The following is a 60948-nucleotide window of genomic DNA, read 5'->3' on the forward strand; positions in this document are numbered from 1 at the left end:
AGAAACAGACCAGTTATTGGTAAAAAAAAATAAGAACAATATTTTAATGGATATACATTACAATTTAAAAATAAGTGGCATAAAAACAAACCGGGAAGCCAATCATTGGTGTATATACATAAAATTGAATAACAAGCTTGTTATAATTTCCCCAAATGGCCAGAATAGTAACCCGGATTACATAGTTAAGTGCCACAGTGCAAATATCAGATACCTAAATTCCACAGTGCAAATATCAGATACCCAAGATCATAAAGTCAAACAGCAATGTATATGTACATACCCATGTTAATCGTTTCGCATTTCAGCTTAGAGTCTTCGTCTGGGGCTGGTGCTCACTAGGGCGCTCTATATATAGACCCTTCCACCAATGGTGTAGGATTTGGTTCATGTGCTGTATATGATCATGATTTAAAAAACAAATACTGTCATGGCGACATGTGCTGTGTGCGCATACTACCATCCTCTTCAGGTCCGGGCATCCAGTGACGTCAGACGTCGGTCATGTGAGTGCATGTTTTCAGCATGTGTATGTCGCATAATGGATACCCGATGGGGAGCTGGTTGTCAGGGACACGGTCGCATGCGCACTCAACCGGGATCGTAAGTATTTAAAACACCACATGAATGAGCAATGGCAGGTCCGAAAGAACCAAAACATCCATGCACGGGAAGTAAAAAGCATGAACCCAGCAGTCATGAGACGGCCGTGCAACAAAACTGTAATGTAATGTGCCTTAGATACATGAAACAAATGTGTATTATAATGGGAGAGGTGTGTCAATTCGAAATCTTGAAGCTGGATATATAAAGAGTGAAAAAATATACATGTAGGTATAAGATATATCATATGGAGCGTGATGATTATCTTCTTGTCCAGTGCGGACGATCTGCGTTATTCTGGCTGGCCGATTTCTCTGAGTCAAAAGGGTCTGTTCAACCACAAAAGTACAGGCCGGACCAGGCAAAAGGCCATAGGGGTAGGCCACCATGACCAGGGATGTAGGTAGGGAAAGAGTTAAGGTAGTTTAGGAGGGGTGGTCAGGAGCAGTGGGGGGCAGAGGTTAATAGGGCGAGGCTAGAGGATATTTAAGGGGGGATAGTGCAGCATCCCAGAAGATACCCTTCTGGTTCCCTGTTATTTGTATGTCATGCATTGTATGTGTTTTACATGTCTTTATTATTTTTCACACAGTGTGCTGTTCACCAGCTGAAGAGAAGGATGAAGGTATCAGTGGGGAGCCACTAGAGGGTGCATTGTACATCTAGCATTGTTTGAAAAGGGGGTGGAGCCTGGCTACAGCCCTAGAGCCTCACTCTGACTCTGTCTCACAGTCTACACAGAGGAGTCGGGTCGTGTCTGTGAGGAGACAGACATGTCTGCTAGCTGCTCTGACACAGCAGATTAATACAATCCTTTCAACTGGCAACAGGTCTCAGCACCTGCAGCCCAATGCAAGAGGAGGAACAGTAAGGAGATTGTAACCAGCATATCATCTCTATCATCACCACAGCAAGTATTATCTAGCTGAAAAGCTGTCTGTCTGTTTCTGAGGAGAAGTCTATATAATATTGGGCCTCAGAACTCCTGCTGGCGCTGTTACCGGTTCTGCCGCACGCCACAATTAATATAAGAAGTGTCTATCAAGTCACTCAACTACAACCCTCATCACTGAGAAAAGTGAGTTCATTTATTACACACGCTGCTGGAAAAGTGAATGATTTCTAGATATAGCTGGACAATTGAAACCCTCATTGGTCACCCACTGGTCCCTTCTTCCCCTCAACTGCTGAAGTGGACAGAAGATAACGTGCCTCCATTTTGGAAGACTGTATAAAGTTCTTCAGTAAACGTGAGTTATTCAAATCTCCTGTGTCGTCTGGTCCCTGCACTGCATAACATCAAGGGCACCCCACATACCACCTTGCCAGGCGCACACATACTACTACCACCATCACGGGAGTTGCTACGGGGGAAAAGACTATCACCACCATCATCCATAGTGCAGCCCCCCTGTCACTGTGCCAGCCCGAGAAGGAGCGAGGGAGGAGAGGTAGAGATTCCTACAGATACCTCAGGCCATACACCGTGCACTTCACTACTGCTCCCATCCTCCTGGGAAGCTCTTCCTCGTGGTTGCTGCATATAAACTTTGGCGTCACGAACAGGATACGTTTAAATCTCATGTGGGCCCCAAACCAGAGAGACTTTGTCCCAAAGCCCTGGTCCCCACCGTACAAAGCTGCAACCGCAGCTGCAAGAGACTATTTCAGCCCCAAAAGGGGTTAAAATCACTGTTTCCCGGCAGTTCCAGCCCAAAAGGGGTTAATCCGCCATTTTACCTCACAAACTGCTGCGTCACAGTTCCATTTACCCGCTCGAGACAGGTTAACCTGCGGCGCCAGTCTAGCGCCACCATCTGGATGATTATAGGAACTCACAATATCCAGCACAGGCAAGAGGGAACGGCCGAAAACTGCTAGGCGCCGCCATCTTGGATGAGTGAAGCCTCTGCACGGCACCTCCACCGCGGATCCCCTGCAACCAGCAACTCTCCCAAAAACATCACAGGAGAGCAACGGAACAGCCCGGTAACAAAGTACAGCCCAGAGGGAAGCAACAGCATACCATCGGTGAGTCCCGATTCAATTGGCCATCAAGTTAACCCCTGCTGTACCACCACCGGTGCCCAATAAAAAGCCCGGGAGCATCCTGGACATCACTCCGGACCCAATAAAAAGTCCGGGAGCACCTTTAACAAGACCCCCGACTCAGTTAAAAGTCCGGGAGCGCCAATAATAGACATTGGAAAAATTTAAAGGGACAGTAACAATGTCGGACTCAAGTGACACGGAAGAGCCCGGTCTCAGCACGGTCACTACACCGGCCATGACAGAAAGAACAACACCTGCTGCAGCACCCTGCATCATGCCGCTGTCCATGCCCTACTATGCAGGGGCCCCATGGCTGCCCCACTACAAAGGTGAACCACACACCTTAAAAGACTTTAGAAAAAAGATGCTTGCCATGTTCCGCCTCTACCCCATTCCAGAAGAACAGAAGGTAGAGATCTTAATGGGACAACTACAAGATGTGGCCCTAAAAGAAGTGGAGTCCTGGCCACGTATCCAAAAGAAGGCTGTGGATCAGATCCTGGTCCAGCTACGTACCACCTTTGAGCCCAAATCCATCTCTGAGCTCAGGATGAGGTTCATGGACAGAGTTCAGCAACCAGGTGAGACACTCCGAAATTTTGCTCTTTCCTTACAGGAGACCATGAGAGCCATGATACAAGCCGACCCCCATGAGGCTGAAAAAGCAGACAGAATCCTGAGGGAGCAGTTCATTGAAGGAGTCGCCTCAGATTCCATGAGTCATCAACTACAAATGATGTCCGTCCAGAACCCTGACAGCACCTTCCATGAGTTTAAAGAACTGGCCATAGAGGTACTAGAAAGAAGGCCCAGAAGAAGAACAGTCAGGGCTACCACCCCTCTTAAAGAGGCAGAAGAGGAACCTGCCCCAGTAGCACCACATCCAACACCTTGCAAGCCCATCACCTACCAGGCTACACAGGCTCAAATCACAGCTGGAGGAGATCAGTACCAAGATCAACTGAAACTCATTGCCAAAAGCCTGGAGCAAGTCTGCCAACGACTGGAGAATCTAGAAGCCAGCTCTCCAGTAAAATGTGAGCTGCCAACATCTAGAGACAGTTATCCAAATAGTCCTAGCAAGGGCTACCGCAATAGTCCCAACAAAACGTCGACAGATCGCTTTGATGAACATGGGAGACCTGCCTGCAGACACTGCCATAAGATAGGTCACCAAGAACGTCAATGCTGGGCGTTAAAAGGATGTCTCCCGAGGCAGAGGACCATTCCTCGGGAGGAGAAATAATAGGTCCCAAAGATCCAAAATGGCTGCCACGGTTTGTCGGACCTCGTCCAGAAGTTACCATCCGCATCAATGGAGTACCATTTGCTGCCCTCCTGGATACGGGATCCCAAGTGACAACCATCCAGCAGGCCGCCTTTGAACAACACTGGAGTAGCGAGATCCTGATGCAACTTCCAGAAGCCTTCATTAGACGTCATCGCTACCAACGGCCAGTCCCTACCTCTGCACGGGTACTGGGAGCCTACTGTCCAAGTGGGAGGAGTGCACTTACCTCAGCAAGGAGTCCTCGTGATCAAAGTTAAAGATCAAGGACAACCCACAGTAATTCTGGGAATGAACATCCTAAAGCACTGCTATGGAGAAATGCTAGAGGCCCTACGACAATCCGTCCCCACGGCTTCCCAGGCTGCCCAGAAGGTAATACACAAGACCATCCGTGTACTGGCTGCCCAACAGCGATTCACCAACGCCAGAGGAGAGATCTGCAGAGCTCGCATCAAGGACCACCATCCAGTAACCCTAAAACCTGGCACAGAAACACTGCTATGGTGTCGGGCCCGTTCAGGCCTACAAGGACTTGACTACCAAGCCCTAGTGGAACCAATACCACTAGATGAACATCCAATGGTTATGGCTGCCCGAAGTTTAGTGACTGTGGTCGAAGGGAAAGTACCCATCCGTCTTCTCAACTTAGGAGACCATTCAGTAACCCTGAGGTAGTACTACCCTGTAGCACAGCTGTCCCAACTCAGTGTGCAAGACCTGGTGGACCTTCCAACTGTCACCGCTAAACAGGCTGCACAGCAACTAAAGACGTCAGAAGAAGCACCAGTAACACCCTGGTGGGGAGAAATCCATGTGGGAACTGCAACAACACCTGCCTACCAGATCCAAGGAGTACTTGAAGTGGCTCAGGATAGCCATGAAGCCTTCAGTAAGCATCCTCTGGACTATGGGAGAGCAAAAGACATTGAGCACACTATTCCCACTGGTACTCATCCTCCCATTAAGGAAAGACACAGGCCTATACCACCTGCCCTATACCAAGACGTGAAGAAGATCGTCCACGACATGAAAGATGCTAAAGTCATCCAAGAAAGTCACAGCCCCTGGGCTGCACCACTAGTTCTTGTCAGGAAGAAAGATGGCAACCTTCGCTTCTGTGTGGATTACAGAAAAATTAATAACATTACCCACAAGGATGCCTATCCTCTTCCAAGGATTGAAGAATCTCTGACAGCCCTGGGATCAGCTGCCTACTTCTCTACACTGGATCTCACAAGTGGTTACTGGCAAGTACCAATGTCTCCAGCTGATAGGGAGAAGACAGCCTTCACCACCCCAATGGGCTTATTCGAGTTCAATTGCATGACCTTCGGACTGTGCAATGCTCCTGGAACATTCCAAAGGCTGATGGAAAGATGCCTAGGTCACAGGAACTTTGAGACTGTGCTCCTATACCTGGATGACGTCATAGTCTACTCCAAGTCCTATGAAGATCATCTCAAGCATCTAGCTGAAGTGTTCCAGGTCCTAACCAAAAATGGCTTAAAAATCAAACCCTCCAAGTGTCACCTCCTCCAACCTCAAGTCCAGTACTTGGGACATATAGTGAGCGCAGAAGGCATAAAGCCAGATCCTGAGAAGATAGCTGCTGTCCACAATTGGCCTACACCTACCACTGTGAAGGAAGTAAGAAGCTTTCTCGGATTTGCCGGGTACTACCGGAGATTCATTCCTCATTTTGCCCGCATCGCTGAACCGCTACAAGAACTCTTGAGGGGGCACCCTAAAGAACACTTGAAGAGGAGAATTCCCATTAACTGGAAAGAAGAACAAGAAATTGCCTTCCAGTTACTGAAAAGATTATTGACTGAACCACCCATTCTGGGCTACCCAGATTACAGCCTGCCCTTCCATCTTTACACAGATGCAAGCAACCAAGGACTTGGTGCAGTGCTGGCCCAACAACAAGGAGACAAAGAAAGAGTGATCGCCTATGCAAGTAGAGCACTCAAAGGAGCTGAAAGAAACGATCAGAACTATAGTTCCTTCAAGCTGGAGTTCCTTGCATTGGTCTGGGCCGTCACAGAGAAGTTTAAGGACTACCTTGCCGCTTCTTCCTTCACTGTCTTCACAGATAACAACCCGCTAGCACACCTGAACACCGCAAGGCTGGGAGCCTTAGAACAGAGATGGGCTTCACGATTAGCAAATTACAACTTCGTGGTCAAATACAGAACAGGCAAGTCCAACATCAATGCGGATGCCTTGTCCCGCCTGCCTACAGGAGAAGACCCGGAGAATCCTGATGATGACAACCACAAAGAGGAAGTAGAGATGCCTGCATTCTACAACCGCTTTGCCGATCCTGATGCTATCAACAACAAAACCCAGGTACATTGTTCTTCCCAACAGGCCAAGAAGCAGTCACCAGAACAAGAACAATGGGCCCTGTTGCAAGCTGAGAGCAGAGTGATTGGAGATATCCTAGACTACCTGGATACCAAAAAAATACCCATTAGAATCCGCCAAGGCAACACAGACCCAGAACTACTTCGCCTTTGGAGACAAAGGAAACGTCTCTTTGAAGAGAATGGTCTGCTGCTGAGGAGAGTGCTGGATCCCATCACCAGTAATAGGCTGCACCAAATTGTCATCCCAAGGAGAGATGCCAAAGTTGTCCTTGAGGCATACCACAACAAGTCTGGACACTTTGGAGTTCAAAAGACAGAAGCTACAATTCGCAGAAGATTCTATTGGATCGGAATTAGAGGTGATGTCGAGAAATGGTGTCAAGAATGTACTGCTTGTGCCTTAGCAAGAGGAGAGAAGCCAAACCAAAAGGCCCCTCTGCATCCTATCGTGAGTCATCGACCGCTGGAGATCGTGGCCATCGACCATGTGAAAATGGAGCCAAGTAGAACAGGATACACCTATGCCATGACCATCATCGACCATTACACCAAATTCACAGTCGCAGTACCAGTAAAGGACTTGACAGCAAAGACCACCGCTGCAGTCTTCCTAAAAACTTTCCTTCTACCCTATGGCTGTCCTGAGAAGATCTTGACAGATAGAGGTTCTGCATTTGAATCCCAACTATTTCAGGAACTTTGTCAGCTGTACAACTGTAAGAAACTAAGAACAACCGCTTACCATCCCCAAGGAAATGGGTTGTGTGAGAAGATGAACCAGATTCTGATTGAGATGCTCAGAACTTTACCGCCTCATCAGAGAGCTGTCTGGCCAAATAATTTGCCTGAGTTGGTGTACATCTACAACAACACTATGCAAGCCTCCACAGGTTACACCCCATACTTCCTATTGTTCGGAAGACAAGGAAAGCTGCCTTCAGACATTTCATTGAATGTGTCCGTTCCAGATGACTTGAACCCTCTACCAACCACAGAGTGGGTGAGTGAACACCAAAGACGCATGGCTGATGCAAATTAAATTGTTGAAGCCAGGATGGAAGAAGCGAGAAAGAAGCAACAACAGGATTATGACCAACATGCTAATGCTAAACCCTTTCAAATTGGAGACCTTGTCTGGTTGAAAAACTTTCAAAGAACCAGCAAATTGGACACTAAGTGGGAAAGAATCCCTTATACCATCAAGGCTGTCCCATACCAAGGAACAGATATCTATGAGATCCAAAGAGATGGTAAACAACCGCAAATTGTCCACCGTAACAGGCTTAAACTGTGCCTACAAGATCAACAGTTGCCTACCATTGAACAGGAAATATCAATTGAAGAACCAGTTGCAATTGATCTACCAGAAGTAACTGAAGCTATTGAAGCAACAACTACTGAGTCCTCAACTCAAGAGCAACACTTGGACATAAAGAACCCACTGAGTTGGTGGTTTACCCTAATTTTGTCATTCCTTGCACTTGATCCTACACCTACAGTGACTACAACTCACACAGAGGACAGATCACATCATGTACCTGCTGTTGTTGTACCTGAACCTGTCAGGAGATCAGAGAGAACCACTAAAGGAGTGAAACCAGTTCGCTATAGGGATTGAATATAATTGCAAGTAGGGAACAAGAAAGACTCTTATGTTCTAGAGCCCCTTCTTCATTTCTTCATTTATTCCTATCCAAGTTAGGCCGAAGCCTACCAACCCTTGTTACGTTCAAGAGGGAATATCCCCATAGACTCTGACGTACCAGAGCCCCTCATATCCTAAGTGCCATAAACTGTTGGACACTGCCGCTCATCTTGACTTGAGACTTCTGCCCCTCATCTTCCAACTGTTACAGAAGAAATCTTCGCCCCTATTCCCCCTTCGAGAGTCAAGAATACAGGAATACAATGTTATTAAGATGTTTGCATTTCATGTTAACCCTTTTTACATCTTTTAGGCTGTTCATATCCAAGAAAACGACGAGGACGTCTTGTCTTAAGTCCGGGAGTATGCAGCATCCCAGAAGATACCCTTCTGGTTCCCTGTTATTTGTATGTCATGCATTGTATGTGTTTTACATGTCTTTATTATTTTTCACACAGTGTGCTGTTCACCAGCTGAAGAGAAGGATGAAGGTATCAGTGGGGAGCCACTAGAGGGTGCATTGTACATCTAGCATTGTTTGAAAAGGGGGTGGAGCCTGGCTACAGCCCTAGAGCCTCACTCTGACTCTGTCTCACAGTCTACACAGAGGAGTCGGGTCGTGTCTGTGAGGAGACAGACATGTCTGCTAGCTGCTCTGACACAGCAGATTAATACAATCCTTTCAACTGGCAACAGGTCTCAGCACCTGCAGCCCAATGCAAGAGGAGGAACAGTAAGGAGATTGTAACCAGCATATCATCTCTATCATCACCACAGCAAGTATTATCTAGCTGAAAAGCTGTCTGTCTGTTTCTGAGGAGAAGTCTATATAATATTGGGCCTCAGAACTCCTGCTGGCGCTGTTACCGGTTCTGCCGCACGCCACAATTAATATAAGAAGTGTCTATCAAGTCACTCAACTACAACCCTCATCACTGAGAAAAGTGAGTTCATTTATTACACACGCTGCTGGAAAAGTGAATGATTTCTAGATATAGCTGGACAATTGAAACCCTCATTGGTCACCCACTGGTCCCTTCTTCCCCTCAACTGTTGACGTGGACAGAAGATAACGTGCCTCCATTTTGGAAGACTGTATAAAGTTCTTCAGTAAACGTGAGTTATTCAAATCTCCTGTGTCGTCTGGTCCCTGCACTGCATAACATCAAGGGCACCCCACATACCAAATGCCAGGCGCACACATACTACTACCACCATCACGGGAGTTGCTACGGGGGAAAAGACTATCACCACCATCATCCATAGTGCAGCCCCCCTGTCACTGTGCCAGCCCGAGAAGGAGCGAGGGAGGAGAGGTAGAGATTCCTACAGATACCTCAGGCCATACACCGTGCACTTCACTACTGCTCCCATCCTCCTGGGAAGCTCTTCCTCGTGGTTGCTGCAATAGGGCATAGGGTCGCCATTACGGGAGCAGACAGCGTTTGAACTTGTCCTGCCATTTCTCCCTATTTTTCTTGTTCCTTATGTATCTTGACTAGTATGCGATTTTGGTATGTTGCTCGTTGTTTTCTGCTTTTTTCACAGGTATGGGGAGATCATGAGGAGCCGTTGTTGCTGTGTCGCAGCAGTAGCTTGGCGGATTGGGGGTCCTTGGAGTTGGTGGTAAATTGGTGTGGGGGGGGGGGGTCCCTCCCGAATTTATTATTGTTTAGTGGTCTGGTCAATTTGGGCTCCTGCTGTGTGGTGTCCCGGAGAGTGGTTGCATTCTAGGTCAGCCAACTGCAGGTATGACGGTGCCCCTGAGCCTGTAGGGAGGTGGCTGGGAGTAAAAATACTATGCAGGTGGGCTGTTTTATGTTGACAGACCTTTGTAGCTCCAAGGACTCCCCTTCCATTGTTCTTCTTATATGTAAAGTGTTGTTTTCATTATGTTTGTTTGTTACTAAAATGGCTGCTGTGGCCAAATTTATCCAACCCAAGGTGTCCATGATTTTATAGGGAAGGGGTTGAGTAGGTGCTATGGCCACTAGTTAGGTAGTCTTGATATTAACATCATACTCTAGGAGACTGAGTGTACTCTACAGTCCCCTGCTCAAGACTCTGAGAGACAAATGTTTGAAGTCAAACAAAGATTCTCTGACAGAGGACGCAGTAAGTGTCACATCAAAAAAGCGTATGCACAAAATTCCGATAGAGTAAATCTAGCTGGTGTTGCTGAAACATGGCTGGACTCTTCACATGACTGGGCTGTAAATCTACAGGGTTTTACACTTTTTCGTAAAGACAGGACAAATAGGAAAGGTGGTGGTGTATGTCTGTATGTGAGAAGTGATATGAAGGCGAGTGTGAAAGAGACAATAGTGGGTGAAGACTGTGAGGAGGTTGAAACCTTGTGGGTGGAACTAGAAAGGGAGGTAAACACTGAAAAAATTACTTTTGGTGTAATCTATAGACCCCCCAATATAACTGAGGAGATGGAAGTTCAGCTATATAAACAGATGGAGCGGGCTGCACAGGCGGGTACTGTAGTGATAATGGGAGATTTTAATTTCCGGGATATTAATTGGTGTCATGGTTCGGCTTCAACTGCAAAGGGGAGACATTTCCTCAACCTGTTGCAGGAAAATTTTATGGGCCAGTTTGTGGAAGACCCGACTAGAGGTGAAGCTCTGTTGGATCTGGTCATTTCTAATAATGCAGATCTTGTTGGGAATGTCAATGTTCGTGAAAACCTCGGTAACAGTGATCACAATATAGTTACATTTTACCTATACTGTAAAAAACAAACGCAGGCTGGGAGGGCAAAAACATTTAATTTTAAGAAAGCCAATTTCCCCAGGATGAGGGCTGCAATTCAGGATATGGACTGGGAAGAACTAATGTCAAATAATGGAACAAATGATAAATGGGAGATTTTCAAATCTACTTTGAGTTATTATAGTGCAAAATTTATTCCTACAGGTAATAAGTATAAACGACTCAAATTAAACCCCACATGGCTTACACCTTCTGTGAAAGGGGCAATACATGACAAAAAAAGGGCATTTAAAAAATACAAATCTGAGGGTACAGCTGTAGCCTTTGTAAAATATAAAGAGCTTAATAAAATCTGTAAAAATGTAATAAAATTAGCAAAAATACAAAATGAAAGGCAGGTGGCCAAGGATAGTAAAACAAATCCTAAAAAATTCTTCAAGCATATAAATGCAAAAAAGCCAAGGTCTGAACATGTAGGACCCCTAGATAATGGTAATGGGGAGTTGATCACAGGGGATCAAGAGAAGGCAGAGTTACTAAATGGGTTCTTTAGCTCTGTATATACAACAGAAGAAAGAGCAGCTGATGTAGCCGGTGCCAGTGCTGTTAATATATCAGTTGATATACTGAATTGGATGAATGTAGAGATGGTCCAAGCTAAATTAAATAAAATAAATGTGCACAAGGCTCCGGGACCAGATGGGTTACACCCTAGAATTCTTAAAGAGCTTAGTTCAGTTATTTCTGTCCCCCTTTTCATAATATTCAGAGAATCTCTAGTGACTGGTATAGTGCCAAGGGACTGGCGCAGGGCAAATGTGGTGCCTATTTTCAAAAAGGGCTCTAGGTCTTCCCCGGGTAATTATAGACCAGTAAGCTTAACATCCATCGTGGGGAAAATGTTTGAGGGGCTATTGAGGGACTATATACAGGATTATGTGACAATAAATAGCATTATAAGTGACAGCCAGCACGGTTTTACTAAGGACAGAAGTTGTCAAACTAACCTAATCTGTTTTTATGAAGAGGTAAGCAGAAGTCTAGACAGAGGGGCCGCTGTGGATTTAGTGTTTTTGGACTTTGCAAAGGCATTTGACACTGTCCCCCATAGACGCCTAATGGGTAAATTACGGACTATAGGTTTAGAAAATATAGTTTGTAATTGGATTGAGAATTGGCTCAAGGACCGTATCCAGAGAGTTGTGGTCAATGATTCCTTCTCTGAATGGTCACCGGTTATAAGTGGTGTACCCCAGGGTTCAGTGCTGGGACCACTATTATTCAACTTATTTATTAATGATATAGAGGATGGGATTAATAGCACTATTTCTATTTTTGCAGATGACACCAAGCTATGTAATATAGTTCAGACTATGGAAGATGTTTGTGAATTGCAGGCAGATTTAAACAAACTAAGTGTTTGGGCGTGCACTTGGCAAATGAAGTTTAATGTAGATAAATGTAAAGTTATGCATCTGGGTACCAACAACCTGCATGCATCATATGTCCTAGGGGGAGCTACACTGTCGGTTTCACTTGTTGAGAAGGATCTGGGTGTTCTTGTAAATCATAAACTCAATAACAGCATGCAGTGTCAATCAGCTGCTTCAAAGGCCAGCAAGATATTGTCGTGTATTAAAAGAGGCATGGACTCGCGGGACAGAGATGTAATATTGCCACTTTACAAAGCATTAGTGAGGCCCCATCTAGAATATGCAGTTCAGTTCTGGGCTCCAGTTCATAGAAAGGATGCCCTGGAGTTGGAAAAAATACAAAGAAGAGCAACGAAGCTAATAAGGGGCATGGAGAATTTAAGTTATGAGGAAAGATTGAAAGAATTAAACCTATTTAGCCTTGAAAAAAGACGACTAAGGGGGGACATGATTAACTTATATAAATATATTAATGGCACATACAAAAAATATGGTGATATCCTGTTCCTTGTAAAACCCCCTCAAAAAACAAGGGGGCACTCCCTCCGTCTGGAGAAAAAAAGGTTCAAGCTGCAGAGGCGACAAGGCTTCTTTACAGTAAGAACGGTGAATTTATGGAATAGCCTACCGCAGGAGCTGGTCACAGCAGGGACAGTAGATGGCTTTAAAGGGAATGTGTTGCCAGAAAAACATGTTTTTTTTTTAAAAATTAAACATTTAGTGTGTGGGTGATTAAACATGGTTCAAATTTTTTTTATTTTTTTCACGAGTCAGGAAATAGTCAGGAAATATTATAAATTAATTCTAATTTATAATACTACCCATTTTTGGTCACTAGATGGAGCTAGTTCCCAAAATTGCAGCATTGCAACATTGGGTTAAAAGCCCTCGCTCTAGTGAGCTCTCAGCATCCCCCCCTCCTTTATCCTGGCTAGTGCCGGGATAAACGAGGGGTTTGAAAGGTTTAACCTCCTACACTGTGTGTCGCCATTTTTTGAGGTAACCCACAGTGTAGTAGGTTTACATACAGTAGTAAACACACACAAACACTAACATACATTGAAATCTCTTACCTGCTCCTGCCGCCGCGGCTCCCTCCGGCCCGTCCGCTCCCTTTGCTGCCGCTGTTCCATGTGCACAAGTCCGGAAGCCGCGACCGGAAGTAGTAATATTACTGTCCGGCCGCGACTTCCGGTCCACAGGAAAATGGCGCCGGACGGCGCCAATTTCGAATAGGACTGTGTGGGAGCGGCGCATGCGCAGTTCCCACACAGACGCCGTACACGGCAGTCAATGGGACGGGAGCCGTTCGCAGTCCCTATGGGACTGTGGCTGCCGTACTCCATGTCTGTGTGTGTCGTTAATCGACACACACAGAAATGGAACAAAAAATGGCAGCCCCCATAGGGAAGAAAAAGTGTTAAAAATAAGAAAAAGTAAAACACAAACACACAAATGAATAAAAACGTTTTTATTAAAGCACTAACATCTTTAACATATAAAAAAAATTATTTGCCATGACACTGTTCCTTTAAAAAAGGGTTAGATAATTTCCTAGAACAAAAAAATATTAGCTCCTATGTGTAGAAATTTTTCCTTCCCTTTTCCCTTCCCTTGGTTGGACTTGATGGACATGTGTCTTTTTTCAGCCGTACTAACTATGTAACTATGTAACTATGTAACTATAAATCTAGTGTAACCAAGATTTAAAGAGGCTCTGTCACCAGATTTTGCAACCCCTATCTGCTATTGCAGCAGATAGGCGCTGCAATGTAGATTACAGTAACGTTTTTACTTTTAAAAAACGAGCATTTTTGGCCAAGTTATGACCATTTTTGTATTTATGCAAATGAGGCTTGCAAAAGTCCAAGTGAGCGTGTTTAAAAGTAAAAGTCCAAGTGGGCGTGTATTATGTGCGTACATCGGGGCGTTTTTACTTCTTTTACTAGCTGGGCGTTCTGACGAGAAGTATCATCCACTTCTCTTCAGAACGCCCAGCTTCTGGCAGTGCAGACACAGAGCGTGTTCTCGAGAGATCACGCTGTGACGTCACTCACTTCCTGCCCCAGGTCCTGCATCGTGTCGGACGAGCGAGGACACATCGGCACCAGAGGCTACAGTTGATTCTGCAGCAGCATCAGCGTTTACAGGTAAGTCGATGTCGCTATTTACCTGCAAACGCTGATGCTGCTGCAGAATCAACTGTAGCCTCTGGTGCCGATGTGTCCTCGCTCGTCTGACACGATGCAGGACCTGGGGAAGTGACGTCACAGCGTGATCTGCCAGAAGCTGGGCGTTCTGAAGAGAAGTGGATGATACTTCTCGTCAGAACGCCCAGCTAGTAAAAGTAGTAAACACGCCCCGATGTACGCACATAATACACGCCCACTTGGACTTTTACTTTTAAACACGCCCACTTGGATTTTTGCAAGCCTCATTTGCATAAATACAAAAATGGTCATAACTTGGCCAAAAATGCTCGTTTTTTAAAAATAAAAACGTTACTGTAATCTACATTGCAGCGCCGATCTGCTGCAATAGCAGATAGGGGTTGCAAAATCTGGTGACAGAGCCTCTTTAAACAACAGAATGTTAATCAGATGAAATATGTGACAACGGACCATTCTAGATGAGGTGAGATCAGAAGCACGCTAGCCATTTATTGTCCGGTGCATTTGTCGGACACCACGCTGGCTAGACTAATACCTCCATATCTAGACGATTAGAGAACCTGAGAGATACTCTTGTGCAAAGTCATTATACCCTTAAACCAGTGGGGGTACTTTTGATGCTAGCAGACCCAAATGGGTTTGTAATCCATGTGGCAAGTGTATCTCATTTCCCAACATTTTACATTGAGTTGATTTTCAGGACCCTGTGAGTGGAAAACATACAAAATCACGTGGCATGTAACTCGTTCCACCAAAGGCGCGATGTATTATGCTACCCGCCCATGCCTAAACATATATGTAGGCTTGATGTCACATGAACTGAAAATTAGAGTCAGGGAACACGTAAGGGGCATAGAGTCAACAAAAGGGATCACAGAATTAGACAAAATTGAGAAACTCAAACCAATTTGTCAACAATTTTTACAGCATCATGGATGTCATTCGAAACTCATCAAAGTGATCATGTTACGCTGCGCACAAGAGTCGGGGATCTCATGAAAAAATTATTACCATGGGAGATCAAATGGATTTGGAGACTAAAAACAATTCAACCCAAGAGTCTTAATAAATCTTTTGGGCTTGCGTCCTTTCTCTGACTGTCAATTATATGTGATTCCTCTCTTACTGACATTTTTTATGCTGTTTTTTATTACCATATATATATATACATATATATATATATATATATATATATATATATATGTGTATATATATATACTTTATGTTTTCTTTTATGCGCCATGTAGGCACCTCACTGTTTAGATGTGATGTTGCTCCCTCTAGGTATTTGCCTGTAGAACAATTTTTTGTTTTATCTAATAAATGCATCCTGCACTTTATTTGTAGTCATAAATATGCTTCAGCAGATTGAGTGTTTTTGGTGTTGGTAGCTTACACTCTGTTCTGTGGTCTGTTGTGATGCATTATGGATGTTATATTGTATATCCAGATTAATCTTAAAACCATCCCACTCCCTATGATATATCTTATACCTACATATATATTTTTTCACTCTTTGTATATCCATCTTCATGATGTCGAATTGGTCATCACTAGCTCACTATAAACATTGTGCTGGTATTGCACAGCCTTCATCCACTTCTATAATATACCTCACACCTCCACCATTATAGTACACATTGGTTTCCTATATATAAGGCACATTACATTATAGTTTTGTTGCACAGCCCTCTCATGGCTCTGCTGGGTTCATGCTTTTTACTTCCCATGCATGTTTTGGTTCTTTTGGATTGTCCATTGCTCATCCGTGGGTTGTTTTAAATACTGTTGCGGAAGTTATGGCTCAAAATATATTAGACTGAAATTTGTAATGGGTATGTCAACCGATACCCTCATTCCAGGAGATTTATCCAAATCCTAATCATAGATTATATCGATGAAAAGTAGAGACACACACATTGCTTGTATGCTCAAAAATACTCCTCTGAGGTTTATTGCCAAAATCAATTATAATAATATCATTCAAAAGGGGTGTAAGCATGAGGTTAACCAATCAGAGGCAATGTGACAATAACCCTGATTCAGCCAATAGCATATAATGACAATATTTCATATTGAGCAAATCACAGACATACAATACATTTCAAATGTAAAACTATAATTCTTCATTATAAGCTTATGTCAGGTTTACAGCTGGTTTATTTGGACTCTAATTGGAATACAATAATGTGTTCTTATAAAATGGGAGAAGTGTGGAGGAGTTTGGGAGTTTTATTCACATTGGTGGGATAAAGAGAAATAATTGCAAATGTGATAATATTCTGAAACAGAAGGGGGGGGTCCTTGCAAGTGGAATAGATTCCGGTATCCTGCTTGATAATTCACAATGTAATTTAATACAGAGAATATAAGCAAATTGACCATCCATCACAACACTTACGGTCCTAGTTGAGTGCGCATGCACCCGCGTCGCTGGTGACCAGCTCCCTGGTCGTGTATTCATCATGTGACGTACACACCCTGGATACATGCAATCATATGACCGGACCAGGAAGCAATGGTAGTATACACGCGCAGCACATGGCATGACAGATCTACCAGGTATTTCTCTCTCAAATAATGATCATGTACAGCGCATGAACCGACTCCTGCTTTAAAGGTCGAAGGGGTTTTTATTGAGCACCCTAGTTATTGAACACCACCCCCAGACGAAGGCTTTAAGCCAAAACACACGTTGAGATGGACACCTCTTTTGTGGTGCGATCAGCATAGGTATGTACATCCACAATGCTGTCTGACTTTATGCTCATGGGCAGTGGCGTAACTACCGCCGTAGCAGCAGTAGCGGCTGCTACGGGGCCCGCGGCATGAGGGGGCCCGTGTCGCCCGCCGGCACCGGCCCCCACCATGGCTGGAGGCTCCGCTAGCAGCCGCTATGGCTGCTACAGCGGGACGCCACTGAACACTACGGCAGAGCAGGGAGGTATCTCCCCGCTCTGCCATTAACTGGTTCCCGACCGCTGGCTGTATTTTTACGGCCAGCGGTCAGGGTCCTTAAAACCCGAGCCATAGACTTTCTATGGCTCGGGTTTTAACTTTGCTGCCCGCGCGATCGGGCAGCTGAATGTCGGGTCTCCGGCTGTCAGTGACTGCCGGGGACCCTGAGGAGAGGATAGAAGCAGCTTTCGCTGCTTCTGTCTTCTCTGATCACTTGTACACAGCGCTGAATGCGCGCTGTGTACAGGAATAGAGACAGCAGCAGCGGCGCTGTCTCTATTCCTCCCGGTGATCATGTGACTGGTAACATGATCGTCGGGTGCCGTTACTGACAGACTGCTGCTGGGTCTTACTAGACCCAGCACAGCCCTATTCGTGACAATCGTCACTATGAGAGGGCTGATTTCCCCTGTAACTGGGGCTGCTGTGCAGCTCCAGTTACAGTGGAAAAACATGGTGTAAAAGAAAGAAAAAATATATATAAAGTTCCCCAAAGGTCTTCTTTGACCTTTGAGGAACAGACCATAGTAATAAAAAAAAATTAAGTAAAGTGCAAAAAAAAATTAAATAATAAATACACATAAAATACCCACCCCAAAAAAAAAACGTTCCCCCCCCCGCCAATCATTGTTCTAACGCTAGCGCTGACCAAATTACCCTAATATAGACATGTAATATATAAAAATTTACGGTAGACAATGGCGATCACAAATAAAAGGTCTATTTTAGGGTAAAACGATGTTATTACCAAAAAAAAAATAGCTGAAATGTAAAAAAGCTTATTTTTTTACTATTATTTTCAAACTTTATGAATAAAAATTCTAAAATAGCAAAAAAGGTGTGTATAAAAACGATAAAAAATGAAACCTGCATTGTCTACGAAAAATCACGTCGTTAGCCCAACAAATAAAAAAGTTATAGCCATTTAACTAACACGTGCTAAAAATGGCTAAACGGTGTCTGGTCCTGAAGGCGCAAAATAGAGCAAAAGACATGTATCCCCTCTCCACAGGATCTCCACAGGACATGTATCCCCTCTCCACAGGAAATCCACAGGACAGGGGATACATGTGTGATCGCTGGCATTGATAGGGAGAACGGGGGACCGAAAGTCCCCTGAAGTTCTCCATCACAAACCTCAGACTTCCGGGGTCTGTGTCGGCAGCTCCGTAGAAATGAATGGAGCGCCGGTCGCGCTTGTGCGCATGCGTGACCAGCGCTCCTTTCATTTTTATTGAGCTGCGCAGACGCCGGAAGTCAGAGGTTTGTCATGGAGAAGTTCAGGGGACTTTCAGTCCCCCGTTCTCCCTATCGCTGCCAGCGATCACTCATGTATCCCCTATCCTGTGGAGATCCTGCGGAGAGGGGATACATGTATTTTGTAGGACACACTGTAGGTCGCATTTTTTTGGGAGGGGGGACGCTGTATGGCCTTCCCTACAGGGGGGGGACACGCTGTATGGCGTTCCCTACAGGGGGGTGGCTATATGGCGTTCCCTACAGCGGGGGAGCTGTATGGCGTTCCCTACAGGGGGGGAGCTGTATGGCGTTCCCTACAGGGGGGGGGCTGTATGGCATTCTCTACAGGGGGGGGCTGTATGGCGTTCCCTACAGGGGGGCTGTATGGCGTTCTCTACAGGGGGGGCTGTATGGCGTTCTCTACAGGGGGGCTGTATGGCGTTCTCTGCAGGGGGGCTGTATGGCGTTATCTACAGGGGGGCTGTATGGCGTTATCTACAGGGGGGCTGTATAGCGTTCTCAACAGGGGGATGTATGGCGCTAACTACAGAGGGGGGGCTGTATGGCGTTATCTACAGGGGGGGCTGTAAAAAAGGCACTATTTACAAGGGGGGGGGGTTGTGTGACACCCAGGGGAGGGGGGGCCCCAGTCAAAAGTTTGCTATGGGGCCCAGTCTTTCCTAGTTACGCCCCTGCTCATGGGTATCTGATATTTGCACTGTGTCACTTTGCTATGTAATCTGGGTTATTACTGTGGTCATTTGGGGAAATTATAGCAAATTTGTAAGTTTTTAATTTAACATATATACACCACTTATTGGCGTCCCGGTTTGTTTTTGTGGGACTCATTATTTTATTGTATTTTTAATGTATATCCAATAAAATATTGTTCTTATTTTTACCAGTAATTGGCCTGGAAGCAATGGTATACTTCTTTTGGGTTTCAATATACTCTGTGAGTGTAACCCCACATTTGGTCTGGTATATACACCACTTCTAGCCAAATGCAATGCCTCAAGCGTCTTTGAATGTATAATTGTTGCTATTCTTTTGCATTATTTATACGGAGCGTGTGTCGGTCATATTTCCCGGGCTGACCACAGTTCAGGGAGACGGGTTCCCAACATCAGTGTTATGGAAGTCAATGGCTCAAAATATATTAGACTAAAATTTAGATGAGTGTTCCAACAGACAGTCACGCCAGGAACTTTATCCAGCATCCTAATCAGGAGATTTCATATCGATATGAGAGAGGAAGAATAAAACACACAGACAAAGGTCGTATGCTCAAAATACTCTTCTGAGGTTTATTGCCAAATTTAATTACAATAATATCCTTCAAAAGGGGTGTAGGCTTGAGGTTAACCAATCAGAGGCAATGTGACAATAACTCTTATTCAGCCTATAGCATACCATGAGAATATTTCAAATGAATTATTATAATTCTTCTTTAAAATGCTGACATCAGAATTACACCTGGAGGCAAGCATACAATAGAGTGGTGTAAGCTGTTCTTTCCCATAGAGGGAGTACATAAGATAAAGAGAAATAGTTGCACTTTATGTCTGGGCGTTCAGCCAGACAGACATTTGAACATTTTGAAGGACAATAAGAATAATACACAATAGTAACAAAGTTTTGCAGACTAAAGCAGAACTATGTAGAGGAAAAGTCATTAGAAAATGGAGAATACATATCTTCGTAATCCAGCCTTCTTGATAATTCATAATGTAATTTAATACAGAGAATACAAGCAAATTAACCATCTATCATAAACCCCCCTTTTTCTCATATTAAATTACAGAGATTATGTATTATATGATTATAAACCTCAAACAAAAATAATCAATAGGGCCACAACATAATAATATAATGCCATCACCAATGTCAGGTTTGGGTATAGGGTCCCACCAGTGCATGTACATTTTCATCCTCTTCTGTCTTCTGTTCTTCACTGACTGTCGCCGTTAGGGTAACCCAACCAATTATGGAGTCAGGCTGTACAGTGGTGTCCAGTGGGGGATTTATTATTACCCGCCTCCTGGTCACTTAGCTTCAATTGTAGAACACTTGGATGCTGCTGACAGGTTCACTTAGGTCTTTGGCCTTTGCTTTACTTTTACAATTGCTGAAGTCATCAGGACTTGGTTTGGTCCTTCTCATCTGTCAGTCACCGTCCCTTGTTAGTATACGTCACCGTGCTATACATAGCACCTTATACTGTGAGCCTGGGGTGAGTTCCCACGTAGACAGATTAGTGGAGTTTCATTGTGACTGCCACAACACCCGCTGCATCTGTCCTCTTCCTCCGGCAAGTTGCTTGTCTGCGCAGCTGCTTAGAATTGTGACACTGCCGTCAGTTCATGACAAGGGATAATAGAGTGGGGTTTTGTCTTACCTTACACCTTGCTACTGTACCAATTCACACCCCTTATCCTATATACCTCCCACTTACGATAACTTTAACTAGACCAATAAAACACAGAGACTTTGCTTAGAATGAATTGGCCACAGCAGCCATTTTATTAACAAACAACAAAACAATTCAACAAATAAATATGCAAGAAATCAATATACAAGAAATAAATCACCACAATTGACATAAAGTAGGGGAAGGAGGTCCTAGAAGCTCAGAGAAGAATCTGGTGCTACTCTGCCCATAAAACTGCAATTTTACCCCCAGCCATCCAGAACATAGGCTCAACGTAACATGTATTTACTCCTTGGGACCCCACCCAGCAGGAGCCCAAATCCACCAGATCCCCCATAACATAATTTGGGAGGGACCATCACTACTATAAATCCCTCCCCCACCAAATTTTGACCAACTCCAAGGACCCCCAACCCCGCCTCAAATTTGCGAGTTCCCCCACAACAACATAGCCCGCTTGATTCCTTCCTGAATCCTCAACACCCACAGATCCACACCCACCGCATTCAAATGCACATCATCCGCCAACCAAAAATTGCCCACACCATCCTCAAAATCATAGTGACATCGGGGAAAAAAGGACCATAGTCGCAGCAGATCAAAGTGTATGTCCCAAATCAGTTCCAGGAACGGACGGACACCCAGGTCATTCCCCCCAACATGAAGCACCAGGACATCCGGCGCCCTATCCAGCCCTGCCGAATGATGGAACTCCGGTAACACCCTTGCCCACGACATGCACCGGAATCCGAGCCACCGCAACATGGCCATCGATCTCGCAAAACCCAGCTGGCACTCGTCCGGCCGAACCTCCGCCCGAACCACCCCCCAATGGACATACGAGTGCCCAAAGATCCACACCAGGCGATCACTGAAAGCGCAGAGATTCCCACCTCCTGATACGGCGCACCACATCAGGTCCCAACCCCCAGTTGGCCACCTCCGTAGCTGATCCAATCCGAAAAGAATGCAGCGGAAAAGATCTAGCCTCCAGGCCAATGGACATCAAGCACTTACGGAAAACAGTCGTGAACTGAAACCGAGACAGAAAACCCCCGCCCACATGATGCAGCAATGGACCGGACACTACATCAGTACCCCATAAGTAATCCCTTAAGGAGCGAACAGGATACATGATCGCCGCCGGCACTGTACCCAACAACACCCGTTTGGCCCTTCTCGACTGATCCATTTTAGAACGGCGAATCCAGAACTCCACCGGCCCTTCCAGCTGCGTAACATCCTCCACTAACAAACCCCCCGGGCGCGAGCCACTAGGAGACACCAGTTCCCCCATTCCCAGCGCCCCGAAAAATTCACACGAAAAAGCCAATCTAAACAAATATGCCTCATACCCGGAGGTGCACACCCCATCCACTGCAGACTCCAAACGTTCAAGCAATGCAAACAACACCGGGCGACGTCTATCCGACACCACCTGCCCCCCTATAGACCCCCTTAGGGCCTGGCTGTCCAGAAAATCCTTGGAGACGTCCCGCCGTCCCCGCCATTTGCAACCGTAAGCCAAGGCCACCACAAAACTATTCACCTTAGCGACCGACCAACCTGCAGCTGACACATAGCCCAAGAAAGCAAGCAACGGAACCATCCAATCGTCATCCGTTACAACCCCATCCATTTCACTCAACCACTCCTCCCAATCTCTGCAAGCTGCCTCGTAAGCTAACCACGTCCCTGGAGCCAAAGACGAACGGATCAGCCGACTCGCTCCTTGCAGACCAGATCCTACAAGTGCGGAGGACAAACGAAACCCTCCGCCTCCGCCTCTGGGGCCAAAAGCTGAAACCGATCCCACTGTAAGCGAGAGAATCAGCAATTGACCCCCCGGGATGTGCACTGCAGTAACTCCCGAATTTAAAGACAAACACAACAGGACTAAATGTCACAAGAAACAGACAACAGGGGAGAAGACGCCGAAACATTGTTAATTGCCATCACCACCCCCACACCTTTCTGTTCCTAAAACGCTCACCCCATATTGTAACCGCTACGACAATGGGAAACAATTCCAGGAAAGCCAGGTTACGAACCAAACCATCCTCGACCCAGGTGTCGGGCCACTGACTCACACACCACTGCCCTCCGCTGTAGGCCCCAAAACCCACACTACCAGATTCATCAGTGAATAGGTTCCAGTCAAAACTATTAACGACCGGCGCCATGATAATTGATCGGCCATTGTACTGGTCCAGGAATTCTGACCACACCTCTAAGTCGTCACGATGTTCTCGGACCAAACTACCAAAATGATGAGGGGCCTTCACGCCTGCCGTTGCTCGCGCCAACCGTCTACAAAAAAAATCAGACTCATTGGCATAATTCAGGATGCGAAATTAAGCTTCCCCAGGAGAGATTGAAAAACCCGTGATGTGATTTTCCGCATGTGCCGCGTTCTGCTCACCAGCAACTTCAAATCTTGCAATTTTTCCGGGGGAGGGCAACATTCCATGCGTTCCGAATCAATGCTAATACCCAGGAACACCATCACTGACCTGGGGCCCTCGGTTTTTGCAGGCGCAAGCGGAACCCCGAACCTGCTAGACACCCACTCTACTGTCGACAACAGATTCCTACACACCGGGGAACCCCCCGGCCCAACATAAAGGAAATCATGCACGTAATGAATGATTGAAGCGACCCCCGCCACCTCACAAATAAACCACTCCAAGAAAGAATTAAAAGCCTCGAAGTAGGCGCAGGAGATCGAGCAGCCCATCGGAAGACATCTATCAACAAAATAACACCCCTCCCAATAGCAACCCAACAGCCGAATGCACTTGGGATGGACGGGAAGTAAACGGAAAGCCGATTCGCAGGACCGCGATCCCCAGAAGGTGAACCCGCGGCGGTCCAGGAGGGCCAGGCCGCCAGTGAGACTAAGCCCTGACGCTACTTCCAGGGTCCGGCGCAGGGTTGGGAGCCCCTCTAGGGACCCTGGCGGCTGGGGCCTTCTACCCTCTAATCCTGGGTGAAGGCCCCGGTCTGGCAGGAATCCTGTTTCCCGGCCAGAGCCAACAGGGTCAGGGGGTCTGGTCCCCAGGAGGCGGGGGACGCCCTCAGGCACCAGTATGAGAATTTTGCCTGGATCTATGGCAGGCCGACCTGGCGATGCTCCAGTCTGGCGGCCTGCCTGTTCCCGTGAGGAAAGCGGCAGGATCTCACAGTCGGTGGTCGTGTGGGGCAACGGCGGTGGGCGGCGCCCCACTGGCTCGGCGGTGAAAGTTCGACGGCCGGGGAGAGCTCTGTCAACGGCCATTTTTCCAGCTTGGGCGGAGGGCGGCGGGAGCGGCCCTGCAGGTTCGGCTAATGGATGCGGGACACAGGCGGAGGTGATGACGATGTGCTTCGCGGAGGTCGACTGGATGATCCTGGTCCTCCGGCTGGTGGGATCACAGCTCTTGCGCAGCACGGTGAATCTAATTTCCTTACTATAAGATTACAGGGTTTACGGAGGGATGAAATCAGATACGATGAGCAGTTCAGACAGAGTAAGGTGGTCCGGCCGAGTATACGGTGGGATCAAAAGGATATTGGCCTATGGCTGAGAGTCATGGCGTTGGTGAGGTTTGGCAGGGAGTCCTTTCAAGGCAGGGCCAGGGGTTGCAGTGTATTATAAAAAGCGATGGGATGATCGCATATTAAAGTCCCCTAGTGGGACTAGTAAAAAAGTTTAAAAAAAGTTTAATAAAGTTAATAAAAAAACTGAAAACCCCACTCTTTGCCCTTACAAAAAACAAAATAAAGTAAAAAAGTTACACATATTTGGTATCGCCGCGTCCGTAATGACCCCAACTATAAGGCTACTATATTATTTTACCCGCACGGTGAACACTGTAAAAAATAAAATAAAAAACAATGGAAAAATTGCTGTTTTCTGTGAATCCTGCCTTAAAAAAAATGTGACATAAAGTGATAAAAAAAAGTCACATCTACTCCAAAATGGTACCAAAAAAACCTACAAGTCGTCTCGCAAAAAAAAGCCCTCATACAGCTGCATTGGCGGAGCAATAAAAAAGTTATGGCTCTTCAAATATGGAGACACAAAAACAAATAATTTTGAAAAAAAAGTGTTTTTACTGTGTAAAAGTAGTAAAACATACAAAATCTATACAAATTTTGTATCGTTGCAATCATAACAACCCGCTGAATAAGGCTATTGTGTTATTTATACCACGCGGTAAACGGCGTAGATTTAGTACGCAAAAAAGAGTGGTGAAATTTCAGTTTTTTTCTATCTCCCCCCCCAAAAAAAAAGTTCATAAAAGTTAATCAATAAATTATATGTACCCCAAAATTGCTGCTATTAAAAAATACAACTTGTCCCGCAAAAAACAAGACCTTATACAGCTATGTCGATGCAAAAATAAAAAAGTTATAGCTCTTGGAATTCGACGATGGAAAAACTTAAAAAATAGCTTGGTCATTAAGGTTTAAAATAGGCTGGTCATTAAAGGGTTAAACTAAATTAAACAAACACCTTTATATAAAAAAAACTTCTCTGTCCCAATGGACAGGGCACCTAGAAATGTGTAGTTGCTGGGTACAATTTATTTGCACTTTTGTATCTTGTTCTGAGCTGATTACCTGTAACAGCTCCTACCCACAAAAATATTCAAAAATACCATATGTTTTATCTGACAAGTGTCTCAAACCAATTTTTTTTCTTACCTACCCTGAGATTTAAATTAACACCCTTATACATATACCTAATATCTTAGGAAGCTAAAAACAACTTATATTACCTGGGAAGGCCTCTCAAGGTCTCTTCTCTTTGTGGGAGGCGGGTATGATAAGGTTGGCACTGGTCTGCCAGGACTGTTCTGTAGGCAAATCAAACAGCTCTAACAGAATTTTAGCAGCAATAGCTGTAAAACCTTGGACATACCAATTAGATCTTACCACATGGATCCTTGCAGTCTTGGGGCATATGTGAGGTCATACACTATCAATGCAAGTGCCATCAAGAGTGCCTTGGGTGCTACCATTTTACCTTCCTTTATCCATCCACATTCTATTAGAATCTTGTTTTCACGCCTTCTGCTCCCAGTTGGACACTTCCTGTGGAGAACAATCATCGCATAATCATTAATTGATCTTAATCAGATAATTCAGTTGAAGGAAAACATTAACAAATTACAACTTTACGTTAAACATTCACATTGGGCAGTAACTAAGAGTGATTCATACAAACTGATTTTTCTTTTTATATATATATACTGCACAGAATTTTATTATCAAACAGCTGATTCAATCCTCAGCAAAACTAATATTGTGCAATCTACTTGCACTGAGAAGTTTAGTCATTTACAAGTTATAACACCGACACATGCCTCCAAAAGTCCAATGCTAAGGCATGCTGGTCCAGAACTTTACATAAAACTTAACCTCAGTATTTAATATTCCCACAACACTTCTTGAATACCATTATCAAACAAACTAACTTTGGGATAACATCTGGAGAACTGCTGACATCTTATAATTGTACAAAGACCAGTTCAATACCTGGGATAAAAACTGTTCCCCTGTCACTACACACAACGTCTGCAGTGATGAAGATACAGGCCAGACTTCAGGCCACCCTGAAAACAGGTCTCTTCATGCGAGCACATCTTCATACACACCTACCTCGGGTAGTTGTATGTTCTGCAGTCGCTGGAACGGGTAATCTGGCCGGGGTGCACTTTTCATAGGTACCTTTGCTGTTTTACCTATGTCATGCCGTGCGCATATCATGCAGGCTGCTACAAACCTAGTGGTGGCATTATGACAAGCCAATTTTCTGTTACCTGGCTGCACATACTCTTGTTGTCAGGTCTGTCATCTCTTGCGCTCTCAATTGGCTTACCCGATGATCCAACAAAGGTCCTACTACCAATGGGCCCATAATTGTCGGCGATGCCAAAAGCATACCTAGAGTCAGTGTAAATGTCAGCGTCTTACCTTTTGCCAGGTTACAACCCTCAGCGAGCACCTCCAGCTCCGCTTCTTGAAATGAACAAGAAGGTGAGAGTGGTTTCTGGATGATTTACCTCGTGCATCGTGACTATCGTGTATCCTGTGTTCTACATACTGTATATTATGAAGTATCTCTACATTACTAATTTACATTGGAAACCCATGTTGCATATAGATAGACTTTTTCAAAAGGGTGGAGTTTTATTTATCCACATTCATCTGATAATCCAGAACATTTGTAAATCCCACCCCCACCAGGTCCTGTAAATACATGATTAATACAAAAACAAACAAATTATTTTACTCAAATGTGGCAAAATAATTCACAATATTCAGACAATTTTCATCTCCTTCCCATCTCAATCCGCAAAGACTCATCTGTGAGTGACGTCACCTTGGCCTCCAGTGCAGATTTGCTGGAGGGGGATGGTCTCTTACACAATACCTCATATTGGGTGGTGACTACAACACAGCATACCCAGTGCCATATTTACCGTTCTGGAAGGATCTGCAACCATCTACACAGAAAAACTCAAAATCTGGGTTACTCTCTTACACATAACCCCTTTAGGACACAGCCTGTTTTGGCCTTGTGGACACAGATGATTTTTTCAAATCTGACATGTGTCGATTTGTGTGGTAATAACTCTGGAATGCTTTTACCTATCCAAGCGATTCTGAGATTGTTTTCTCGTGACATATTGTACTTTATGTTAGTGAAAAAATTTGGTCGATAAATTCAATATTTATTTGTGAAAAACGTCAAATTTTTGCGAAAATTTTTGAAAAATTAGCATTTTTCTAAATTTAAATGTATTTGCTTGTAAAACAGAAAGTAATACCACACAAAATAGTTACTAATTAACATCCCCCATATGTCTACTTTATGTTTGCATAGTTTTTTTTTCACGTCCTTTTATTTTTCTAGGACTTTACAAGACTTAGAACTTTAGCAGCAATTTCTCATATTTTTAAGAAAGTTTCAAAAGGCTATTTTTTCAGGGACCTGTTCAGTTCTGAAGTGGCTTTGAGGGCCTTCTATATTAGAAAGTCCCCATAAATCACCCCATTTTGAAAACTGCATGCCTCAATGTATTCAAAACCACATTCAGAAAGGATTTTAACCCTTTAGGCGTTTCACTGGAATTAAGGCAAAGTAGAGGTGAAATTTTTAAGTTCACTTTTTTTGCCGAAATTCATTCGTAATAAAAAAAATTCTGTAACACAAAAGGTTTTACCAGAGAAACGCAACTCAATATTTTATTGCCCAGATTCTGTAGTTTTTAGAAATATCCAACATGTGGCCCTAGTGTGGTAATGGACTGAAGCACCGGCCTCAGAAGCAAACGAGCACCTAGTGGATTTTGGGGCCTCCTTTTTTTAGGAATATATTTTAGGCACCATGTCAGGTTTGAAGAGGTCTTGTGGTACCTAAACAGTCGAAACCCCCCAAAAGTGACCCCATTTTGGAAACTACACCCCTCAAGGCATATTTCTAGGGGTATAGTTAGCATTTTGACCCCACAGTTTTTTTTTGCCTAATTTAGTGGAATTAGTCTGTGAAGATGAAAATCACCTTTTTTTCGGTGGAAACATAGAATTTTTTCATTTTTACAAGGAATAAAGGAGAAAAAGCACCCCAACATTTGTAAAGCAATTGTTCCCGATTATGGCAATACCCCATATGTGGTAATAAACTGCTGTTTGGTCCCACTGCAGGGCTCAGAACGGAAGGAGCGCCTTTTGGATTTTGGAGCGCAGATTTTGCTGGATTGGTTTTCAGTGCCATGTCGGGTTTGCAACGCCCCGGAGGGACCAAAACAGTGGAAACCCCCAAAAAGTGACCCTATTTTGGAAATTACACCCCTCAAGGAATTTTTCTGGGGATATACTTAGCATTTTGACCCCACAGGTTTTTTGTAGAATTTAGTGGAACTAGGCCGTGAAAATGAATATCAACATTTTTGTACACTAAAATGTTGAATTTTTTAATTTTCACAAGGGATAAAAGAGAAAAAGCACCCCAACATTTGTAAAGCAATTTCTCCCAATTACGGCAATACCCTATAAATGTTTTTTTTATTAGAAATTAATTAACCCTTTCAGGACTGATCCTTTTTGGCTTTTTCATTTTCGCTTTTCACTCTCCGCCTTCCAAGAGCCATCATCTTTTTTATTTTTCCGTTAATAGAGCGGTGTGAGGGCTTATTTTTTGCGGGAAGAGTTGTAGTTTCTATTAACACCATTTAAAGTACCATAAAATGTACTGGGAAACTGAAAAAAAATAATTTGCGGGCTGAAATTGTAAAAAACTTGGATTCCTCCATTGTTTTTGGGGTTTCGTTTTTAAGTCTTTCACCGTGCGGTAAAAATGACAACTTTAGCTTTATTCTGCGTCTCAATACGATTACAGTGATACCAAATTTATATCATTTTTTTAAAAGATTTTACTACTTTTACAAAGAAAAGACTATTTGTTAAAAAAAATTTATTGTTTTGTATCATCACATTCTGACATCCAGAACTTTTTTATTTTTTGGTCGATTGAGCGCTGTGGTGGCTTATTTTTGGCGGGACGAGCTGTAGCTTTTATTGGTACCATTTTATGGTACATACATCTTCCTGATCACTTTTTATTACATCTTTTTTAGAGCTAAGGTGACCAAAAAACAGCGATTTTGGTGTTTTAAATTCTTTATTTCTTACAGCGTCCACCGTGCGCAATAAATTACGTTTTACTTTATTCTGTGGGTTTTTACGATTACGGCGATACCATATGTATATAGGTTTTTTTAAGTTTTGCATCGTTTGCACAATAAAATTACGTATCTATAAAATAATTTATTTTCTGAGACACCATATTCTGAGCCGTAACTTTTTTATTTTTTAGTCAAAAAAGCTGTGGGAGGTCTTGTTTTTTGCGGGATGGGTTGTAGTTTTTATTGGTACTATTTTGGGGTAAATGCGACTTTTTGATCACTTTTTATTCTATATCTTGAGAGGGGTGGTGACCAAAAAATAGCGATGCTGACATAGTTTTCTGTTTATTTTTTTGCAGCGTTCACCGTGCGGAAAAAATAACATTATAGTTTCATAGTTTGGGTCGTTACGAACATGGTGATACCAAATATGTGTACTTTTTTTAACGGTTTCATTTTTTTCCTACAATAAATGACTTTTTATAGCAAAACAAAAACTTTTATTTTTACACTTTTATAAAACATTTTTATTATTTATTTTTTTACTTTTTACACTTTATTTTTTTTTACCTGCATCTCTGATCGCTGCTACAATACATACCTAGGTCTAACTGTCAGTGTGACGTCACAGCCAGAGGCTGGTCCTCATAGGCTTCCATACATGGCAGACCCGGAGGCCGTTGCTTCGCCTCCGGATGCCAGCAGAAGCATCAGCAACCCCCACAATTACATGGGGCTGCTGATGTGCTACAAACCCCCTAAATGTGGCGATCGCAATTGAGCACCGCATTTAACAGGTTAATTGCCTAAATCAGCGGCGATAAGCCGCTGATCGGCAACACTGGATTGTCAGCTGTCGGGGACAGCTGACCTCCCAGTTTCTGATGCACACCTTGTCGCCGACAGTGTGCATCGGGAACGACACATTGACTTCCTGTCACTCTGACAGGAAGCCTATCAGGACCAGCCAAAAGTTGGTCCTGATGGGCTTCCGTCCATGGCAGACACGGAGGCCATTGTTTGACTTCCGTTTGCCATGCTAACTATCGGCAAACACCGCGATTTCGGACCGGGGTCTGCCGATATGCTAGAAACCCCTAAAATTCGGCGATTGCAACCGATCACCGAATTTAAGGGGTTAATTCGCCAAAATCAGCGGCAAAGGACCGCTGGTCGGCAAGAGTGGAGTGTCAGCTGTCGGCGACAGCTGATCTCCCGCTTCCCGTTGCACACTGTCGGCGACAGCTGATCTCCCGCTTCCCGTTGCACACTGTCGGCGACAGTGAGCACCGGAAACAATTCAGTAACTATACGTCCTCGTGCGGGAAGTAACCTCCCGCAACGACGTATAGTTACTTACTCGTGCGGGTAGGGGTTAATCTAGATTACTCATTGGGGTCTCATATACATTTTGTAGACCTCCTAGAACCAAATTCATTAATTCAAAACAAAACAAAATTAAATTAAAAATAACTAAATTCAAAACGAAACAAAATTGTACCTGATCAGTCTCATCACATCTCCCCCTTTTTGGCCTCTGCGGAAGTAATGTAGCAGGGTTCAAAACGACATATCTCAACATATTAATCTTGGGCACTCTATCTGGGGGCCACTAGTTTGGCCCCCTGTAATACACAAAAGCCCAGAAGAAAAGTGACTTTCTCCTGACAAAACGACATTTTATCTTTTAGATAACTTACAACCATTTACTTTTAAAACATCATACATTTTCAAAAATAACATTTAGGCAGTACTATAACACTTGCCAACATGTGTAAAAACAAAAATAACAATTGAAATTCTTTATCCAATAAAATAGAGAATAATACATCTGCTAATATTAATTACTGCAAACCAATAAAGTATATGTGGGAGAAGGGAACAGTAGGGGTACATACATTTTCAAGACCCCGTGTCTCACAATATCTGTATTTTAATTCATTTGAGTTAACTTCAAAACATTACATTAAATCATATCATAACACATATATATGCAGCGTAGCGCCACACATTCCAGCAGTCCATATTTTGTATTTTTTATTCAGGCAAATTCAGCCGATTGTAATATTTTACTCCCTCTGTATTTACGGACAACAGCGCATGCGCAGAGATAAGAAACATTCCTTTACACAGAGGAGACGAACTGATTACATGTAGAACATACAATATACAGTAGTTCTGCTTTATTGTGGCCACTAGTTTCAAACTCCACACATGTTACATAACACACATCCCACACATCACACAGATGTCACATCACACCCGTTCACATTACACTCCCGCCATTCTGACCCACATTTGTCACTGCAATGTACCCGGCTGCTCCGTTTTCTTCACTCTTCCTATCAAAATTTACACCTGTATTAATTTAATTATTTTTCTCTCTCACATCAACTTACTTCTAACCACCTGTAATCACTTACTTTGTCATTTTAAATTATGCCTAATTATGGAGTTAACTCATGGCCGTCCACCATCCCTTAATCAACTTTCCACAAACCATTCTATTTATCACATGCAAACAACCAGTGTGTTATTTTGCCTTCACATTCTTCCAACATCACAAGATCCAACTCCTATCACTCTTTAACCCCTTAGTGACCAGCCCATTTTAGGCCCTAATGACCAAGCTATTTTATTTGTTTTTCTATAGTCGCATTCAAAGAGCTATAACGTTTTTATTTTTTCGTCTACATAGCTGTATGAGGACTTGTTTTTTGCAGGATTAGTTGTGCTTTTTAATAGCACCATTTTTGGGTACATATAATTTTTATATTAACTTTTATTAACCCTTTTGGGGGGGATTATAAAAAAAACCTGAAATTCCGCCATTGTTCTATGCGTTTTTAAATTGACGCCGTTCACTATGCGACGTAAATAACATGTTACCTTTATTCTATGGGTCGGTACGATTACGGCGATACCACATATGTAGAGATTTTTTTATGTTTTACGACTTTTGCACAATAAAAACACTTTTGAACTAAAATTATTTGTTTTTGCATCGTCGCTTTCCAAGAGCCGTAATTTTTTTATTTTTCCATCAATGTAGTGATTTTTTGGGCTTGTTTTCTGCGAGACAAGACGTAGTTTTGATTGGTACTGTTTTGGGGTACATGGGACTTATTGATTCATTTTTATTATGACTTTTTTGGGGGGCAATGGAAAAAAATTGCAATTTCGCCATGGTTTTTTGCGTTTTTTTTTACGGTGTTCACTTTGCGCTTTAAATTACATATTAACTTTATTAATGGAGTCATTACGGTCGCGGCGATACCACATATGTGTACTTTTTTTTTTTTTTCACACTTTTACTAAATAAAACCACTTTTTATGGAAAAAAATGGTTTTATTTATTTTTTTACTGTACTTTTTATTAATAATCTTTATTTCACTTTGATGACTTATTTTATTAGTCCCACTAGGGGACTTTACTGTGCGATGTTCCGATCGCTGCTATAATGCTCTGCTATACTTCGTATACCAGAGCATTATTGCCTGTCAGTGTAAATCTGACAGGCAATCTGTTAGGACGTGCCTCCGGCGCGTCCTAACAGGAATATGTCCAGGGCAGACCTGGGGGCTTTTATCAGTCCCCCGGCTGCCATGACACCCCATCGGAGACCCGCGATTTCATTCGCGGGCCGCCGATGGGTGACAGAGGGAGCTCACTCCCTCTGTAAACAAAGTTAAATGCCGCGGTCGCTATTGACGGCGGCATTTAACGGGTTAAACGGCCGCGATCGAAGTAAACTTCGATCGCGGGCGTTGGAGCAGGAGCTCAGCTGTCATCAGACAGCAGAGCCCCGGCTCCTGCCTGCACGGGAGACCCGTGCAGGACTTAGACTAGGCTGACGTGAAAAGGCGTCAGCCTAGCCTAAAGCCCATTAGTGAATCACGTAAAAAGGCGTATTAGTGGTCACTAAGGGGTTAATAACATTATTTACAATTACAGCCTCAGCTCCTTTTGCTCATTCTACTATAATGATGGCCGGAACCCATGCCCCAAAGCTGTCCCACATTTTTGTCTCACTTTCTCCTGACCCCATGGTCGGAGAGCAGTAGGGTGATCTCCGGTAAAACCCCCACCTTCAGGCAAACTGGCCACTTCTGCCAACAGATATTGTCAGACCAGTCTGTCTCCTAGACTGTCTTACCAATACGATATCAAAAGTCATTCTTCCAGACATTCTAGCAGTAGGGTCTCCTTTCCTCTTATACAACCTGTGATGTATTTTGGTGATAATTTCTTTAGGGGCCCTGGGTGTGAGCCAATACCAATGTCTTTCGCTATAATTTGTGTAGGTAGTTATATTACTATGACGCAGATGGCAATTGGGGTATGTGTAAGGGTCATTCATTGAATACAGGATGTTATTTTACAACGGTATTGAAGCCGGGGGTCTGATGTTATATTAATACAACTCACTGACTTTGGATGTTATACTACATCAATGTTATGCCGGATTATAAAATGCGTGCTAGAAATCAGTCGGTACTAATTCCCACCTTATGCCAGTCTGACAATGCATACAACTGGTGGTTGTTAAGGACCCTTACACATAATATTACAAGCTGGCAGTGTGTGCTAAAATTGTATCAAAGATTAATCAAAACTACATTCAAAGTTTTCCCTATTGCACTGGATTCTCCATTATCAGGACTTAACCATTGAAGCCCTTGTGGCACTACAGGATATTACTCACAAATATCCAACTTTTCTGTCACCCACAGAGTCAGTACCTCCCAACTATTATCTCAGAACAAATAGGTAACAGGATAACTATTGATCCTTAACGATTTTACTCAACTAAATAACAAATGAAACACTACAACAGAGCAGCACAAGTGTTTTCTTACTGTCCAAGCTACAATCCTTTAATTTGAAAAACTTCACATGTGAGTTACAACTTCTCTCCACCTTGCGCTAAGTCACTGCATTCCAAAGGGGGAGGTCATCACTTCTCACAACTTTTTCTGGTTAACAATGTAATTGCCAGCAAAAATCCTCTCATGTCTTTCATATCAACAACTCAAGATCACGTACGCACCTGCAATCTTTCATCACACAAAAAGTTTCAACATACCTTTTTGGATCCATCCTTTCATACCATTACTGGATAAAGTGCCCCGTCCAGAAGATGTGACGTCATTACAGCTAAATTCCAAGGTTTATGCAATACATGTGTGAATGGTGTAAGAATAAGTTCCTTACCTACCATGGCTTTTTTAATTCACATATGTAAAGCCCGACCTCTTCAGCGACAGCTATCAGACGAGTAATCTCCCTAGTTATCTATGATGCTCGGAGTCATTGCCTCCCTGCAGGAATACTGTCCCGTACGTATAACATGATTACAGTACGGGACAGTATTCCCATGGACAGGCAGGGACAACTAATAATAATAATAATAATAATCTTTATTTATATAGCGCCAACATATTACGCAGCACTTTACAATTTAGAGGGGACATGAAACAAACAATATCAGACATTACATAGTGACAAAGTTAATTTACAATTCATACCTGAGGACCCTGCTCGCAAGAGCTTACAATCTATGAGGACATAAGGGAGACACAAAGTGTAACAGTGTTTGTTCTGTACAATAGTCCGGCCATTTTTATACACATGTGGTGGTAACATAAAGCTGCATGAGCCGGTCACCCGCCAGTATCCGTGTATGACGGACATGAAGAGAAGGAGTGTGAGGGAATCTTATTCTGATGACTAATCTAAAAGGAGGGCCATGGATAGGAGTCAGATTAGGGAATGTTATAGGCCTGTCTAAATAGATGTGTTTTCAGGGCACGTTTAAAACTGTGGATATTGGGAATTAATCGGATTGTCTGGGGTAGCGCATTCCAGAGGACGGGTGCAGCACGAGAGAAATCTTGGAGACGGGAGTGGGAGGTTCGGATTATGGAGGATTTTAATCTAAGGTCGTTGGCAGAACGTAGAGCCCGAGTAGGGTGGTAGACAGAGATGAGGGAGGAGATGTAAGGAGGTGCAGCACTGTGGAAAGCTTTGTGGGTGAGAGTAATAAGTTTGAATTTTACTCTGACGGGGATGAGCAACCAGTGCAGAGACTGGCACAGATTAGAGGCGTTAGTGTAGCGGTTGGTCATAAAGATGAGCCTGGCTGCTGCATTGAGGATAGATTGGAGAGGGGAGAGTTTAGTGAGGGGAAGACCGACTAGTAATGAGTTACAGTAGTCAAGACGAGAGGGAATCAGAGCAAAAATGAGTTTTTGGCGGTTTCCACAGTAAGAAAAGGGCGGATTCTGGAGATGTTTTTGAGGTGAAAATGACAGGAGCGTGAAAGTGATTGTATGTGAGGAGTAAAGGAAAGATCTGAGTCAAAAATAACCCCGAGACAGCGGGCGTGCTGCTTAGGAGTGATGATAGTGCCACACACAGAGATGGAGACATCAGGTTTAGGTAGGTTAGTAGATAGTGGGAACACAAGGAGCTCAGTTTTAGAAAGATTCTACTATCATAGATAACTATGATGCTGGAAGTCCAGCTCCTTGTACTATGGTCGGTCCGGGAAATCTGGCCGACACACAGTCCATATATATTAAAGACTGAAAACGACCGTCAGAATAAGGCCTTAGGGTCCATTGACACATTGCCGTTAAAGAGGCTCTGTCACCAGATACTCAAATCCCTATCTCCTATTGCATGTGATCGGCGCTGCAATGTAGAACAGTAACGTTTTTTTTTTTTAAAAACGTTCATTTTTGGCCAAGTTATGAGCTACTTTATATATATGCAAATGAGCTTTGAAATGGACAATTGGGCGTTTTTTTTTTCGTTATGTCCAACTAGGCGTGTATTGTGTTTTTAACTGGGCGTGTTTACGTGTATGACGCTGACCAATCAGTCACCAGTCAGCATCATACACTCATCTCCATTGATTTACACAGCAGCTTTGTGCAGCCACATAAACCGAGATTAACATTACTACAGTGTCCTGATAATGAATACACATGAAATCCAGCCTGGACGTCATGTGTACTCAGAATCCTGACACTTCTGATTCTTTTCTGTGAGATTTCCAGCAAGTGAAACGAAATCTCGTTTACCTCCGTAATCTCGCGAGATTTCGTTTCCCTTGCTAGAAATCTCAAAGAAAAGATTCAGAAGTGCCAGGATTCTGAGTACACATGACGTCCAGGCTGGATTTCATGTGTATTCATTATCAGGACACCGGATTAACGTTAATCTCTGTGTATGTGGCTGCACATCGCTGCTTGTAAATCAATGGAGATGAGTGTATGATGCTGACTGGTCACTGATTGGTCAGCGTCATACACGTAAACACTCCCAGTTAAAAACACAATACACGCCCAGTTGGACATAACGAAAAACACACGCCCAGTTGTCCATTTCAAAGCTCATTTGCATATATATAAAATAGCTCATAACTTGGCCAAAAATGAACGTTTTTAAAAAAACAAAAAAACGTTACTGTTATCTACATTGCAGCGCCGATCACATGCAATAGGAGATAGGGATTTCAGAATCTGGTGACAGAGCCTCTTTAAGGAGCGTTTAGAGCCACATCGAAAACCTTCATCCAAAACCTGGATGCATTTTTACCGTGATTTGATGCGCGTTCTGATGCGGTTGTGGTAAAAAATGTAACCGCATAAGATCCACGGTTTTTCAATGTGGTTCTGATTGCACCTCAACTGCAACGTGTGACTGGAGCCTAAGCATTTTCCAGCTTTGCCTGCACATTGAACGCCACATAGTACATAGTGGGACATGTATAGGGATGAATGCAGACAAATAGTGCAGTTAGCCATGGCAACCAGTCGGTTTGCAGGTTTCACTTTTGCTATGTTCATTTTACATTACTGGAAGTGATCTAATTCGTTGTCTATGCACCAGTTCTATACATTAGGTGTAATGTATAGTGTTCAGTACACAATTTTGTCCAACAGGTGGCAGTCACGTCCATATAACTGACATATCATTAGACAATACACTAGCGCCAAACCTTTCACGATCACATGACCAGCGTGTGACATTGTAACCATGGGAACAAGTCTTACATCTGCCCTTCTCAAAAATGGAGGCCGGCTACAGTCTGTCGTGTCGCCCGCCGCTGGCCATGTGACGAGAAAAGGCGCTGAGGTGTATTCTCATCATGTGACCCGGAAGAATGCAGGCAGCAGCTGAGCGGCACTGAGAGTGAGTGACACCCAGGTAAGAAGGGCGAGACTGAGGGAACACTAAATAAGTACGGCGTTATATGCGGCAAGTGGTAGTTAACAAGGTGTCGGGTAACAGGCCCAACTTCTACTGGTCGCTTGCACAGTGTGTGGTGTATATACACAGTCAGGGGTGTGATAATAAGCAGCCGTGAGGGAATCTGGATGTTACACATACAAGGGGAGTGTATGGCGGAAAGGCCTCGGTACAGCAGGATAGGGATGGACCGACCCATCAGACCTTCTATGTAAGGCAGACAGTGAGTGGAACAGTTGCCCCTAGCAACCAATCAGATCACGTCTTTCATTCTCTTTACGGTACAAATGAGAGCAGGAATCTGATTGGTTGCTTTGGCTGCACTAGTTTTATACTGGAAGCCTGTGCTAGCATTTCTTCTGCGTTGTTGCTATCAGTGTGTGAAGAGTGGGAGAAGAGGGTTGCATTGACAATCCAACACAATGGGCAGCACTATGAACACATTTTATAAGTGGTCAGAAACTTGTAAATAACTCATGAAAGAATAAAGTAACGTTAAAACCAAGCACACCATTGTTTTTCTTGTGAAATTCTCGATAAGTCTGATGTGTCACATGACCCTCTTCCCATTGAAAAAACTAAAGTTGGATACAAAATGGCCGACTTCAAAATGGCCGCCATGGTCACCACCCAGCTTGAAAAGTTTCCCCCATCCCATATACTAATGTGCCACAAACAGGAAGTTAATATCACCAACCATTCCCATTTTATTTAGGTGTATCCATATAAATGCCCCACCCTGTAGTATTATGTGGCGCCTGTTCAAATGAATGGGCAACCATGTAATAAATGAGTGGGCCAATCCACCAGAGGGGGAGCCGCTCTTACTTAGCAGCTGTCTACTCTGGTTTACAATGGGAGACCCTAGGCGGACCTAATAGGGCACGTGGTCAAGGGTTGTCTCCCTGAGATAACCCCTTTAGCGATCCTATTAGGGAGTTGCTTTGTAATTCTCTCTCTTGCTGTATGATTACTGAAGTGCTTCATTTTTAGGCTGGATTCACACGAGCATGTTCGGTCCGTAATGGACGGACGTATTTCGGCCGCTAATACCGGACCGAACACACTGCAGGGAGCCGGGCTCCTAGCATCATACTTATGTACGACGCTAGGAGTCCCCTGCCTCGTTGCGGGACAACTGTCCCGTACTGTAATCATGTTTTCAGTAGAGGACAGCAGTTCCACGCAGAGGCAGGGACTCCTAGCATCGTACATAACTATGATGCTAGGAGCCCGGCTCCCTGCAGTGAGTTCGGTCCAGGACTTGCGGCCGAAATACGTTCCATCCTTTACGGACCGAACATGCTCGTGTGAACCCAGCCTTAGAAACACAATATACTCCCTAGTAGAGGTTGTACTAATAATCTTATATTAGGTACCTGCTCATAGTAAAATTCCATAATATAGGAGAGTGTCTCCGTACTGAAGCTGCCGTCCGTTTTATTACTGATCACAACATGAATATTCCCGTGTATTACATGATATACACACACTTGCTCTTTGTTCTGAATTGATCAGTAGTCTATAAATGGATACATTGTGGATCATGTGAAATATCAATGATGAAGCAGTGGTGCAATATATAAGACAGAGATCTGCAGAATTTTACAGCCGAGGCCTCATTCACACGAACGTAAAAACGCCCGTAATTACGGGCCCATAGACCTCTATTGGCCACGGGTACCTCCCCGTATGCTTACGGGAAGGTGCCCGTGCCGTTGAAAAATATGGAACATGTCCTATTTCAGGCCGTAATTACGGCACGGGCAGCCCATAGAAGTCTATGCGGCTCCTGTAATTACGGGAGCATTGCTAGGCGACGTCAGTGTATAGTCACTGTCCAGGGTGCTGAAAGAGTTAAACGATCGGCAGTAACTTTCAGCTCCCGGGACAGTGACTACCGCTGGAGTTAATAGTATTAAAAGTTAAAGAGGCTCTGTCACCAGATTATAAAATCCCTATCTCCTATTGAATATGATCGGCGCTGCAATGTAGATAACAGCAAAGTTTGTTTTTTTTTTGTTTTTTTTAAACGATCATTTTCGCCCAAGTTATGAGCAATTTTAGATTTATGCAAATGAGCTTTTCAATGGACAACTGGGCCCAGTTGGTAAAACGAGAAGACACGCCCAGTTGTCCATTGAAAAGCTCATTTGCATAAATCTAAAATTGCTCATAACTTGGGCGAAAATGATAGTTAAAAAAAAACTTTGCTGTTATCTACATTGCAGCGCCGATCATATTCAATAGGAGATAGGGGTTTTATAATCTGGTGACAGAGCCTCTTTAATTTACCTGCTTCTTCCTCCAGTCCGGCCTCCCGGGATGACGTTTCATCCCATGTGACCGCTGCAGCCAATCACAGGCCAAACACAGGCTGCAGCGGTCACATGGACTGCCGCGTCATCCAGGGAGGTCGGAGAGGGACGCGTCCCCAAGACAACGGTACGTATGAACTTTTTTTACATACAATCGCTGCGGAAACTCTGCCCGAATGGGCTGCCCCTTCTCTCTTTCCAGCACTGATAGAGAGAAGGGGCTGCCAATTAGTGAAGAGAAAACGGGTCCGTAAATACGGGTGGAATACAGGTCGAATACGTGTGACAAAGGACCCGTATTTACGAAAGTAAAAAAATACGTTCGTGTGCATGAGGCCTAACCAGTTCTATCAGGCAGGATTACTTGCAAATAGACCGGGGTGGCTCATGGGCTATTTGGGGCAGATCTTGACTCTCCAAGCTCATAATCAACAATGGTCCAGGATTAAGAGGGACATTTCTGGAAAGCCGCACATTTGTTCTGACAGAAGAGATACCTTACGGGCTTCTGGCTGCAGAGATTGGCACAGGAAAAGATAACTACATGTGATGTAAATTCCTTAGGCCAAATTCACACGAACGTGTTTTTGCGGCCGCAATTCCCCCGAAAATCCACTGGAGAATTGCGGCCCCATTCATTTCTATGGGGCCATGCACACGACCGTAGCTTTTACGGTCCGTGCATGGCCCGGGAACCCGCACCGCAGGAAGAACCGGCATGTCCTATTACGGCCGTCTTCTGCAGTCCGGGCTCATTGAAAACAATGACGGCGGCCATGTGCATGTCCTACGATTTGCGGGCGGCCCGCGGCTGACAGTCCGCAGCCGGCCGACCCGAAAATCACGGCCGTGCACACGGCTACGGTCGTGTGCATGAGGCCTTATAATGGAGTAGAGCGCAGCACAGGGCCATGGAGTCGATTGATTTTGAATTGTGGTTAGACAGAAAAAAAAAACCAACAAACTAATGAAACTGGCCTGGACGAAATTGATGGTACCCGTAACTTAATATTTTGTTGCACAACCTTTTGAGGCAATCGCTGCAAACAAACCACCTGTGACTGGGTATCAACAATTTTGTCCACAACTGTATGTGGTAGGCTAAATTTTGTGACCAAATCCGTGTGAATGTTAATGTATAAATAGTAGTGCCACTATAGTATTACTTTGTGGGCACTGCAGGGTGGGATACCTGCAATGTGGCACTAATGTTTAAGGGTTTTCCAGGCACTTTATATTGATGGCCCCTACTGATCAGTGGAAGGTCCCGTATGCGTTTGTTGCTGCGGCCTCTTCAGTGTTTACCAGGCATTGAGCCGTACTCATCCCTAGCCGCTGTGCCTGGGATTGCAGCTCCATCCCATTCACAAAAGCCGCGGCCCCATCAATCAGCTGATGGGTGGGGGGGCCGGAAGTCGGACCCTCACTGATCTGATATAGATGTATCCTAAGGATAGGCCATCAATATAAAATGCCCAATTCCCATCTAATAAATCTGGCATATTCACAGGATGTGCCATAAATGTGTGATAGATGCAGATCTCAGCTCTGGGACCCGCGAACGGGGCGTTCTACAAAAAGTTATTCCATTTTTTCAATATACTTTCTGTGTTAACCCCTTCCTGGCACAGTAATTTTATTTTTTTCATTTTCAATTTTTCCTCCCAGCATTCCAAGAGCTTTATTTTTTTAACATAGCCGTATAAGAGTTTCCTTGTTCTTTTCTGAACAAGTTGCAGTTTTTAATGGCACCATGTACTGAGATGTTTTTTTTTTTTGGTTTTTTTTTTAAATTGACTTTTGGGTTTAGCCTTTATGGTGTTCACCATGCAATAATAATGACATGTTAACTTTCTGATGTGGGTCGATACAATTTCGGCGATACCAAATATATTATAATTTTTTTTTTTGGCACCGCAAGTGGATTTGAACAACCAATGGTTAGGTTGCTTGTACATTACATTGCAATACTTATGCGTAGCCGTGTATTGTGTTTTGTTTTTTTTTGTTCTCCTCTGGCAGGGCTTAATAGGAGGGCAAAGATGGCGGAACTGGTGACCTTCACTAGGCCCCCAGGCTGCCATGATAACCATCAGCACACGCCACCTGTCTAACGGCTCAGATGCCGTGGTCGCTATTGATGGTGGCATCGGCCCTGATCGGAGTTATGTCCAATCCCGGCTGTTAGACCAGGGAGTCAGTTGTAATACACAGCTAACACCCACAGTGTATGGAGTGTCCATACTTCTCCCTCCAACTTCTGCCGCACATATACGGTGGATGTTGGGGAGGGTTTAATTCCTCATGGTTTTCAAGACCTCCGCTTGTTGTTATTCAGTAGGAAAATTCATTATTTACTTCCAGTGAATATAATTCTGTCCATGGTCATGTGATGGACACACAGGTGCACGGCTCGTTACAGTATGTGTATCAGAGCTGTGTCTTTTAATGATCCCAGAAAGTATATTAAAAATTGCATAATTTTAATTCTACAAAAAATAACATTAATTAGCTGAAGCCAGTCAGCCCCGTTAGTGTGTTAAGGTTTGAGAATGGCAGCTATGGCTGTTTTTCCCAATAGTCCGTGATCCGGCCACCCCTGTAAGATGTTATGAAGCTGAATAGAAGGAAAAATGATTCTTTATGAAGTCGCTGCATTATTTCGATTTATAGAAAGTGGATTTCTCCCAAAACTAAATTAAAGTCAATGGGCTGCCCTGCTCTGTTGTGTCAAGCTACATAAATACATGAGTGAGGGGTTGATCATAGCAGGATAGATCTGGTTTTGTGCACAGACCTGGAAGCCCCTCTTTGCATGACGGCTGTAAGGGTCCCAACTCCTCGACCACCATCACGGTTATTTTGATGGTTTTCCAGAAAGTAAATAACCTGGTGAATTCACAAAGTAAAGGCTCCCCAAAAGCCAAAAGAATAAAACAATGGGAGAATGATAGATTTCTGGTACATTTGGCCCCTCTCAGAGGACTTTAAGCAGCCCCCTCTCTCTCTTTGGATGGTATAAGGGTGTGTAATCTGTGTTGTTCTATCTTACAGGTGTTTCTGCTACATAGCACCATGCCAGAGCACAATGATCCCAGTCTCCCTCCGGAGGAGAGGTTACGAGCTCTGGTATTGAAGGGGACATCCGTGGAAGTGAACAATGACGTACCGCCTAAGCGCTATTATCGATCCGGTGTGGAGCTGATTCGTATGGCTAATGTGTACGCAGGGGAGGGGAACACGGAAAATGCCTTTATCTTGTACAACAAATATATCACGTAAGTATAAAGGTTTTATACATGTACCGGACTTCTGGTCGCTTGCCCACAATAAAAGATTACGTCTCCTACATCACATTCTAATGTTATATCCATGTCTGCATAAGAATAGGGAGGTGATCTGGACATGTCACTATAATTCTGTGCTGAATTAGAAAGCACACCTGTCGTTTCAGATGACTTTTCAGAACAAGCTGTCATGTGTGTCTACATGAATTACAGAATACTGCTCTCCTATCTTTATTATTATAATATATATATATTATGCTGCAGCACCGTAGGTGAGATAGTACAGCAGTGTAAGGTCATGCCCCCACGTGGCGGTTTTCCTCCGCAGCTGTCCGCATCAATGCCGCACAGAATCTGCGTTGCAGATTCTGCGGCGGATCTGCCCAAAATGTGCAGTAAATTGATGCGGACTAGCTGCTGCGGACTGCGGTAAAAGTGTTTCCCTTCTCTCTATCAGTGCAGGATAGAGAGAAGGGACAGCACTTTCCCTAGTGAAAGTAAAAGAATTTCATACTTACCGGCCGTTGTCTTGGTGACGCGTCCCTCTTTCGGCATCCAGCCCGACCTCCCTGGATGACGCGGCAGTCCATGTGACCGCTGCAGCCTGTGATTGGCTGCAGCCGTCACTTAGACTGAAACGTCATCCTGGGAAGCCGGACTGGAGACAGAAGCAGGGAGTTCTCGGTAAGTATGAACTTCTATTTTTTTTACAGGTTGATGTATATTGGGATCAGTAGTCACTGTCCAGGGTGCTGAAACAGTTACTGCCGATCGCTTAACTCTTTCAGCACCCTGGACAGTGACTAATTTACTGACGTCGCCTAGCAACGCTCCCGTAATTACGGGAGCCCCATTGACTTCCTCAGTCTGGCTGTAGACCTAGAAATACATAGGTTCAGCCAGAATGAAGAAATGTCATGTCAAAAAAGCAAGACGCATCCGCAGCACACATAACATGTGCATGACAGCTGCGGACTTCATTGCGGAAATTAGAATCTCCATTGAAGTCAATGGAGAACTTCCGCAACCAGTCCGCCACTGGTCCGCAACATCCATTGTATGCTGCGGACACCGCACCGCAGCCTATGCTCCGCAGCGGAATTTTCAGCCTCGTCTAAACGAAGCCTACTAAAAAGAAGTGGAAGGCAATGGAGAAACGGGTCCGCTGCGGATTAACTGAGAATTCAACACTACTCAGGTGATATATAACACTTACCAGAAGCTGCAGCAGTGTCTGTGTGTGTGTCTCTATTACTCCCACTCTGCTGCCTCCTCCCCTTTCCCTCTCCACAGACTTCTATGGTCAGTAGACAGGTAAGATGGGATGAGTAGACCTTTATTAAAGCATAACTTTCATTTATGATTTTATTAAAAATATAGACCCAACTGACACAAACTGTACCTATTATAATGTACTGCTGCAAAGCGGAGGATAAAATGGGCTGTGGGTCCTTTTACAGCCATGTTTCCCAGCTGGTATCGAGTGATGATCAACAAGTTTAGCTTCTCTAACAGTGCTTGTTTGCTCTAATCACTCCGATCGTTTGTCCTCATACATTTTTGCTTTTTGTCGATCGTAAAAAAAACTTTGTTTACACGGGGAGATGTGCTGCCAACAAGCGACCATTTTTTTTTGGCCGCATAAATGTTGTGATCACTTGACGAATGAGCGTTTTCTAGTTCGTTAGCTAATTGCTGCCCTGTTGATACTGGGCAATGATTGGGAACGAGCACTTGTTGGCCTGATCATTGGCCCGTGTAAAAGGGCCTTAACCGGTATCCCACATCTTAAATACGTAAAGACTGTACTTTTAATGGGTATTAATAAAAAAGTGTTTGAGTGTCATCACACCTAAGATGAAGCTGGGTTATACAAGCGAAAGATACCCGGATGTTTCTAGTTCTTTTTGCATGCCTATTAAATTATTATTTTTTTAAATTACTATCTATTGGCTCCTAAACGCGGCAGTAATGTGTCCATCTGTTTAAGGCTGGGTTCACACAGTTTTTTTTTTTTTTTTGCAGGCAGAAAATCTGCCTCAAAATTCAGTTTGGAATTTTGAGGCAGATTTTGCTCTGCCTGCACCCCGTATGTCGAGACGTTTTTTTGCCCGAAGCCATTGAGCGCAGATGGGAAAAAAAACAGCGAAATACGCTTTCTCTGCCTCCCATTGATGTCAATGGGAGATCAGAGACGTAAACGCCCGAAGATAGGGCATGTCGCTTCTTTTTCCTGCGCGCCATTTTTTCCGCTCGCGGGAAAAAAACACCTCCGCCTCCTATTGAAATCAATGGGAGACATTTTTGGCGTGTTTTCCGACGCGGTTTTCGCATTAAAAAACGTGCCTGAAAACTCTGTGTGAACTGACCCTTACAATGAGTATTCCAATTTTATGATTACAGTTTTGTTATTTTAAAACTACCTAAAGTGATTCCTCCATTTGTTTTTCCTTAGGCTTTTTATTGAAAAGCTTCCTAAACATCGAGATTATAAGACTGCCAGTGCTCCAGAGAAGAAGGACACATTGAAGGTGAGCTGGGTGGATTGCAAGTTCATAGATATGACAGGTCTTGTACGAAGGAGCTCATTTTGGGCTTGTTTTTGTAGAAACTGAAGGAAGTGGCCTTCCCAAAAGCTGAAGAGTTAAAGAAAGAATTGCACAAGCGATACGGCAAAGAGTATGCGGAGTACCTGGACAGAAGGGTAAGTGGTGACGTAGTCGTGTATATGAGGCACAAGGTTCTATGATTGACCGTATTTACTTCTGTTCACATAGCGATGTGAGGAAGAAGATTGCGCTCGCCGCCTGGCCGTGTTGCAGCAGCTTGAAACAGAGAAGCAGCGCGTAGCACGCATGAAGCAGCAGCAAGAGCAGCAGGAACAGTTCAAGGCCTTCGAAGATATGATCCGCAGGAAAGAACTGGAGAGTGAACGACTACGAATCCTCCACCAGTTCTCTACTGACCGCTCACAGACACCTGAGGGACTTCTCATCCCAGGGGTCAATGAGCCCCCTGTTGTACCACAGCTGCCCGCCAATGATGCCGTCGTTCCACGACCACCTGTTGTTGATAGGACTCTGAAGCCAGCGTCTATCAGTTTTCACGAAGGCTGTAAGTAGAGACTGCTGGAGCTTAGGGCCTGTTCACATCAGAGTTGGCTTTCCGTTCCGGGGTTCCGTCTGAGGTTTCCGTCGGGTGAACCCCGCAACGGAAAGTGAAATTAAACCACAGCTTCCGTTTCCGTCACCATTGAGATCAATGGTGACGGAAACATGGCTAATGGTTTCCGTTCGTCACCATTCCGGAAGGTTTCCGTTTTAACGACGGAATCAATAGCGGAGTCGACTGCGCTATTCCGTCGGAAACCTGCTGGAATGGTGACGAACGGAAACCATTAGCCATGTTTCCATCACCATTGATATCAATGGTGACGGAAATGGAAGCTGCGGTTTCAGTTTCACTTTCCGTTGCAGGGGGTTCACCCGACGGAAACCGCCGACGGAACCCCGGAACGGAAAGCGAACGCCGATGTGAACAGGCCCTTAAAAGAATCCAGCTTTCAGTTACTTGTGTACAATGCTTTTAGTTATTAGATACTTTCTGCAACTCCCATTAGCAACATATCCTAATAAAACCCACAATAATTACTTTGAGCTCCATATTGGCTTTAGGCTGGGTTCACACAACCTATTTTCAGGCGTAAATGAGGCGTATTATGCCTCGTTTTACGCCTGAAAATAGGGCTACAATACGTCGGCAAACATCTGCCTATTCATTTGAATGGGTTTGCCGACGTACTGTGCCTACGACCTGTCATTTACGCGTCGTCGTTTGACAGCTGTCAAACGACGACGCGTAAAATGACTGCCTCGTCAAAGAAGTGAAGGACACTTATTTACAACGTAATTTGAGCCGTTCTTCATTGAATTCAATGAAGAACAGCTCAAATGATCGGGTGTCAAAGACTCCTCGCAAAATGCGTGGAGAAGATTTACGTCTGAAACGAGGCAGCTGTTTTCTCCTGAAAACAGTCTGTAATTTCAGACGTAAAAGGCAGCTAGCGTGTGCACATACCCTTATATTCATCGATCACTTTGCCCGGTTTAAAGAGCGTTTCTGCATCAAATCAAAAAAAATCTGCAGTAAAGTCTGAGTCATTCTCTACTGTTAAGGTAAATTCTTTTGAAAACTGAACCGTCAGTATGGGCATCAATTCATCCCACTCACAGGTTTGTCGCCCAACTGGTTTATAGTCCTAAACAGAAAATCCATCCCTGCCGCTACATCGCTGTAAGGGTATGTTCACACGCTTAACTAAAAACGTCTGAAAATATGGAGCTGTTTTGAAGGGAAAACAGCTCCTGATTTTCAGATGTTTTTTTAGCGACTCAAAGTTTTTCGCTGCGTTTTTTACGCCCGTTTTTGGAGCGGTTTTTCATAGTCCATGAAAAACTGCTCCAAAAACGTCCCAAAATGTGACATGCACTTCTTTTACGCGGGCGTCTTTTTATGTGCTGTTTTTTTGTAAACTAGACATTTTCCAAAAAAGCCCCATCGGAACAGAACGTCGTATTTGCCAATGAAATCAATGGGCAGATGTTTGTAGGCGTTCTGTTTCCGACTTATTTCAGCCGTTTTTCGGGACATTTACGGCCCGAAAAACGTCTGAAAACACTACGTGTGCACATAACCTAAAAGTGATCCTATTGAGGACTCTGTATTAACAATATGAATGCCATTCACTTTACAGTCTTTTCATTGTTATTTGGGTCACCACATGTTATAGCTGAGAAGGGAGAGGGGCTGGTAAATTGACAACCGCTTCTCTCAACATGAAATGTGCCCAGATATGTGGTTGTAACTCATGGCTGTGGAAAGTATTAATTATTATTTTTTTTGACCTTGGTTACCACTTGTTGTTCTCAGTTGTGTCCACGGATGGACTTCGCCATGTTCGGATCCCTCAGGAAGTGTGTTTGAAGTTTCTGAGACTCGCAGAGGCGAATACACAGAGAGGAGTGGAGACCTGTGGGGTTTTGTGTGGAAAGCTGGTAAGACTATATATTGTACCCCAAGTTTTTGAGCATGCGTTTCTTGACATTAATTTCCACTGTGTGTTTTAACTCTTCAACTAATTGCCATTTTCTAGATGCAGAATGAGTTTACCATCACTCACGTCATTGTGCCCAAACAGTGTGGGGGACCGGATTACTGTAACACCGAGAATGAAGAGGACCTGTTCCTGATCCAGGACCAGCATGGGCTTATAACCCTGGGCTGGATACATGTATGTATGAACGATTGAATTATTTTAGGACCTGGAGTGAAAACATTGCGCTGTTTCCTAAAACTGGCCATACAACTTCCATAAATATCAGACATAGCTGTTTGACCGCTATCTTATATGTATGGCCACCGATTTCTAACTTTTAAGCAGATCACAGGTATTGCAAATAATCATTCATGCCATGTTGGTGCTTTCTAACATATATGAATGTCCAGCTTCACCTATTATGTTACCAGTCTGTATTAAGTGGCAATGAAATGGGACAACCCACTATGGATGTTCTGGACAGGAGCATTATATTATTAAAACTGCTGCCTATTATAGCGCAACAAAAAATAAATCACTTCTGGTAATAGTTATTAGAGTTTGCCTCTTATTTCACATAAAACTCCAGACAACTTTTACATAACACTATGAATATATGGCCGAATTAACACAATATATATTTTTTTGCCACATAGAGACCATTGCACTTTCTTTGCACTAGTTGGTATTTGTATAGTTGCCTGTATATACTCTTCATGTACATAGACCAATACTTGCAGCAATTGTAAAGGTTGCAGGGGGGTGGCTCCAATTATGACATTTTCAGTAATCCGCATCGTTCACATCTGCGTTCAGTGTTTCCGTTGCTCGTCATAGAAGCTGAACAATGACAATACCAGAAGCGACGTATCCGGTGCATGACGGACAACAACGGTGCCCAAATTAACCCATTGACTTTAATGGGTACCATCCTGTTTCCGTCATGGTGTCCCTAATCTTACTGGACAAAACTTTGTCCAACGTTTTTTTTTGACTGGATCTGCGACTTCTAGCAGACGTGAACGATGCCTTCGAGTCGGGCGTGTGTGCGTCCATCTTTATAAACCTTGTTATGATTATTATTCGGTTTTCTAGTAGCCTTCTCCGTGTAGGAGGTGTATAAGACCGGTGTAGGAAATTGCTGTGTTCTTTTTATATTTATAGACTCATCCCACTCAGACCGCCTTCCTCTCTAGCGTTGACTTACACACTCATTGCTCGTACCAGATGATGCTTTCAGAATCTATTGCCATCGTTTGCTCGCCAAAATTCCAGGAGTAAGTACCTTTTCATTTAAAAAAACTTGCATGTGGGTAACTAGAAAGTCCTAAATAGTTGTGAATTGCATAAACCTTAGCTCTTTTTTGGAGGTATTTGGGCTAATATATTAGGGAATTGCAGTATTTATTTTGCTCCTATTTCTAATAGGAATCAAACAGCAAGTAACTATATTGAAGAAATGCTCATATTACTAAATCCTGAATGTAATGCTGCTTAAATATGGATATGATTCTGTTACTTTGATTTGTTGGATAACAAGTATAGGGGTGTCTTTTTTATTTTTTTTTAATTTTATTTTTTTATTTATTTATTTTAAATCCAGAACAGGAATTTTTAGGTTGACTGACTACGGCATGAAAGAAATTGGTGACTGTCGAGAGAAGGGTTTTCACCCACACTGCCGAGACCCTCCCCTGTTTTGTGTAAGTGTAATAATATGAATACTATAGAAACTGCAATGTGAGTCTTTCTTACTAACGGGATTATATAAGATAAGAAAGACTTTATTGATCCCAAAAGGGAAATTAATAATAGTCAAACGGTTTGCCACATAGAAAGACCACAACAATACATACAAGTACATTTATACTAAAATGAATACCTGAAATCACATTAAGTAGTTTCAATAATGCATAGAAAACTAAAAAATAGCAGTCAATAAATACAACCAATTTAGATCACTATTAAAAAATAAATAGCAGTAGGTAAAAATGACCTCATACACCTGTCTTTAGTGCACTTTAATTGCAGATAGCGTTGACTAAATGAACTGCTTTGAGATATAACATAGTTGTATAGTGGATGTTGAGGGCAAGCAACAATCCTCTCAAATTTCCGCAGGACCCTTTTTTTCGCCACCGCCCTAAACGGCCCAGTTGCACCTCCAATAATACTACTCGCCTTCTTGACAATCTTATTTAGTCTATTAATGTCTATGACCCTTGCATTACCGTATCAACAAATCACAGCAAAGAAAATATGGTGTATCTGTTAAGATAAGAGTGTTTTAAAAGGAAACTTTCGATGGTTTTGTGATGATACCGTGTAGCATTCTGTAATTCATCCACTGGGTGGCGCTGCTCTGATGGAGCCCTGCTCTTATTTGAAAATAATTTGACAATCCTAATGGATTTCATGAAAGAGTTCTCCATTTATCAGTTGGTTCGCTTTTTTTTTTATTTTTTATTTAAACCCGATTTGGTCCTGCTGTACGCTCTGCTTCTCTGACCACTCGTGCATCAAAGTTTTGGTGGTGCACTGTTAGCAACCAGTCCCCTAGGTCTCTGTACATGTGAGGCCTCTGCTTCCAGTGAGCGGAGCTGTGAGCGGACTGAACGAACATCTCCATAGTGCATTCTGTCCTTAAAGTGTAATGCCACCGATTAATAACACCCTAAAGGCATACAAAAGGGAAATGTATGCAAGACCAAAAATAGCAGATAAAAAAAATATGGTTTTATTTGTTTAATATTAAAACACATGGATACGCATAGAAATATAAAAATGAGAACACATACAAATATTGAAAGGAAACCAGAAACAATGGTGGGCTACTGTGGTGTCAAAAAAAAAGAGTATAGAATACCATACCAATAATTAGTGAACTTAGATGTAACTGATAACAGCTGGATCCTGCGTGTCAGGGACCCGCAGGAGGAGCTTTTAGCCAAGCAGTCAGTCCTACAGATCTGACGGAATTCGGCTTTGAAGGCAAGATACAGCTTCTATGAATCCAGGATACGTAGAAGCTGTATCTCAAAAAGTTTTTTTTTTTTTTTTTTTTTAATAAAAACTTATTTGAGTTCCATAAAATCACATAATACATTGTTTTATAAAAAGAAAAGAAATTAGTTGAAAGGTTTATATAGACTTTAACCAGTTGCGGACTACCCATAAACTATAAACGTGCGGGGGGTGTCCGCAATTGACTCTGCAAGGACGTCCCAGAACGTCCTGCAGAGTTAGGTTTGGCGCTACCCTGTGGGATATAGCTCCATAATACAGAGACCACTCAGCGGGACCTTCGGTTTATGTGATCGTTGTGACAACCGGTCACAACAATCACGATGCTCCTAACAGCGGCACTTACGCACCGACTGTGAGGAGCTCTGTAATACAGCTGGCTAGAGACGGCTGTATCACGGAGCTTTCACCCGGAGACCACTCAGTATGGTCCCTGGTCAGGTGATCGCTATGACCTCCTGTCACCGCAATCACCAGTTCTATTTTCTCCCCATTTTTGCAGGCTGCCAGAGAGGGAGAAGAATAATGTATTCAATAAAATGATTTATTTGTCCATCTATCTGCTTTGACTTTGGCCACGCGCGACACAGGTCTCCCGGCCAAAGACCGCTGTGTCCCGTAGCCTACATTGCAAGTAATAAAAATCAATGTGGTTGTGTCACAACGTGCGAGTTGCCACGACATGACAGTAGCAAGAAATCCAAACTGTCGTGTCTCAGTTACTTGCAGGTCGCGACCACATTGAATTTCATTAATTGCGACGTCGGCTACGGGACATAGGTCGCACAGTCAAAGATCGCTATGTCGTGGCCAAAGTCACCATGTAGCCCCAGCTTCGCGGTGACATTACATATGGTGGATTTACTGCAGATTTTACCTGTGGATCTGCACAAGTAAAGTCTGCAGCAGATTACAATACAAGGCAAGTAGATGAGACTTTACAAATCTCATCCACATTCTACACTGCAGATTTTCATATCTTTGATATGTCATGAAATGAATATCTTGGGAAGGGGGGGGTCTAATTTCCATATGTCACTTTGGGGGTGTTAAATGGGCTTTTCAGTCCCCAAAAATTTATGACAGGCCTCATGATAGGCCATCAATATCTGATTGGTCAGGGCCCGACTCCCAAGAGCCCCGCCGATCAGCTGTTTTGAAGGGGCCGCAGTGCTTGTATATGCACTGCTTTACAGTTTCCTTTACTATTCACACTGAATTGCGGACACACTTGTTGCGGCAGTTCACAGTATTGGTCTGTTCAAGAGTGTCGGCGATTCACAGTACGAGCAGTAATGGAAACGGAGAAGCAGCTCTCGTACAAGCTCTGTGGTCCCTTCAGAACAGCTGATCAGCGGAGCTGCCGGGAGTCGGACCCCAACCCATCAGATATTGATAGCCTATTTTGAGGATCGGCCATACGTTTTTTGGGACTGGACAACCCCTTTAACTGTGTTTTGGCACTTCACAACATCTATAATAGTCGTATGGTTGTAAAATTGCTCTCTAAAAGCCAGTTTGCGCACCATTCAGTATAAACTCCACCTTGTGCCCAGCGTGTAAGAAATGGGAACGTATTTGGTATCGCTGAAGTCGGCAGAAGTTGCCACATATGTATTCAGGTGTGTTTTACCCAGTGATATGCACCAAATGTAAAAAAAACATCACCTAATATCACATTCACTTTTTTTTTTTTTTTCTATTATTCCTTACATATTTAAAAAAAGTAAAATATATTGATTTTTTTTTTTTACACACTATGGAAGCTTAATATGTTCTGAGAAAAACAGGCCCAAATACATGGAGGTTGGAAGAGTAATAGAAGAACAATTTGCTTTTAAATTGGTACCCGGCTAAAGCTTGAAAATGGGCCTGGTCAGGAAGTGGTTAAGCTGCCCATAGACATTAGACTTCTGTTGTTGATCCAGCAAAGTCCCTGAATGTATGAAAACAAATGCAAACAAGGACTGGAGGTGTTGCCCGTAGCAACCTATCCAATCACTGCTTTCACTTTCAAGATCTATACATCCTGGTGAGCTGCCGATGTATGTACCGGTGGAGCCCAATCGTGATATCTCCAGAACACCCACAGGTGAAGACCAGGGCCTACTCTGCCCTGCCATCTGTATAATGAATATAGACAACAAAAGTACTGTTAACCCCTTAGTGACCAGCCTATTTTAGGCCTTAATGAAGTTGTATAAGGACTTGTTTTTTGCGGGACAAGTTGTATTTTTTTAATGGCACTATTATAAGGTACATATAATTTGATTTTTTGGGGAAGTAATGGAAAATAAAAATTTTGCTATACATTTTTGCATCTTAAATTTACACCGTTTACCGTGAGGTATTAATAACATAATAACCTTATTCAGCGGGTCGTTACGATTGTGGCAATACCAAATTTATATGGTTTTCTTTTTTTTCTTTTTTTTGTGTCACCATATTTTAAGAGCCATAACTTTTATTTTATTTTTCTTCCAATGGTACAGTATGAGGGCTTCTTTTTTGCGGGGCGTCTTGTAGTTTTTATTGGTACGATTTTGTGGTCAATATGACTATCGCATTTTTTGGAAGGTAGGATGAACAGAAAACAGCAATTCTGCCATTGTTTATTTTATTTAACCTTGTGGGTTAAATGACATAATAATTTTATATGTGGAGTCATTATGGACGCGGGAATACCAAATATTTGTAGCTTTTTTTTTTAGGCCTCATTTACACGAACGTGATATACGTCCGTGCGACGCGCGTGCTTTTCACGCGGGTCGCACGGACCTATACAAGTCTATGGGGGCATGCAGACAGTCCGTGAGTTTTGCTCAGCGTGAGTGCGCTGAAAAAAACTCACGACATGTTCTAAATTTCTGCGTTTTTCGCGCATCACGCACCCATTGAAGTCAATGGGTGCGTGAAAACCACGAAGGTCGCACGGAAGCACTTCCGTGCGAACTGCGTGATTCGCGCAAGAGCTGTCAAACTCTGAATGTAAACGGAAAAGCACCACGTGCTTTTCTGTTTACAAACATCCAAACGGAGTGTCTTAGAGATGAGCGAACCGAACTTCACCGGCTTCGGCCGAACTCGTTTTAACCGAACCCGGCAAAAAATGTTCCGGTACGCGACGTCAGGAGACAGTCACTGTCCAGGGTGCTGAAAGAGTTAAACTGGTTCAGCACCCTGGACAGTGACTTCCGATCACAATATACATGAACGTGTAAAAAAAAACAAAACAAAGTTCTGACTTGCCGATAACTCCCGGCTTCTTCCTCCAGTCTGACCTCCCGGGATGACAATTCAGTCCAAGTGACAGCTGCAGCCAATCACAGGCCAAGCACAGGCTGCAGCGGTCACATGGACTGCCGCGTCATCCAGGGAGGTGGGGCCGGATGTCAAGAGAGGGACGCGTCACCAAGGCAACGGCCGGGAGACCGGACTGGAGGAAGCAGGAAGTTCTTGGTAAGTATGAACGTCTTTTTTTTTATTCACAGGTTGCTGTATATTGTGATCGGAATTCACTGTCGAGGGTGCTGAAAGAGTAACTGCCGATCAGTTAACTCTTTCAGCACCCTGGACAGTGACTGACGTAGACTAGCCTCATCTCTATGATGGCGCCTGCGCGAAGATCACGCAGCCGCGCATCATACACTGATGACACACGGAGCTGTCAAGTGCCTTTTGCGCACGCCAAACGCTGCGTTTTTTTGTGTGCGCAAAACACACACGCTTGTGTAATTGTGGCCTTAAAATCATCTTGTAAGGGTAAAAAGTGTTTTTGTTTTCTTTTTAATTTTATTCTTCATAAACCATATTAAAATGTTGTAATTTTTTTTTTTTTCGGGCTACCCCACTAGGTGACTTTAATGGGCGACATTCTGATCCACTGCGTGTACCATTGAATCCTAATGCGGTCAAAAGAATACAATTAGGATGTAATGGTACGTCCATTTGCGCATACTAGTTAATAATGAAAATTCAAACATCAAATTATGGAAAGTGAGGCACGAAAAAGGGGATAATCAATCTGCTATTTGCCTGAAGGGTTCAGACATTCTAAACATTAAAGTGCAAGTAACCAATATCTGATTAACCCCATGGCGCATAATCACGTACATGCACGGTGTAGAATGCAGCCATTAGCGCATTCCACCGTACATGTACGTGATGTCGATCACGTGGGCATAGAAGCTGTGCCCGCACGATCACCGCGGGAGCCCTGCTGTGAATGACAGCTAGGCTGCCACTGCAACGGCTAGGATTGTAGAAACCTCGAATCCTTGCTGTTTAGCACCTTAAATGCAGCGGTCAATAGCGACTGCAACATTTAAGTAGTTTTACCTGAGGGAGGGAGCTCCCTCTGTCACCGATCGGCTGCCCACAAATGCAATCGCCGACAGGTTGCCATGGCAGCCGGGGGCCTAACAAAGGCGCCCAGGCTCTATGCCTATTAGGCCGTGCCAGAGGCATGGCCTAATATATTGCCTATCCGTTTTACACTGGCAAGCAAAAAAGCGTTGGTATACGAAGTATACCAAAGCATTATATAAGCGATCAGAAGATAGCAAAGTGAAGTCCCTTAGTGGGACTAATAAGAAAAAAATATCTAGCAGTTAAACAAAGGTTTATTAAAAAAATAAAAAAAAAGATTACAGTAAAAATTTAAATAAAACCACTTTTTTCCATAAAAAGTGGATTTACTAGAAGTGCAAGCAAAACACACACACACACACACACACACACACACACACACACACACACACACACACACGGTATCGCCGTGATTGTAACAACCCGAGTAATAAAGTTAACTCATTAAACCGCCGTGTGAACGCGGTACAAAAAAAAATACAAATAAATGACGGCAAAAATGCGCTTTTTTTTATTTTTTTATTTATTTTTTTTTTACATTCCCCACACCACAAAATGTAATAAAAGTTAATCAATAAGTCCCATGTGCCCCATTGTAATACCAATGACAACGACATCTCGCCCCGCAAATAACAAGCTCACATAGGGTGACATCGACAGACAAAATAAAAAGTTATGGCTCTTGAAAAGTGGCGATTCAAGAACAAATAATTTTTATTTAAAAGTTTATTTTTAATTATGCAAAAGTAGCAAAACATTAAAAAAAACCTCCAACGTATTTGGTATTGCCGTAATCGTACTGACCCATAGAATAAAGGTAACCTCTTATTTACACCGCATAATGAACGGCGTAAATTTGAACCGTGAAAAACTATGCTGGAGTAGCTGGGGTTTTTTTTTCACTTCCTTCGCTAAAAAAACGAATAAAAGTTAAGCAGTATAAGGGGGGATTCACACGAGCGTGTATTCGGTCCGTGCGGGCCGCGTGGTTTTCACGCGCCACGCACAGACCAATACAAGTCTATGGGGCAGTACAGACAGTCCGTGCTTTTTGCGCAGCGTTTGTCAGCTGCGCGACATGCTCAATATCTCCGCGTATTTCGCGCATCACGCATCCATTGAAGTCAATGGGTGCGTGAAAACCACGCAGGTCGCACGGAAGCACTTCCGTGCGAACCGACTGAAAGAGTGCACCAGCTGTCAAAAGGATGAATGTAAACCGAAAAGCACAACGTGCTTTTCTGTTTCCAAACATCCAAACGGAGTGTCTTTGAGATGAGCGAACCCGGACAACCGAACCGAACTTCACTTGCAAAAAAATTTCCGGTACGCGACGTCAGGAGATAGTCACTATCCAGGGTGCTGAAAGTTAAACAGTTTCAGCACCATGGACAGTGACTTCCGATCCCAATATACATGAACCTGTAAAAAAAAAAACGAAGTTCTGACTTACCGATAACTCCCGGCTTCTTCCTCCAGTCTGACCTCCCGGGATGACAATTCAGTCCAAGTGACAGCTCCAGCCAATCACAGGCCAAGCACAGGCTGCAGCGGTCACATGGACTGCCGCGTCATCCAGGGAGGTGGGGCCCGATGTCAAAGAGGCGCGTCACCAAGGACGCGTCACCAAGGCAACGGCCGGGAGGGAAGTTCTCGGTAAGTACGAACTTTTTCTTTTTTTTTTAACCGGTTTCTCGCTATTGTATTCGGCATTCACTGTTGAGGGTGCTGAAAGAGTTACTGCCGATCAGTTAGCTCTTTCAGCACCTTGGACAGTGACGGGCGTCGACTAGCCTCATCTCTATGATGGCAGCTGCGCGAAAATCACGCAGCCGCGCATCATACACGGATGACACACGCAGCTGTCAAGTGGTTTTTGCGCGCGCAAAAACGAAACGTTCGTCTGAATCTGCCCTTACACATACACCCAAAAATTATGCAATTGAAAAATAAAACTTGTCTCGCAAAAAACAAGCCCTCATATGGCTATGTCGACATAAAAAAGTTGTGACTCTTGGAATGCGGGGAGGAAAAAAAACGGAAAAAAAAATGCTTGGTCATTAAGGCCAAAATACGCATGGTCCTTAAAGGGTTAATGATATTATAAATTGCTAAACCTCTAAGCTGGTGAAGTCAGTGTACCAAATGCAAGAGTCTCAGCAAAAATTTGTAAAAACATACTGCGTCATAAACAATGGACCGTGTATAGAGGAGGCCAGGAGGGAAAGTAACTTTAATTAATTTAACTTATCAAACTTATGCTAATCTAATAGTATACCTGATCTAGATCAAGCTTGTAATTTAGATGTTTTATCCGTACAAATTCTGTGTTACTGCCACTAGGTGTCTCCCTTCCTGTAATCTGCTCTCCACCCCCTGTTGTCAAGCAAAATTCATCCCTAGTTACAAATGGACTGTAAAAGGTGGGGTGTATCTCTTCACTGCCTGCCAATACAAGTCTATAGACATGGGAGGAGGGTGCAGAGAGTGAGTTGGCAATAGACTGTATACAAGTCTATAGAGAGTGGAGGGGTTAGCAAGGGGATGATGTAGGAGCACAGTTAGAAACACATAGAGGCTAGGCTGCAGCTGCTGGTAAGATTTATATGTCACCATGGTGCTGGATTCTCAGCTATGCTGCTCATTACTGCTGTATAATCTCCTCCATGTTGCTGCAGCTTATAGATAGATAGATAGATAGATAGATAGATAGATAGATATAGGAGAGCAGGATTCTATGTGTGCAGTGTATAAAAGTCATGATAGCAGTTAGGCTCCACCCACTAGCTCAGGGAAAACTGAGAATTAGAGCCTGCAGAGGGGAAAACTGCATGTCATATAATGGCCAGAAATAGTGTTATTCCACATGTACACACACATGACCGCTTATTCAGAAAAATTAAAAAAAGCTATTTTCACACTAAGGACTAGAAGAAATGTCAAATTTTTTTATTTATTTATTTATTTTTTTTTCTTCCTCATTGCATGCCAGTAGTCATAGCTTTTATGAAATTTTGTTTGACGTAGCTGTACGAGGCTTTGTTTTTTGCGGGATGTGTTGTACTTTATGTAGCCGCGGTTTTCTGGTACATATACTTTATAGTTTAATTCAGAATAAAGGCAGTTCCGCTGCAATGTTTGTGTTTCTTTTTTTGTTTGTTTTTTTACAGCGTAAACTGATCATCATAAATGATGCTATAATTTTATTATGCAGGTTGTTACGGTTGTAACAAAACCTATTATGTGTATTTTATGTTTTGATACTTAAATTTAAAACATTTTTATTTATTGCAAAACATGGCCATGTGCATTCTGTTTTTTTTGTTTTTTTTTTACTGATTTTATTTTATTTTTTTAATATATTTAGCATTTTATTTATTTTTAAATCCCATAGGGGTTTTTTTTGAAATTTTTTTTTTTTTTAACCATAATGTACTTTATGCCAGTACATTAAATGGTGTACTGATAAGTATGCCCTAACAACAGGAAATATAGTCAGACAGCCCGGGGGTCCTTTTAATGGACCCTTGACTGTCTGCCCAAACAAGGTATGTTCCTCGATCGCGTTGCAGGAATTTCCTGTGACTCTTTTAAAGGGACCCCCCCTCACTTTTTCCCTTTAAATGTTGTGAACAGTGTTGATCGCAGCATTCATGGAGTTAACTGCAGTAAATTGAATTTACCTTCTAAGCGTCTGATAACTGCCAAGTTGATCTTTAGTATCTTGACGATGTATAACTTGATGTATGCAAGAAAGTAAATCAGTCAGAACTCCTTGCCAGATCTCTGTTTTTATAGTCTGATCTGCTCGTTGTTGTTCTTGTATCTGTCCTTCCCTATGTTTGCTGTATCCATAGCCTTGTCATTCTCATCTTTATCTCTGTTTGCCATTAGTATGATTCCTCTCTCTCCTTTTCTCCCGCTATAGGCCAGCAACCACACTACAATCTGTCAGCAGGACGTCGCTGTCATGGACCTTCGATAATTTCTATGAAGTGTCTGCCAAATTCCTAACCCTGCGTTCTGAACCTCCCTGACTTGCCATGAAATGCCCTTCAAAGAGCTGTTTGTAGACATGGACTATACAGTGACAGAGACCGGAGATCAAGGTTGTGGCTGCCGTGCGTTGGCTCCTGGTGTCGGCGGTTATTGCCTGGTATTCGCTAGAGAATGGCGCCAACTAGTGTTCCTGGCCCAACAGGATAGTTTGACACCATTAAGCATTTTATTGGCTGATGCATTTCTCTCTGCAAAATTAACAGCTTGTAACAGGTTTGGTGCTAAAATTTCCTTTCATAGGTTACCATTACCCTCCAGAAATAATATTCCTTTCTTTTTTTTTTTTATAGCGGAATGTTTTGGCAACATTTCTGCCGTTAAGCAAGCTTTCTTCATTCAGATGTTATTTTAGTAATTGAAAATTTGTATATAATTTAATTTATTTGATCCTTTTTTTCCTAAAAAACAAATGCCAGAAAAATATATCTCACTGTTTGATAAAAGAGGATAATACTGTATAATGTTTATTTTATAGCAGCATTAAATATTTTCAATGCTTCCTGAAGGTGACCAGTGTGTGATTTTATTTATTTTTTATTATTCCATATTGTGATACCTAAATGATGCCAATATGTGGAACGTTTTTTGAAGGATACTGGAGGACATTCTGTGCGGCAATTCTGCAGCATTTACAGTAGCAGCAAAGTGGATGAGATTTAGAAAATGTCATGGCCACGCTGCGGGAAAAAAACGCAGCGTAAATGTTCACAAATTGACGTGCAGTGCGGAAATTAAAGAGGCTCTGTCACCAGATTATAAGTGCCCTGTCTCCTACATAATGTGATCGGCGATAATATAATGTAGCGCCGATCACAACGCCCACTTGGTCAAAAACACGCCCAGTTGTCTATTAAGAAAGTCATTAGCATAAATCTCAAATAGGTCATAACTCCGTCTAAATTTATCGTTTTCCAAAATAAAAACCACTACTGTGATCTACATTACA

The 60948-nt window shown here is 43.4% G+C and overlaps 1 protein-coding gene across 1 annotated transcript; it reads left to right on the plus strand.

Annotated features, from left to right (window-relative positions):
• Positions 1-37642: 37642 nt before the first annotated feature.
• STAMBP (STAM binding protein) lies at positions 37643-60507 on the plus strand. The gene is made up of 10 exons (XM_075855373.1): positions 37643-37809; positions 43224-43447; positions 45912-45987; positions 46065-46160; positions 46234-46570; positions 48386-48510; positions 48609-48746; positions 49716-49828; positions 50155-50254; positions 59872-60507. Exons 2-10 carry the CDS (start codon positions 43245-43247, stop codon positions 59926-59928), a joined length of 1245 nt encoding a protein of 414 aa, XP_075711488.1. The 5' UTR covers positions 37643-37809; positions 43224-43244; the 3' UTR covers positions 59929-60507.
• Positions 60508-60948: the final 441 nt, after the last annotated feature.

The sequence above is a fragment of the Rhinoderma darwinii genome, chromosome 3 (genome assembly GCF_050947455.1).
Source record: "Rhinoderma darwinii isolate aRhiDar2 chromosome 3, aRhiDar2.hap1, whole genome shotgun sequence".
In the NCBI taxonomy this organism is placed as follows: Eukaryota; Metazoa; Chordata; class Amphibia; order Anura; family Rhinodermatidae; genus Rhinoderma; species Rhinoderma darwinii.

Bases quoted from the DNA above. Each gene is read 5' to 3' on its own strand.
- STAMBP (XM_075855373.1), top strand. From the start codon at position 43,245: ATGCCAGAGCACAATGATCCCAGTCTCCCTCCGGAGGAGAGGTTACGA. The intron at 45,988-46,064 runs GTGAGCTGGGTG...TTGTTTTTGTAG, and splicing joins AGAAGAAGGACACATTGAAG to AAACTGAAGGAAGTGGCCTT. The intron at 46,571-48,385 runs GTAAGTAGAGAC...TGTTGTTCTCAG, and splicing joins TATCAGTTTTCACGAAGGCT to TTGTGTCCACGGATGGACTT.